We start from the raw sequence: 72,089 nt of genomic DNA, 5'->3' as shown, positions 1-72,089 counted from the left end.
GTAATTCATCCCTGGGTGATCAATTTATCATTTGGTTGTGCTGCTCAACTTTTTTCATCATTTGTATTACAGAATGACGGGGATGTAAAAACTGTCGTTGGGAATAACTTTGATGAAATTGTTTTGGATGAGTCTAAAGATGTTCTTCTTGAGGTATAATTGGGATTGGTATAAAACACAAGTTACAATTTTATTTTATTTTGGATCTTCTTCCGAGGTCCATTTATGATGTATGGTTATAAATTCTTGTTCAGATTTATGCTCCATGGTGTGGCCATTGCCAAGCTCTTGAGCCAACGTACAACAAGCTCGCCAAGCACTTGCGAGGCGTTGAATCTCTTGTTATTGCCAAAATGGATGGAACCACAAATGAACATCCCAGAGCCAAGGTAATGTTATGCAAATTTTCCTCTGACCTCAAAATATCCACTGATTCTTCAAATGGTATTTTAACCATGAAGCAACTATATGTTTCCAAACATGTAGAGACTCGAGATGTTACTCTTTTTAGTTTCGTGTAAAAAAAGTTAAATGCGTTGAAAGTAACTCTCACTTTACTCTCATAATAGGTATAACTTATTTTGCAACTTTAGCCAATAAAAAGACTCTATGTCCTTTACAACTTACTAATTTACTTATAAATAAGAAAATATTTTAAGCTTAGCTAAATGTGATCTGCTAACATGTGACTTTATGGTCTGAACTGTCACTTGATTGTCGATACTCATTGCCGTCTAGCATTCAGTCTTTCTCATGGCACAATTATATTAATGATACTTGTATAAAATTGAAAATTATTTATGCTCTTTCTGTAGGCCGATGGATTCCCCACGATTCTCTTCTTCCCGGCAGGAAACAAGAGTTCTGATCCTGTGAGTAGTATTTGAAAACTTCATTCTGGATTTTTTTATGTTTTTGGTTCATTTGGATCGTTGTACTCCCCACTTCCAAAAATTACAATTCAATGCATTTCTTTGTTACATGACAGGTTACTGTTGACGCGGATCGAACTGTAGTTTCATTCTACAAATTTCTCAAAAAACACGCGTCGATCCCTTTTAAGCTCGAGAAGCCAACTTCAACTATGGCATCCGAGGATTCTAATGCCAAAGAAGGAATTAAGAGCTCCGGTAGTGATGCGAAGGATGAATTATGAAGATTGTATTAGTACCCACTACTGTTTTGCCCCGGCTAGTCTATGGGTAGATACAAACAGGAGAAGATAGGAAGATAAGATGGAGAATATCTGAAGCAGAATCTATTTTACTAGCTTTTATTTTGGAATTTTTACTCATCAATTTTTATTATGCGATGTAATTATCGGAAATTTAAAGTAATAAAACATTTCAAGTGTGTTTTTTTAATTACATTGAATTATCATATTTCATATTAGAATAATGCTACTTGTACATTAAGTGGTGTATATCCAAGGATCAACCCTCCTCATATGGAGGGGGATTAGAAGCGGGCCCCCCTCATATGACAGGGGTGGATACCATGACCCTTCATATTTTATGGCCAACAGGAATAGGGGCAATTTTTAAAATGGCTGGATAATTGATCCAATTTTCTACAATGACTTTTTTTATAAAAAATACTATTTTACTCTTACTATAATTATTTGCAAGATATGTCTTATATCTTTAAGGATTTATTAATCAAGACCTATATCTATATTTTTTAATCTTTCAAACACCTTTAAATATTCTTTGTATTTTAGTAGTTCTTCAAAGATCCTAGGCTGACCTTTCTTGGTTATATATCCTCGAACTAATCCTTCTGAAATTTCTTCTTGTATATCTTTATGTTTAGTTATAATATCTTCTACTTTTCTTATCTTTCTACAAGTTTCTACAGAATTAAATCCTATATTATTTTTACAATTATAATCTATATCTCTATATATTTCTTCAATTTTTTCTTTGCCAACAGGAAATATATTTTCAGACTTTTCAGCTAATTTAAATAAAAACGAAACATCTTTTTCATCTAAAAATAATATGAGATTATTATCATCATTAGTAGTGGAAGTGGATGCTTGTGAATTGTTCATCAGAATAATTAAAGTATAAGCATGTAAGAATAAGTAAATAACTTATAGTAATCAAATGGAAGTAAACAGACTTTCCCTCCAGTATGCTATTATAGATGCTTTGCATGAACTTAATCAATTTTTTGAATCAAGTAAAATTTTAAAATGTTTTTTGAAATCATTTGGGTCCACAACTGCTTCCGCAAAAGGCTTTTCAATTAAGGTGTATTTCTCACTCTAGAGAACTAGGCGTATTTTCACAGACGCTATCTCACAGTATCCAGAGTCTTTGTTTTCACCTCTATCCAAACTCTTTTCAGAATCAAGTTCCTACTTGGAACGAAATTTTAAAAGATAACTCACATACAAGGTGCTACAATTTTGTTAGAAAATTGCCTTTTTCCCCTAAATCATTTATCAAAGACGGGTACTTTGGCATGGCTAACATCATTTCAAAACCAATGTTTTGAAAATCTTTTAAAATCTCTATCCATACTGCCGAGGAATCATGAGAAAATTAACAAAATCCTTTTATGAAAGCTTTGTTGAACATAACAAACTTTACTTTAATATTCATAAACTGAAATTGTACGTGCTTACAAACTATATTTACATACATTTGGTACTCACCTTATGAAGTTTAGAACTCCATAAGTGATTACCTAATTACACGCTTTACTATCTTCAAGCTATCTAATATTTTTCTGAATACAAGTGGTGTATACAGATTACAAAAGATATATCCCTAAGATGTGTTTCCTTCGAGTGTTTAAGAGAGAAGTTATTTCGAGATGTCTTCCTTCTTTCTTCTTGCCTCCTTTTATAGAAGCCTTTGGGAATCTTATCTTGACAAGTGTTTTCCATCTTTCTTTGTTGGGTACCTAGGCCATATTATCTCCACCGAATTTTCCATTATCTTCTTGCGAAGTGGACCTCTCCTTTTGAAATTATATGCCTTATCTTTTAAGTTTGTCTGCCACTTTTGACAAATGGTGGGGAGTAGTCACAATTATGGAGACTTTTCTTGCACTATCTTCTGTCTTTTAGTAGTCACAGTTTTTCTTTAATAAATTTCTTTATTAAAGTAGTGATAAAGGGCTACTTTTGTCACCATTACTTTTTCATTTTCGAATCAAAGAATTCTGCAGGGAATTCTTCACTATTAAGAGATACTTGACTCATATCTTCAACAACATAGTATTCACAATGGTGATCACTGTAGTTCCAGAGTAATTTGTATAATTCTTTAGTCATATCTTATGATCCAAGCACTTGGTTAGAAATAATTGTAGATAATAAATGATCGAGATAATAAATATCTTCTTCCTTGGTGGCCATCCTTGCATTGGAATAGATAATATGATCTTCAGATGGATAAACTCATATTTTTTCTTTCTCAGTAATTATCTGAGTTACATGTTCAAATATCTCTTTGTACCCTTTTACTCTTCTGTAGGGCATCATATTTAGAATATCTTGATATTCATTTTTAACAACTTTTTGATTGGTTGGTAAAAAATGTTGATTTGTAAGTCCCATTTTTATCACATGGAACGATGGATGCATATATTCAAGAACGGGATCCCATTCCATGGTTGCTGAATGGAATCTGATATATATATTTGTTGTTTTGACGACTTCGGTATATCTTTTAACAGCTTTTCTGATGTTGGCTGGAAGCTGTGTTATCTCTTTGAAATCTTTGCTAGGATATATACAAAGTATATTTCCTATCTCAAAATAATTTCGTACCCAGTTGGCTGTTGCTCCTGGATAAAAATTTATCTTGTTGTATTTTGAATAGTGGAGAGTCTTCATCCACTTTCCAATCTCTAGATACCAATCTGATAAAATATTGAAAATAACAATAAAGAGTGTTACTTCTTTATGGTTATCTTTTCTGGGAATTTTTACTTCATGGCATATCTTGACAATATCTTTTGGATCTATCCTTTCAATAGAAAGTTTAGATTGAGTTTGGCTCTGTGAAGAGCTACATTCTCTTTTGATAGCTGGAATATCTTTTTTACCAGTAATAGGTTCAAGTTTTCCCTGTGAAGGGGTTCCTATTACATTCTTTTCTTTTCCTTTATCCTCGGGGAGAGCACTAGTATTTACAAGTCCCTGCGAAGGGATACTAGACTTGGTACAAGTAACTTCTACCTCAAGGGCTATATTTTTGCCTCGAAGGTTATCTTGGATATTTTGAATTTGTGTTTCCAAATAGGAAACTTTTATCTCAAGTATTTGGACTTTCGTCCTTAATTGTTCTAGCTCCATCCCTACTAAGATAATCAGGAAGAAAGTTAGTTTTACCTTTTATATATTCAATATCAAATTTGAAATATGAAAACCAAATTTGTATCTTAATAATATATCTATTGGCAATAGATGGATCAACATTATTTTTCAAAAATACTTTAACTTGAGTATTATCAGTTCTAATCAAGAACTTCTTTGGTAATAGATAATCTTCATATTTCTGAACTCCTCTTTTTACAGCAATGAGTTCTTTCCTGTTCGTCTCATATCTTGTTTCAACTTCTTTGAATGTTCCTGATGTATAACCTACAAGTATCTCAGGACAAGAACAATTCTTTTCACATTTATATTTTTTATAATTCTTTTTAACCTTTAATACTGCTCCCTAGTAATTGTCTGAAGCATCAGTTTCAAGGATAAAGAAATTTTCTTCTTGTGGTATTATAAGTTTGGGCAATACCTTTAACTTTTATTTTATTTTCCTTATATTTTCACAATCTTGTTCTTCCTAAGACCACATTATATTTTTTCTTAATTTTGGAAGAAAATAATTTTTCAATTTGGCACAATTTTCAATGAATCCTTCAGCATAATTTAATATACCAAGGAAGCTTTGTAATTATTTTTTATCTTTGATTTTTTTAGGAAATTCTTGAAATTTTTCTCCAATATGAGATTGCAATTGCAACTCTCATTCTTTTATAAATAATCCCAAAAATTCTATTTCTGTTCTAGTTATCTCAACTTTCTTTTGAGAAAGTGTAATACCATGTTTTTTCATAAAATAACAAAATTTCTCAAGATATTCAATATGTTCATCAATATTATTTGAATGAATAAGTAAATTATCTACATATGCAATACAGAAATGAGTAATTGGTTTGATTACCTCATCCATTTTTCTTTGGAATATTTGTGGTGCATTTTTCAACCCAAATGGCATTACATTCCATTCATATTGTCCTAAAGGATTAGGGGGGGTACTAAATGCAGTTAGTAGTTTACTTTCTTCTGTAAGCATGATTTGCCAAAACCCTGACTTACAATCAAATTTTGAAAATATCTTTTTGCTCTGTATTTGTTTAATAAGGGTGTCCTTATTTGGCAAGTAGTATCCATCAAATTTAGTAATTTCATTTAATTTTTTGTAATTTATCACCATTCTGGCTTTTCATCTTTTTATCTCACTATATTTTCTAATCATAAAGGCTGGGCTGTTATGTGGACTTTTACTAGGCCTAATTAACTTGGCTTCTAGCAATTCTCTTATCTGGTCTTTAAATTTCTTTTGATCATCAACACTATATTTCATGGGTTTGATTCTAACAATAGTGTCTGGATTGGTTAATTCTATTTTTGCCTTTACTTTGTCTGTATTCCATTTTTCTAATAGATTTTTAGAATATGTTTCAGAAATTTCTTTTTTCAGTTTTTCAATCCTTTTTTTGTTGTCATTTTTAAGACTGTAATTGGTTTAAATTTTTCTGTACTCCAACATCCACCACGCTAAGTTGAGGAACTCTGATGGTTTATATCTATATATGATATTGTAATAGCTTTATTTATTTTTGGTGTAAATATTTTACGTGCACAAGGTGTTGTGAACATATACTTATCAATATATTGTGTAAATGGTGCATATTTTAATAGAAAATTTTGTCCTAATAAAATATCACATCCAATTGTGGTTGACATGTATATTGTATCAACAAATACTTCTCTAAAAGAAATTAGAAAAGGTACTTGCGTAGCATATTTGCTATATATTACCTTATTTCCACTTGCTGTTGTAGCGGTGACTATCTTCTTTGAATTGTATATCCAGTATTCAGATGGTAGTACATTTGGTAAGCATAAGCTTATTGTACTTCCTGTATCTAAGTAAGCATGAAATTTAATTCTACAATAGCTTTTTATATTAAGTGTAATTTCAATATATGGACTTATGGGATTAGTACTTATTACTCTTTCCATGATAACAATGATTTCATATTTTCATCTATTCTTGATATGATGATTGAGTTATCATCAACTGTTATCTTTAAATATCCTTGGCAGATTTTATAAGGACTATATTTCTCAAAAAAGTTCATTTATAATAGAATAGGTGAACGATCTACTCCATATAATTCATCTTTATATAGAATTATTTTTTTAGTATATTCTTTCCGATCCTCTCCTATAAGTATAAGAGGGAACTTAATATATTTTCTTATTTCAAGATTATTTCCTAAATATGGTTCTGGTATTTTAAAGTCTATTAAATGACTAATAAATTTAATATTTACATGACTTTTATCTGCTCTAGTATCTATGAGGACAAGAAGATTCTTCTTATATCCTTCTTGATTTACATATCTTATCTTAATGTAATATTGCAAACTTGATTGTTCAGCAATACTTAAATTTTTAAGTCTGCTTATCCTAGAGTCTTGTCTAGAGGGAAATTTTGCAATAAGATTATCTCCTTCTAAGCTGACACTATTTCTTCTTATTAATTTTCCTTCGGAATTAATTTCTTTAACTTGTTTATGGAAATCAAGCATTATTTGTTCTAGTATAGTGACTTCATGTTCTTGGTATTTTCTAGGAGGTATATATTGTGCTAATTCCTCAAAATTTTTATGCATGATAATGTTATTAATTATATTTCTTAATTTGTTATGATGGCTAGTACTAAAAGCAAAAATTGATTTTATATTTATACTAATAGCCTTACTTCTTCGTAACATTTTTAAGTTTCCAATTCTATAGTATAGATTGAAACTTTGGTCAATATTTTCATCATTTAATGATATTGCATAATTTGATTTTACTGTAAATATTATCTTCTGATAGACTAAGTTTCCTACGACTATTCCTAATAGAGCATCTAAAGGATCTTGTAAATTCTATTATCCATACAGTATATTTCTATTGGTATGTTCATACATTCTCTAAAGAATCCTTTTACCATTATCTGGACTCCTCCTATTTAAATACATTTTAATTTGTTTCTTACATTTTCTGGGATTTTAGATAACTTTTGTTTTACCCATTCTTTTGTAATTATAGGAATTCTTGCTTTTCCTATAATATCTTCTATATTAATAGACATTTCTTTATAATTCATACTTACAATTGTTTTATTTACTCTTGGTAAAATTTCTAAAAATTCTTGATGGAATACATCTTTTTCTTGTAGGTCTAATATCTTATTAGTGATTTCTGTGTATTTTTTAATATCAAAGGTAATTTCTAGATTTATACCTTGTATAGAGTCTTCAACTTCTTCAACTGTTTCTATTTCTATTTCTGATTGTTGTATCTCTTGATTCATATATACTGTCTCCTCGTAATCTTCTTCTGATGAGGATGTATTTAATTCATAAATGCTACTGCATTCATTACTTAGATCTTCAAAATATTCAATTGGTTCTATGTCACTATCTTCTTGAAATTTCTCATAAATTCTAAACGTTTTTATATTTTGTCTATCTTTCTTTTTAGGACATTGAGGAGCAATATGTCATTCTTCATTACAAATAAAACATCTACACTTTTTAATATTTCTTGGTTTAAATTTTTTATTCCAATTTCTTTTCTTGAAATATTTTTTGTGTAGTTTAAAATTTCTTTTCTTGAATTTTTTATAGTTTTTGAATTTTCTTTTATATTTCTTATACGGTTTATGTTTCTTCTTATGACATCCAAATTGTTCAACTTAGCCAATATCTTTGTAAAAACATAATGAATTTTTTCTTATTTTATATGCTTTTTTATTTTCTAAAGCTTCTATGCACCATATACCTATCATTCTTTTTGTAAATTCAATCCTACTTCCAAAATTATCTATTTTTACTCCTTCCTCTTCTCGTAGAGGTAATAATTTCTCATATTCTTTTAATAACTTAATTCCCTATGGGAATGGTAACTTAGTAAAATAAGACCTTAATATAAGTTTAGTTTCTTGATAATCTCCTTGGTTTAATATATAGTATATTTTTTCAAATTTACAAGTATATCTTTCTAATTCACACATATCACATATATTTAAATTTTCCATTGCTATCATCCCTTGATTATATTCATCTTGTTTTCTTTCTTCATCATTAGAATTATATCTATCTCTTAGAAATTCTGTTCTTAAGATCTTTTCAAATCTTTTTAACATCTCTTGTATATTTTGTTCATTTAAAGTATTTCTATTATCTAATACTTCAGTTCTACCTGCTCCATACTTTATTCTTCCTTTAATTATTTTTGGTAACTTTCTCCACCATTCAGAAACAATTCTTTTGAATGTATGTTCTATAAATCCAAAAGTTGTATATGTTTCTCATTTATTAAATTGTATTGCTAAATCTGTACTTTTCATCCATGTTTCAATAACTTTATTTTTATCTACACAATCTAGATCTAACCATATTCCTGTTGTGTGGATTTGTTCATTATAAGATTTCATTGGGTTTATTTCTTTTATGGACTGTTTTCTTACATTTTCAGTGTATCTTTTCTGTGTTTTTCTATATTGGTAAATACCATCCTTATTAGGTATTGGGGTACCGTAAGGATAATCTTATTCTTCATCACTACTGAATTCTACTTTTATATTCTGACTTAAAGATGGATTAGTATTCATCTTTGTATTTTTCATTTTTTCAGTTAATTCTTCTAACTGTTTTTTATATTCTTCATACTCTTCACCTGTAAATTCTAAGAATTTTTGTTCTATTTCTTCTACATCTGTAATCATATATTGTTTTTCTTCATATTTTTTCCCTTTATTATTTTCCTTTTGTGTTATCCTGAAATCTTGAGGTGGATTAATTATAATCCTATCTTTTCCTTAAAGATTTTTATCTAAAAGAGCATTTCCTACTTGTAGATTATATTCTAGATTTTATAATCTTTTGTGTATATTCTCAAAACTTTCATTTGTGGTGTTTTTAGGTAAATAGGGATAATTAGGTTTTTTATGTTTTTCAACCTTTTTTAAAAATTCTTCAATTATATTTTCTTCATATACTATATTCATCATAATTTTTGGTTCGTAACTTGGCTCTGATACCATTTCACAGAAGTGTGCAGCGGAAGGGTTAAGATTTTTAAGCCAATTAAAATCTTCATAAGTATTTAAAATATCACAATAGAATTTATAAAACTCACTATTTTTTATTAATACTTTTTCTTCAATAATTATATTTAGTTCTTTAATTCTTCTTCTCAAGTTAAGAATTTGTTTATGTATATCATTTTCTGTTTTGATTGTTCTATTATTTATAGAAACATTTTTATTTTTTAATTTTGGATCTAAATATTTTGTGAAGAATCCTTTTAATTCATTTTCTGTTGCGTTTTTTAGATTAATAAAATTTTGTATAATATTTGGGGTTAAATTTATTAAAATTTTTTTATCTATATTTCTTTGAGGACTTAATTGAAGGTTTTTATACATTGTAGTGGCTTTGGTTGCAATTTCTCAATGAGGGGTATTTTTGGAAAGATATTTGTTAAAAGGCTATTTCTCAAATGTTTATATTTTTTGATCTAATCTTACAAATCTCTCTTTTATTTAGACTATCTAGAGGTATTTCCTAACAGGAATATGGTCTTTGCGTTGTCATCCCATTTGACCATTTATAGACCTTTCATCCGATTGACTATAAATGGTCAGTTTAATCTTAATGGTCTATATTGACCTCGTGATGGTATCCTGCGTTTTACAAGTCCCCTTATGACAGGACTGAGCACCGAACGAGTTACGAGACTTTTCGACTGTTTTTTCTTAACTTTGTGCCCTACGCCAGATTCCCTTTTTTTTTTTTTTTCATCTTCTTAAGATTCTATTTGAGTTAAATTTAAACTTCCGTTTAAATGTAGTGTGTGTGTATATATATATATATATATTCGATTCACCAATTTATTATTTTTCTACTTTATTAGAATAAGACAATTTCTTGTAGTTACAAGGTCTTTGTATTCAAGGATTTGAAGGAATAATAATGAGACCAGAAGTTTTTTTTACCAGTGTCGTAAAAGAGTTATAAGGGCCGTCAAAGTTTGGCTTTACTATCTAATTACGTTTTACATTTTTTTAATGATTAAACTTCGTTTACGTTCATTTAAAATTCCTTTTTATTATTATTATTATTATTTTAATGTCTAGACTTCTTTTGAAAGTTGGCCTTGTCCAACCTTCACTTCTTAAAATTCATTTTTTCTCAAATTCGTTTTTGATCATATATTATCTCATAATTTTTATTATTTTTTAATTAAATATTTCATCAATTTTTATTAAAATCTATTAAAAAATATATTTTCGTTAAAACCAAGGATTTAACATTATCATCTAATTATACTATACACTTTTCAAAACGGATCTTAACCATTTGTAAGCGTCTCAAACTCAGCGGTTAAGATTTCAACATCCGCATAGACAGAGACAACAATGAACCAACAAAATCAATCATTATATAGCCACGCCAAGCCAATGGATTTCACCTTTCTATTCCCTGTCTGGTCAGAAAGAAGGGGAAATTTAACTTTCACTCCAATTTCTTGAAAAAGATAGTTTACCTTCCCATTTTCTGTCCTCTTTCCATACTTTTGTTCCCATCCCAAGCAAACCCTCAGCAGAAAATAAATACTCCTTTCATTCCATTTATATAGGTTAACTTCTCTTGTTCCAATTGTATAGTCTTGTTTTTTATTTAGAATATTATGTTTTGTTCATTTACTAATATATCATTATTTAATTTGTTTAGTTATAACCAATTTTCCCTACTTAATTTTGAAATTCTACAAATATAAATATAGGTAGATTAGAAAAGTTTTTCTGCAAAAATTGCCTTTTTAATAACATTAAAAGCTCATTTAGTGTAGCTTTTACTTTTGCTTATTGTAAAAATTTTTTTTTGGAGAAAGTTACATTCATTTTTAACCTTGTTTGGGAGAGATTATAGTCTTATTTTAATTTAAGTCAAAGTCAAACACTCAATATTAACCACATCTTCCATGGATCGTACAACTTTTTAATCACACATTTCAAAAATTTATCACAATCTACTAAAAAATCTAATTTTAATCCCTACAAACACCCTTTTTATTTGAAAACTAATATTTAAAAATATTTCTCATTCTAGAAGTGCTTTCAGAGGAAGTTATATTGAATTGACTTCCTTTAAAAGCTCTTATAATTGTCAAAAGGACATTAAAACGAATTTTGAGTCTTAAAAACTCATTTTGGCTTTTCAAAAGTCATGCCAAATAGACCTTAAATAAGATTTCTTAATCTATGTGAAAACAAAATTAGCCTGTATAAATAGAACTAATGAAATACATTTTTTTCTCCATTTCTAGTCCTTTTTCGCCAACCTAACATGAAAAAGTTAATTTTATTGTACTTAGTGTTGAATAATTCTACATGTACAATCTAGTTTGACAATATTGGATGACAACTTCACATTCATCTGCCTCAAAAACTATTTTTTAAATCAATGACTCGAATTTTGATAACACAGACATTGTCAACCATTAGTGTCAAGTTTAATAGCATAATTACTTAGTGTCACCTTGATCTCAAGGGTACAGGGCCTGTGCAAGGGCCCTTTCCTAATTAGTTTAGAGTTACTGTTAAAATTTAGCATAATATTTCATTCATGTCCCCACTAATTTAATTTTATGTTCATTTTTAGCTGAAAATCCTACGTATTGATATATCCAGTCATCAAATCGTTGGGATTTAAATTAATCATATTAACTTGACAAATGGACACATTAAATGTTCGATTAAAAAATTAACGCTAAATTGAGTCAATAATGTGAATGTTGTTTTTTATGTTTTTTTTTTTTTTTTTTGGCAATTGATACAAATTTTAGTCATTTAATTGATAATTTTTATGAAAAACAAAATCAAACGAAAATCAAAAGATCCAAAATTTCAATATTTTCTATATGAAAAATTATATCACTCAAACACATTTAATTGATAATTTCTAATAAATTAAGTTCTATACAATTCAATTCCCTGAAATTCGTTTTTTTTCTACCTCATTTTCATTCTCACAATCAAAGGGATACTAATTATTCCTTCTCATTTCCCTTCCCCTTTCTAATCCACTTCCCTTCTATCTCAAGCAAGTTAAAACAAAATTGAAAATAGTACCCACCCACGTTCTCTTCCTCTATATCCGCTCTCTTATCTTACACGCACACACACACCCCTAATCTCAGTTCTTCAATAATCTTGATTTTTAGAACTGAATTTATTCCCTAATTACTTCAATCTTGTTTTCAGATCAGTAATGGCTTCAAATAACATTCAAATTTTCTCTATTTTTATCTTCTTAACATTCTTTCTCTCTATAAACACAGTGTTATCTGCAGATCCATCGGAAAATTCCCCCAGTCCATCTCCACATCCACCAGCTGACGACGTCCTCTCGCCGCCGCCGGTTCTATCTCCAGAAACACCATCGCAATCACCATCTCCTTCTCCTTCCCTCTCAATTGCCTCCCCTCCTGCGCCTCCGCCGTCAGATCTCTCTCCAAGTTCCTTTCCAGCACCATCTCCGGCATTAACCAATTCTTCTTCTCCTGAAAAGTCTCCGACACCGGCACCTGCCATAGCAGGCGACGAGGAGGTAAATACGAGTAATGTGGAGTTGGAGAGGGATACCTCCTCCGGCGGGATGAACGGTGGGCAAAAAGCCGGCGTAACAGTAGCAGTGGTCGCCGGAGCGTGTATCGTTGTGGTCGGTGCGTTGGTGTACAAGAAGCGCCAGCAGAATGTGCGCCGCTCGCAGTACGGGTCCGCCGCCAGGAGAGAAATCCTATAGAGCTGTGCAAAGATTTCTATATCTGCGTACTGTATGAGACATCTTTTGATTCGTTATGTTCGCAAATCTATTTCTAGATTTGTGGCATTATTGATATTGAGAGAATTTTGGAATTTGTTCGATTCTTTTCTGCTTAATAATAATAATAATAATTCTTTAATCATAATCTAATTCTTAGTTAATCACTGTAATTTTGTTTGCTTATTTGCTCATGTGGAGGAAAATGTTGTGCTTATTTCAAAGTTTCAATAAAAATATGATTTTACATTGAGAAAATATATTTGATAGACCGTATTTTGTTTTCAATTTGATTTATGAGCTCCTTCCTTTTCAGTTAAGAGTAAATAATGTGAAAAAAATTCTCTTCAATTGGAGATGAGTAAAATATCACAATCTTTGATAGGGCAAATTTAAACTTTTTTTTTTCCTTTATTTAGGGTTTGTTCGATAATGATTTTTAGATTTGATTTTTTGTGATTTTGAAAATTAATTTTTTGATTTTTAGAGAAAAAATGAGTCCTGATATGAGTGAAGAAGTAAAAATGATGAAATAAAAGTAAAAAAATCGATTTTTTTGATGAAAAATTGCTACCAAACGGAGGTTGCTTAACCTTTGCTTCGAGAAGTGATTTTATAAAAATTAATTTAAAGAATGTACTGTTGAAGTTTTATGTATTCACGTGCAAATTATTTTGCTGAAATAATGTATGGTTGAAATGAATTTAAAGAAAATGATTTTGAGAAAATCAAAATCAAACAAGAACTCAATATTGTACATATGTACCTACATTAAGTTGAACAATATTGAAATTGAGCCCTATTCCTCTATCACTATGTTAATATTTTTTCCCAAACTTATTTTCAATTACACATTTTCAAAATAAAATATTTTACGCGTAAACTCAAAATTTTATTCTACTTTTTACTTTTTAAATACACACTTTCGAATATTTAAAAGTTTTAAAACAAAAGGTACTTTGATTTGAAATGCTTCTAATAGCCTTGAAGTGGAGGGCCAAAACGAGCTCATATATTTTTACCATATCAATGATGAGATTCAACCTCCATCTAGAGAAGGGGTAAAATTATTTGATGCCCCTTATAAAAAGAAAAAAGAAAGAAAAGGAAAATTGACGGAACTCGGAAGAACCTCTAACTACAAACAAATAGAGTATATAATGTTATTACAAACTTGTTTATACATAGTCTTTTAATGTGTTGTGTCCCTTTGTGTATATTATTGTTTTCACAAATTGGTTTATGGACAAAATTCGAACATTATACATCTGGTTGATTTGTTATGATATTAAAGAATTTCATTTAATTCTTTACATTTTACGAGAAATTTTTTTATTAGAAGTTCATTGGTTTAAGACGACAATAATCGTTGGTGACAAGTTGATCACTGGAAATGTGAACTGGCGTGGCATGGCATACCATGTGGTCCTTAGAGCATGTGCGGTCCACGTTCGATTTGCAAATAAATTGAATTCATCTCAATATAGGGTAAATATTCCTTTTTGTATATTATCTGATTTTTTTATTTTTTATTTTTGTGTTGGAATTTTTTTTTATTTATTGAATTTCGTTGAAGAAATTGTTAATCCAATTAAGTTGGGTAGTTGCATACCAAGGTCTTCAACCTGCACTAAGGGAAGAATACATAAAATGTTACATTATAAGAATCATACTTCAAAACTAACAAACTCCCTAAAAACTTTCTTAAATCAGATGATAAATCAAGTTATTAATTATATAATTATTGTTATGTGTTGTCATACTTGGCCAACCTACTTGGATCTATGGCCCACTCAATCCGAACCACGTGTCACTCTAGCCGAGGTGGCATGAAAATAGGCCGAAGTCCATATGCCGAGGCCCATATAACGAGGCCTGTGAACATAGCCGAAGCCCTAAAGCGGAAGTATTACGTGTGACAGAATCCTTGAATCCGAAGCCGAAGCAGAAGCCTCCGAACTATGAAGGAACGTCTTCCATAATCACTTCTCCCAAGAGATTTTCTACATAAAGATCTTGTTTGAATTGTTGATGGAATGTTTGTCATAAGTGTACATGTCAAGTTTTGTCATTAGTATGGGGGTTCTGCATAAGCAATAAATGCGCAGCAAGCTAGCAAGTCAAGGATGATACCTATGATTGGATGTTTGGATTAAAGAGATGAAGTCACGTGCCACCTCATCCAAAGGCTGCCATTTTACATGTACCATTATAAATACTTCCATTGTATAACATTAAAGGGCTAATGCAAGAATCAATACAAGAAACCACACTTTACTGTCTCTTTCATATTATCTTGCAACACAATACGAGTTCATACATATTTACATGCACATTCATGAGCACCGATTGGTAATTATTGTACAATCGGATTACGAACATCCCGTCGGAATCCGAACGTTCTTTTCCCGCGTCGTTGAGCTACTCTCCCACCCCTGATCCGTTCGTTCTAGACTGTCCACGTGTCTTAGCGTGTAGGACCTTCGCTCACGTGTGCGCAGGTGGGTCCGGCATATGTTGGCAACATTTTTTGGGGTCAACAGATTAGGGCCGTCTATGAAAAATCATACCATAACCACGAACAACCTTGTGGTGAAAGCTTATTGAAGAGCGTTTGGGCATCCCTCTTAAAAATGATTTGTTCTTGAAAAAGAACAAGAGGAAGCCACACAACTTAGCAAAATTTGAAGAGTCAGACGAAAAGAAAATGAGTTCAAACGAAGACACACCCCCTAAGAGGGTAAGAGAAAACGCAAATGTGCCTCCTCCACCCGCTGCCCCAGCAGCTCGGCAAAAACTCCACCACCACCAGAGAAGAGGTGGAATGCGGGCGACAGCACGGCTGTCAAGAGAAATGGCTGTCATGGCGGCCAACATGAGGGATAATGCTAGCCAAAACTTGGCTATGAGGGAGCTCATGGCCCAAATGTAGGGCCAGGGAGGCTTCCCCATTCCTCCATACGCCCTTCAAGGGCACTACCAGCAAGAAGATGAAATTCAAAGTCATAGAGCTACCTCGCCGGACTATAGCCGAGGTGGAAGTCCATTTGAAAGGGAAGTGGAAGTTGATGTTTCCTCCAACTACGCTTTTGGCCGACCCACCGAGGTCTCATTGAACATGATAATTTCTCACCTCCGTATGAGTAAGAGTCAAGACTCACCAGCCTTGACAGAATTAGCCCCGCTGAACCGAGGCTTAGGCAATGGCAGACTCACCAGCCTTGGACAAGGCCACCGCCTCCACCTCCAATGCCCCAGCATTTGGAAGAAAGGCATGAAAACGTCCCCCGTGTTGCTCCGCCTAGAAATAGGCTCTAGAGGAGGGAGGAAGAGGTTAGGAACCATCCCGAAACCTCTCACCAACAACCACAGCATAAGGCCGAGGAATACGATTCAGATGAGCAGCAGAGGTCCTGTGACTTGGACGATGACAATGAGAATTTGCTGTTTTCAAGGGAACTAAGAAGTACCCAGGTTCCAAGCCACTATGTAATGGCAAAGATACCAAAGTATGACGGAAGAGGCGACCCAGAGAAGCATCTGAATGCTTATAAAACTCACATGAGCCTAAGGGGCGCCACCCCAGCTGTGAAGTGCAGAGCTTTCCATTTAACATTTAGTGGAGCGGCTGAAATTTGATATAGTAGGTTACCGCCTGGGAGCATAAGAAGCTGGCCCGAGTTCAAGACAACATTCTTGAAGAGGTTCGCGGTAAGCAAAGAAGGAGAGGCCCCCATCTAAGGTCTCCAAAACATGAGACAAGCACATGGGGAGTCCCTAAAGAGCTTCCTATCACGCTTCACCGATGAGATGGCGTCTTGCGTGCAAGTCATCGACCGTAAGGCGCTATCCGCATTAAGGGAAAGCCTGAATATGAATACTCTATTCTGGAGGGACGTGCAAAATCAAGATTTCACCACCTGTGATGCCTTACTCGAGATGATGAGGCGGGAAATCATCAATGAAGAATTGATTGAGCATAGGAACATGGCAAGTAGGGGCCTTCCACCTCCTCAAAGGCAGCATGCTAGAGGGTCGACCTCCCACCTGATGAACTACCAAATGAACCAGGCTGGAAATGAGAGTTCTAGCCAAGCACTTGCCACCACCACTTTGAACGCGGTTCCTACCTTGGCATATGAGGATATCAACCAATTACTGACACCCAGCAGACGGAAACCCCACAAGGATCCAGTAGGGGAAGAGGCCGAGGTCGGGGTTCGGGACCTAGAAATAGGTCAAATCAGAACCCACCGGGATACTATGTACACCACCAGTCCTATGGACACGACATAGTGGATTGTCGAGACTATGCGCACCGCTCCCGGCTGGAACCCCCTAAGGATAGAAATAAATCGCTCTAGGCAAACAGGCCCCCGCCCAGGCACAATAACCGACGTGGGCGTGAGGAAGCTGCTTCTCGTCAAAGGGATGTTTCTCCACGACGAAGGAAATACGAAGAGGCCCAGGGAAGGGCACAGGTACCGAAGAAACCGACAAGCCCAGGATGAGGCCCCTATCCATGAGGTGGATACCATATTTGGAGGACCATATGTTGGCAGTGAGACACGAAACGCCAAAAGAAATTAAGCCCGGAAGGCTAAACACCTCCCTTTGGCAAGCTACATTGTGAACAGTAGCTCTCCGAAGAACCAAGTTCTACCCATTGTTTTCACCCAGGAGGACGCCGAAGGAGTTCACTACCCCCACTGCGATGCACTGTCATTGCCCAAAATGGGCTAAAGCGAATGTTACTTGACAACGGTAGCTTTGTCAACATTCTATTCAGATCCGCCTTTGATAAGATGATATTGGATCATCAATTGACACCCACCACAACTCCTTTGTACGGATTCACCGGAGATAGCATCGCTCCAAGGGGAAAGATAACACTTGCAGTGGAGATGAGAGAGTCTCCCCAAACTATGATGACCTTCATAGAGTTCCTCATCGTCGACAGTCGATCGGCCTACCATGGAGTATTAGGTAGGCCAGCCCTAAAAGAATTGGGAGCAGTTACCTCCATCCACCACCTATGCATGAAATTCCCGACGGAAAATGGGGTGGCAACGGTGAGAGGCGACAAAAGAGTATCGAGAGAGTGTTATCTAAGCTCCATCAAAAAGGTAGAGCCCCAGGACATCCATGTAATCATAGCCGATATAGTCATGGCTGATGTCCCAGGTAATGCTCCCACTGAACCAGAAGATATCGATATGATTGATACACCACCCAATCCGGAGGTATTAGTCATTGATGAGATCGATCCCCGTATAATTGAACATGAACCTCAAGCATCCCCAGTTGAGGAACTTGAGAGCTTCTCGATAGACCCCCGAGACCCATCCAAGGCACTGAAAGTAGGTAAGGGCTTATCCAACATTTTGAAGGAAAAGATTAAGGATTTTCTAAATAGGAACCTTGATGTCTTTGCTTGTAGGCATGAGGACATGGTAGGCATAGACCCCAAGGTCAGTTGCCACCACCTGAAAGTCGATCCTAAGGTTGCCCCGTACAGACAAAAAAGGAGAGCCCTCAATCCTGAAAGGTACGAGGCTCTGAAGGAAGAGGTTCAGAAGCTCATCCAAAAGGGCTTTATCAGGGAGGCTACCTATCCGAGATGGGTCTCCAACTCAATTTTAGTGAAAAAACACAACGGCAAGTGAATGGTGTGCATCGACTTCACCAACCTCAACAGAGCTTGCCCGAAAGACAGCTTTCCTCTCCCAAGGATTAACCAACTAGTAGACTCCACAACTAGGCACGAGTTGTTGAGCTTTATGGACGCATACTCCGGCTACAACCAAATACCCATGCACCCGGCCGATGAGGAGCACACCTCTTTCATCACAGACCGAGGCCTTTATTGTTATAGGATGATGCCCTTTGGGTTGAAAAACGTTGGAGCGACTTACCAAAGGCTCGTCAACAAAATGTTTATGGACCTCATCGACAAGACAATGGAGGTATACGTGGATGACATGTTGGTAAAGAGTTTGGAGGCTGAGGACCACATAACACACCTCAACAGCACCTTCCAAATCTTGAGAAGATATAGGATGAGGCTCAACCCCCTCAAGTGCGTCTTTGGAGTGGCCTCCGATAAATTCTTAGGATACATGGTCAATCAACGTGGAATTGAAGCCAACCCTGAGAAGATTGATGCCCTATACAAGATGAGGTCCCCCAAAAGCCAAAGGAGGTGCAAAGTTTGACTGGGTGAATAGCCGCACTTAGCCGTTTCGTCTCCAAAGCTACAGACAAATGCCTCCTTGAAAGCTGGGAAGAAGTTCCAATGGAATGAGGAGTGTAAAGAGGCCTTCCAAGGTATGAAAAGGCACCTGGGGTAGGCCCCCCTCCTCTCCAAACTGAAGCCTGGTGAGATCTTATAGTTATATCTGGCTGTCTCCAATAAGGCCACACCAGTTCGATTCTAACCCGAGAAGAGGGGACCACCCAACTCCCCGTTTACTATACAAGTAAAGCAGTCCTATCACCGAAAACCCGTTACTCGGATATGGAGAAGCTCGCTTTGGCCTTGATCACGGCCTCCAGGAAATTGAGACCCTACTTCCAAGCTCACACCATCCATGTGCTGACAAACTTTCCCCTAAGGCAAGTACTCCAAAAGCCCGATGCCTCAGGAAGATTATTGAAGTGGGCAGTGGAGCTAAGTGAATTTGACATCATGTTCAAAGCCAGGGCAGCCATCAAGGGTCAAGCCTTGGCCGACTTTGTGGTAGAATTCGTCGATTTACCCGAGGTAGATGAAATCATGGAACCCGCCGAGCCCCCCACGTGGAATTTATTCGTTGAGGGATCGGCTAGGGACGCTAGCTCAGGTGCTGGAGTTGTCCTCATCAGCCTTAAAGATCACAAGCTAAACTCAGCGGTGAGGTTCGGGTTCAAAGCCACCAACAATGTAGCAGAATATGAGGCATTTCTTGCAGGCCTCAGGCTGGCTAAGGAAATGCAAGTAAAGAGGCTGCTCATCAGCAATGACTCCCAGCTGGTTGTTAACCAAGTAAATGGTAACTTCTTAGCCAAGGACAAAATGATGGCCTCTTACTTGAAAATGGTGATGAACCTCATCCCATCCTTTGAAAAGTTTGAACTAACCCATATCCCTCGCATCGAAAATTCTCATGCTGATGCACTTTCCAAGCTCGCTAGTAGCAAAGATTCAGAACTACTCACAGTAGTACCTATAGAGCATCTCCTCCTACCGTCAACCGAGGCCCCCAATGTAATGTGGGTCACTGGGACTCCTACCTGGATGCAGCCAATTGTAGCATACATCAAAGACCAGGTACTTCCTACTAACAAGCATGAGGCCTACAAGCTAAGGAGGAGGTCAGCCCACTTCCTCTTCGTTGATAATGTTCTCTATAAGAAGAGCTTCTCCTCCCCACTCTTACGATGCGTTGGAGGAGAAGAGGCTGCTTACATATTAAGAGAAGTCCATGAGGGCGTGTGCGGAAATCACTCCGAAGGTCTATCTTTGGTGCAAAAAATATTGAGGTAGGGGTACTACTAGACTACCCTGAAAAGGGACACCCTCGAGTTTGTACGAAAGTGTGACAAATGCCAACGATTCTCTTCGGTACAAAGACAACCGTCGCAGGATTTGACCGCGATCTCCAGCCCTTGGCCTTTCTCAAAATGGGGTGTGGACCTCATAAGTCTTCTACCTAAAGGTAGATGAGGTGCAAGTTTTGCAATTGTGACCATTGATTACTTTACAAAATGGGTTGAGGTTGAACCACTGGCAAAAATCACAGAAGCCAACACTTTCAAGTTCTTGTGGAAGAATATTATATGCCGATTCGGGATTTCCTACTCAATCGTTTTAGACAATGATAGAAAATCGACAACAAGAAGGTCAGAGCACTACGCGAAGAACTCGACATCAAGAAGCATTTCTCCATGCCTCACCACCCATAAGCAAATGGCCAAGTTGAGGCTGTGAATAAAAGAATCAAACACGTCTTGAAAAGAAAGCTTGATGTGTCAAAAGGGGCCTGTGTGGATGAGCTGCCACAAATACTTTGGGCAATCCAAACCACCACGAGGACCCCAATCGGGGAAACACCTTTTCTCATGGCATATGGTACTAAGGCGATGAGCCCCGTTGAGGTCGAATTTTCGTCTCCAAGACGTATGCATTTTAGTGAGATGACAAACGATGAGCATTGGAGGTACAACCTCGACTTCATTGAAGAAAGATGAGATGACTTCTAGTTGAAGCTTGGCACATATCAAAGGAAGATGACGAAATACTTCAACTCAAAGGTAAAGAAGAGATCATTTCGAATCAACGACTTGGTCCTTAGGAGAGTCTTCCTCTCCTCAAAGGAACCTGGTTCCGGTTTCCTTGGTCCGAACTGGGAAGGCCCATATAAAATCAGAGAATAGATTCGGCCTGGGACTTACTGGATTGAAGACATGAATGGTAAGGCACAACCCCGTCCATGGAACATCGAGCACCTCAGAATCTATTATCAATGAATGTACTACCTCGCTGGACGATCTTTCCAGCTCTTGTAACATTTCTATGGCTCAATAAAATTCTATGATTAAATTAACGTGTTGCATTACTTCCTCACCTTGAAGGAGAAGCTAGCGTCCCATCTCTGGGCCACCTCGTTGGAACTCCGAGGCGCATGCACATGCCTCCTTTTGGCGATGCTGAGCGCCAAGGGGAGAAACCTCAACATGGCTGCACCATCTACTATGTTGGGAAGCGTCGTCACCTCGCTTGAACTCCAAGGCGCATGCACATGCCTCCCTTTGACGAGGCTGAACGCCAAGGGGAGAAGCCTCAACATGACTGCACCATCCACCATGTTGGAAAACGTCGTCACCTCGGAGGAGAGGCCAGGGTCCCATTTTTGGGCCACCTCGTTGGAACTCTGAGGCGCATGCACATGCCTCCCTTTGGCGAGGCTAAACGCTAAGGGGAGAAGCCTCAACATGACTGCACCATCCACCATGTTGAGAAGCGTCGTCACTTCGGAGGAGAGGCCAGGGTCCCATTTCTGGGCCACCTCACTTGAACTCCGAGGTGCATGCACATGCCTTCCTTTGGCGAGGTTGAACGCCAAGGGGAGAAGCCTCAATATGACTGCACCATCCACCATGTTGGGAAGCGTCGTCACCTCGGAGGAGAGGCCAGGGTCCCATTTCTGGGCCACCTCACTTGAACTCCGAGGCGCATGCACATGCCTCTCTTTGACGAGGCTGAATGCCAAGGGGAGAAGCCTCAACATGGCTCCACCATCCACCATATTGGGAAGTGTCGTCACCTCAGAGGAGAGGCCAGCGTCCCATCTCTGAGCGACCTCGCTTGAACTCCGAGGCTCATACACTTATATCAGAGTAATATTCCCAATTCGGCTGCAACATGGTCCATTCTTAGGATCCCTTCAGGTTACCGTTATTAAGCTTAAATACAATTCATTTGCTTAAGTCCAATATTGTCATAACTCGTGAGGCTTGCATACAATTTATTTGTTCCAAGTAGGATACCCAGTTAAAGTTATTTAGTTCTTCAATCAACATTACGTTCAATTACTTAACGAGGCCAACACACTTAAGAGAAAGAAACAGCATTGAATAAAAAAGAGATTATATTGATTTTCAACTGAGATTACAAAAGGGGGCCTGAGGCCAGTACGTCATGGATAACTAAAAAGAAAACTATCCTAAGCCTGGGAAGATGATGGAGCTGCCTCAGTAGCTGGGACTTTCGCAACTTGAGCATCAGAATTTGCTTCTTTTGCCTCTTCTACTTCATTTCCCACCACTTCATCAGTTGGGGTTTGAGGCACTTCATCCACAAACTCCGACCTGAATTGCGACAGATCCTGATTGGGATACAACTCCTCAGCCCGCTCCATCACTTCGACATAAGCAAAGTTCCTCCAGTACGTTCTAAAGCTCTTGTACTCCTCGGTATTGTGGAAGTTGGCAATGTAGTCTTTCACTGCCTCTTCCCTTGCATTTTAGGCTTCCTCCCTAGCATGGGCTGCATCATCGACGTACCACTTAATTTGGCCCTCGATGAACTTGTATGCATCTTGGGCCCCGACCAGCTCCTTGTTAGCCTTCTCCAAGGCTTCGGCTGTCACCTTCTGGTGGTCATTGAAAACCTCCACCTTTTTAGTCAAGGAGGCTACCTCGCACTAGGACTCATAAACTTCCTTCTTCAATGCCTCTATCTGAGCCAAGGCAGACTCCAGCTTGGCCGATTCTTCAAGTTTTTGGGCCCTAGCTTCTTCAGCCTCGGCCCTAGCTGCCTTCAGCTCTTCTGCAAGGGAGGCCATCTTCCTCTCTAAGGACTAGGTCCTCGTCTAAAAGTCAGTAAGGACCTCCCGCACTCCAGTGCGAGGCCAAAAGTCCTAACAATTTAGCTCACAAGAGACCTCGTCAAGTCCGTGGCATCAAGGCGGAGGCGTGCAGCTGCCACCGATCCGTCCAGAATTTATAAAAACTTTCAGTAGCACCTCGGATCTCAGGTGGCAGAGCCTCCACCAAAGCTGGGGCCAAAGGCTCCTCCCTTTCGGCAAGGAAGCTCGGAGACTTCCCTTGCACTCGAGCAGGCCTCTGTTTGGCAGCCTCCTCCTCGACCACCTTAGCTTGCCTCCTTGCAGCCTCTTCCTTCGCCTCTTCAGCCTCGGCACGCCTAACCATTTCAATCTTAATCGCTTTCGAGGCGGCTTCCAGTAGCTTCAGCTGCCCGACTTCTTTACCTTTATGGGACACAAAAATCCCAAACTTGCCAGACGGCTGGAAACGTGCACCAGCTTCCTCTTCTTCGACTCCTCGGGGACTTTCTCCTTCTCCCGAGGCTCCTTGGACTTTTCTGGCCTCTGGGGGGTCCCCTCTTCGAAAGCCCGCGATGTGCTATCCTTGGAGAGACGCTCTACTCTACCTCGGAGTTCCTTGGCGCCACTTCACCCCGGCTTCAAGGGCTTTGCCTTCACAGTGGATGTTGCCTTAAGTATGGACGCCATGTCAGGAGCTGGGTACTTCTTCCTCTTAAACTTGTCTGCAGAACACAGTGCGTTAGTATCAAAACGAAAACAAAAAAATATACAAGTGTGGGAGCTTTGTACACTTGGAGGCCATTAGTTCAAAATCGAGGAAATAGCGACTTCTGTCGATGAGGTGGTCGAAGTGGCGAAGATTCAGAGGTCTCTTGTAAATGTCCTCTATCACTTCAAACTCCTCCCTGCTCAGCTCGAACCTCGTACTACTATCTGCAAAGGACGCTTCAACGGTTAGAAAAATAAAATTTCTAATACAGATATCAAACTACTTGGGCTGGGAGACTCACGAGCTTCGTAGTACTGGGTCGGTACTGTGCAAGCCAGGGCTTTGTCCCCCTCCACTGCCTGCCACCTACCTCGCACCTAGAACCACGACTCCTTCCACCCCTTAATGGAAGAAGGCAGTCCCACGACAAATGATGCATGAGCCCCCCAAAGAGTTAGGTAATACCATTCCCTTGACTCCTTCCCTATTACCCTAGGTTGGAACATGGTAATGAAGACATGAAGAGGCATGTCCTCCCCAAGTCATACTTCCTTCTACAGGAAGTATGAGCCGACCAACTAGCTCCACCCGTTTGGCAGAACTTGGGTCGGCAACAACATGAAGTTCCTCAGCATCGCCCTAAAGAAAGGGTGCAGAGGAAGACGCATACCTGCCTTAAACAGGTATTCACTCACCGCCACACAACCGGGTCTCGGATAACAGACCCGCTCATGGGCTTCGGGAACTAACATTTCCACATAGTGAGGCACACATTACCTTTCCCTAATTTCTCCCAGCCTCTTCCCTGTCATATTTGAAGGCACCCTAGACGCCCCTCCACTCTTCGCTATAGTCTACTGGCTCCTCGATCATAGCATACCTATCCACCTCGGAATCCCCCTGTGACTGACCCCATGGCCCAATGATGCTACAGTGACCAACTCCCTACCCGAAGTGGACTCCATCTCAGAAATGACTAAGAACGCAATAAAAAGAGGATTTTTTTGTGAAAAATGCCTACTGAAAAACTACGCGAACAGAAAGTGCCGGAAAAGCAGTAAACGGACAGCTTCAACGCCGAAAAGTTTAAGCTCTAAGAGAAGAAATCAGATTGCAAGTGCTGAAAAATCCAGAAAGAGGGAGTTCTCTCGCCTTTTATAAAGGGCCAGGATGAACCCCCACCGTCAGATCGAAGCTCATTCAATCTGGACCCTTCATTTTAAATCAAATCCGAGGCGTAGAATTCAAACGGTTTTTCAAACCTACGCCTCAAATTTAAGCGTGTCTCCCACGTACCTCATCCAACGCGTCTGCTTCTAGAAGCTCCAGCTGTTCTAATAATTACGATTTTAATTCGATGGTAGCAAGCGCCTTGGAAGTTGCAACAGTTCAGCCACCTTTCCTCGAAAACATGCGCAAAACATCAAATCATTGGCACAACTGCCAAGGAACAATTATTGTCAATGAACCTCGGCTTCATCTTCAACATTCAGCCATCAAGCCTCGCAGGTTCAGTTTCCCAACCACCTCGGCTTCATCTTCAACATTCCGCCGTCAAGCCTCGTAGGTTCGATTTTCCAACCACCTCGACTTCATCTTCAACATTCAGCCATCAAGTCTCGCAAGTTCCACCTCGGCTCATCTTCATCTTTCAGTTTTCACAGGCCTCGCACTTTCAGTTCATTACACCACCTCGGCTTCTTCATCAATCACCCACAACAGCACATTTCTAACTCCAACCATGATATAAATATCTATACTTGGATTTGGGGGACTATTATTTGGGGTTCAAAAAATTCTTTCAATTTTTACCCAACCTACTTGCTTTACTTCATTAAAGTCCATGCATTACATAAATGACTATACTTGGACTTGGGGGATTATTGTGACGTGTTGTCATTCTTGGCCAACTTACTTAGGCCTATGGCCCACTCAATTCGAACCACGTGACACTCTAGTCGAGGTGGCATGAAAATAGCCAAAGTCCATATGCCGAGGCCTGTGAAGATAGCCGAAGCCTTAAAGCGGAAGTATTACGTGTGTTAAAAGCCGTGAATCCGAAGCTGAAGCAGAAGCTTCTGAACCATTAAGGAATATCTTTCATGATCACTTCTCCCAAGAGATCTTCTACATAAAGATCTTGTTTGAATGATTGATGGAACGTTTGTCATAAGTGAACATGTCAAGTCTTATCGTTAGCATGGGGGTTCTGCATAAACAATAAATGCGCAGCAAGCTAGCAAGTCAAAGATGATGCCTAGGATTGGATGTTTGGATTAAAGAGATGAGGCCACGTGCCTCCTCATCCAAGGATTGTCATTTCACGTGTACCACTATAAATACTTCCCTTATGTAACATTAAAGGGTTAATGCAAGAATCAATACAAGAAACCACACTTTACTCTCTCTTTCATAATATCTTGCAACACAATACGAGTTCATACATATTTACATGCACATTCATGAGCACCGATTAGTAATTATTGTACAATCAAATTACGAACACCCCGCCGCATTTCGAACGTTCTTGTCTCGCGTCGTTGAGCTACTCCCACGCCCCTGATTCGTTCGTTCTAAACCGTCCACGTGTCTTAGCATGTAGGACCTTCGCTCATGTGTGCGCGGATGGATCCAGCATATGTTGGCAACATTTTTTGGGGTCAACAATTATAATATAGTATACATTAATTCTTTCCCTATATCAACTGAGATATTATATCAATTGACATACTGATATTATATCCCCACCCCACAGACTCTACTCTCATCCCATCGCAAAAATTTCCAGAAATTCAAATCTTTCTACACCTTTAACCTAACGAATCCAACCCTCAACCTACCTCACTCTAGAAAACTCCAAAAGTTAAAAATGTTTTCTCTACAAAAACTCTCTCTCTCTTTGACAGAAAATAATATTGTAGGTAGGGATGGCAAAAAAACTCGTCCCGTCCTGAATGAGGCAAAAAAACTAACTCGAACGGGTTGGCAGGCCAGGGCGCCCATGCCCCACGCCATGAAGAAAAAAAAAGAAATTAAAAATAATTTTATTTCTAGACAATTTTTCAGTTAAAAACTCATTTTGAATTTGTATTTTATTCTCTAATAATAACATAACTCGAAACTTTGAAAATGTAAAAAAAAAAATAATAGTAAATAAATTTACCGGGGCAACAAACGAGGCAAAAAGTTATCTCGTCCCCGCCCCGTTGCCATCACTTGTTGCAGGTGGTGGTTGTGATGAAGTGGCATTGTGTTTAGAAAATAGATCTGCGTGGTAGCAGTGATGGTGCATTGCAGGTGATAAAAGTGTATTGGAATTTATCTATTTGATGGTGGTGGTGGTGGTGGTGGTGGGAGTGGCAGCAACATTTTGGGTACCGTATGGTGGCAATAGTGTTGCATTGTAGTTGACGGAATTTGTCACTAGCTATGTTATATGTGGCTAGATTTATTGTTTGTAACCAAACACGTGTTATTTGTGATTAACTGTGACCAGATCATCTAAGATCAAGTCAATCTAATATGTGATTACATATAACCAATTTATTGACGTGTTATCTGAGAATAATTGTGACCAAATGTGTATTCAGTGTGACCTTTGTGATTAGATCAGTCTAATTTGTGATTCACTATCAATCTGCTCACAGAAAATCACAATGAAGACAATTGGTCGAACTCGATACAATAAACACATGCTTGGTGACAAATAAATCTGCACACACCAAATACTAGCTCCACAATCCGCCACCACCACTCAATGCACCAACATTACACCTTCAACTGAAATCTACCTTCACCTTAACTCAATGACAACAATCAGAATCACTATCACTTCTACTAACAACTTTAACAAACACGGATCACCACCACCACCAACAGAATCACACATAGATCAGAATATTCAAGCACGAATTCCCCCAAATTCCAAGCATGAATTTTCGAGAGAGAGAGAGACTCTCACCAAACACACAAAAAATTAAAGCTACGGAAACATCTTCGATGTTTTAGCATAACAAATTCAAGGCTGAAATTTTCTCTACATTTTGTCATCTCTCAACCGTAACGCCTCCTCCTAGACCCTACTCTAGCATCAGCACCCTCGCTTTGCACTGTGGAAAGTATAGAGGAAACTTAGCCCCTGTTTGACCCCCATTCTTGCCAAATTTTAATTGTTGGAATAGTATTTTTTTTGAAAAATGTGTGGTTAAAAAAGAATGAAAAGTTTTTTATTTGTTTATAATATTATTTTATAAAAGATTGTGTGATTGAAAATAAAAAAGAGAAAAAGAATAAGAATGAGAATAAGAATGGGGGCCAAAAAAACGGAGCTTTGTTTTTGAAATTACGATTAAATGATGAAATGAAACTTTTTTAAAGTTTTGTTAGAGAAAGAGTGGTGGTGGGTATGGTGTGGAGTTTAGGGATTGAGGATTGGGGGAGGTAATTAACACTTGGAATCTAAATTTTGAACTTAATCTCCTTGTCTATTAAAACTAATTTTTAATGGTAAAGTTGAAGGTGATTTTTTCCTAAAAAAATTCTTTCCTTCAATTTCAAGATAGTCTTAACTGAAACCAATTAAACTGTACTTTTCAATTCAGTTTGGTTTTATACGATTCCATTTAACTTCTAACTACATATACTAGTTTGTATCTGCTCAGTAACTTTCTATAAAACAAGTCAAATTAAAATCAAGTCGACAACAGAACATAAAAACGTCTACAGCTTAGTCTTTATCAAATTTAAATGAAAAATAAAAAAAGGAAATGGTTTTTTGTTTCTTTATTTACTTGATTTATTGTATCGAGATATAATTTTACTGAAATCCATTTTGAAAACAGATTTATTATTGTGGGTTGAGATAGGCTTACGTATCTTTTAAAATTTTTGTGCTATATGCCTATGTCACATACAGATTTATGTTCGAACCTGCCTGAGTTGAGGGACTTTGATGATAATTTTAGTATTTTAATTTTTTTTTAAAATTCTCTTCCATTTCTAAAACTTTAATAATTCTATAATTTTAAACATTTATACATGTATATCGTTTCATAATTATATTCTTTCCTTCAATTCTATTATTTTTTACAGGTGTGCTTGATTGCGAGCATGGAATTTATATGGAAATAAAATAAATTTTAGGTAATTGAATTGTCTAGAAATTATTTACATGAAAATTATCAATTAAATATGTTTGATTGATTTTATTTTCAATTTAGAAAATTTTATATTTGTCCGTTTTTTATTGGTAGATAAATTGGAGAGGGGGGGAGTAGATGAGAGAAAGAGAGGATGAGTTAGTGAGTTACCTGGAAAATAAAAACTCACTCTTCTTAAAAAATATATATTTTCCTTATTTTCAAGAAAAATATAGTCACATAACTAAAAGTAAGAAAATATTTTTAATAGAAAAATATCAATCAAACAATACAAAAGCAAAAAAAAAAAATAAAAATGACATTATTCATGAAAAATATTAACAATCAAACTTACTCTAAGTTGGAATTTTGAACAAGGAAAACATTGTGTTTGGAGTGTAGTTCAAATTTTGATCCAATTTTCAATAGGGTTGGACATGGTCCAATTCAGTTGGATCCCAAATTTTCAGATAGAGAAAATTACATAAGTAAGAGATTAATTATAACACATTTCAAAAACAAGAGAACAAATTTCAAATTTCAAAAATCAGATTTTTATTAAAATATATTTATGATTTAATTAATTAATTAATTTACTAATTACATATATTTAGGTCACATATTTATATAATTTGGTCACAAATTAACAATTTAAGTAGTCACTTATTATTTTTTTGGTCACAAATCAAAAATTTTATATCACAATTCAAAAATTTTGTAGATCACAGTTTGTTTATTGGTCACAAATCAAAAAATTAATTGGTTACGGATTAATATATAGTCACTACTCATCAAATTATTGGTCACAGATCGAAAATTATATAGGTCACGAATAAAAAAAATTATAGATTACATATCACAAACATTAGAGATCACAACTGATTAAACAGTCACAAATTATTAATTTTTTAGGTTACACATTATTTCTTAGTCATAATTTATCTTTTTCATTGATCACATATTGTTTATTGGTCACAGATTAACCAATTTAATGGTCACAATCAACCAAATAATCTGTAACACCACCATTTGTCGACAACCACTTTTATTGGTCACAACTCATTTACTTGTTGCAAATTATTGGATTAATCGATCACGTTTAATTTTTTGGTCACAACTTAATCGACTGAGTCACAATCACGATTTTTAAGTCACGTATCCAATTATGAGTCACAAATGCGAGTCACAGTTACAATTTTCATTGACACTACCGTCGTCGCCACACACCAACACAATTGCGAGTCACAGTCTACAACCACCGCAACCGCCCCAAATCATCGCCGCCACCACCATCGTTGCCACACACTAACACCACAATTGGGAGTCACAGTCCACAAGCACCGCAACAGCCCCAAATCATCGCTGCCACCGTCGTCGCCACACACCAACACCATAGATCCACAATAGATCCACGATCTGCAGATCGCCACACACCATTACTGCCATCGTACACACCAACAGATCCATGCACACACACCACACCCACATCAACTTCTCGATGATGTTGCCGAACGCACACCACGCCATTGCCTCGCACGATCTGCCATATCCACAACTCGTGATCTGCATATCCACCTCCGCCACAAATTTTGCAAATCAGCATATCGCCATCCACCGTCGCAGTCATATAATGGATATGTCGAATTTTGTCTCAGATCTACTGCATCTGTCGTCACTATATCTACGACGACGAGAGAGGTGAGAGAGAGAGAGAATCGGGGTAGAGAGAGAGGTAGAAAATGAATAAATTAGTTTTGAAATTATTATTTATTAGATTAATTTTTAAATATATTAATTAATTAAAAAAATTCTGATTTGTGAAATATTTAACATGAAATCTTTTTTTTGAAATGGAGATTTTTAATCTATTAGAATATGTAATTTCCACTTTCAGAAATCTAGTAAGTGAAACCGTCGAGTCCAAATTTAATTATGGAACAATTCGATTTTTATTCCATTTGGTTCTATTCGGCTTCTAAGTTTCATATAGTAATTAAATTTTTAAATATTCACAACGCTGCATTAATTCAATTAATAATATGTTCAATCTTCACTCTTAACATAGTCCAATCTTATGTATATTTTGGGCCTCTCTTCATAGATTTGATTGTTAAAATAACCAAAAAAAAAAAAATGAAGAAGAAGAAGCTATTGAGCTCATAGTCATGAAGAGAGTCATAGTCGAGCTTCCAATTTGATTTTTTCATAACTGTAGAAATGACACTATAATAAAACTTAGGTCAATTTATTTAAGTTGGACTTGGGTTAAAAATTAGAAATTGGAAAACCCTATTTTGGGTTTTGACTAAATTAATTAATTAGCAAATTTATTTAGAAAAAATAAAATAATTTGACTAATTTAAGATAAATGAAATTTTTTGTAAAAGTTGGTTCTTCGATTCTTGGTGTAGAATCAAAAACTTCTCGTAGATTCTTGATCCAAATAACTAATCGGATATTTAATTTAAGAAGAACCATTCAATTCGATTCAGTTCAGGTTAGATCCGATTCGAGAGTTTTGTCCAACCATAATTCTCGGTTTTCATCTTGAATGAACTGAGGCTAATTAATCGGTCGGTAGCTGTGTAATAAAAACAATATTCAACAGTAGTCTTATTTTGCAGATTTTGATACACTTGACTAGTATTCAAAGGCCCTTCTGCGCATAAACTTATTGCAGAATTAATTCATTTAAGCTTTGGACAAATCTTCTAATACAATGTCAATCCTACCTTATTTCTTAAGAAACTGCAAGTTTCTACTCTTCTGATGGAGGATCCACCCAACGGTCATGATCTTTAATTAGCTGGATCAAGGCATCCGTTGCATGCTCCATAGCTATGCCCCTTTTCACCACAGTCTGAATTCCATAAAATTAGTCAATACCGGGTCATTCGCAACCAATACAAGTAGCCATGAATAGCAATATATTGGTTGAAAAAAAAAGGATTAATTCGAAACTTGTGCATCAAGCAAACAAAAGAGATACAAGTTACCTAATTGACTATTCTATTAGAATAGTTGGTATGTGTAAGGTTGCTCAAATCACAGATGGTCAAATTTGATGTCGAAAAACTATTGCTAGAAATTTCGAACACGACGTGTTTACCTTGCCGACGTAAAGGTCGATCTTTCCAGGAGCACCACCAACATACCCAAAATCTGCATCAGCCATTTCTCCTGGGCCATTCACAATGCAACCCATGATTGCGATCTGCATAGGCAAAGAAGATTCGAATAGGTCACACATTTGGTCAAGTAAAAGTACCATCACTAACGAATTATGTTGTTGAGGAAGAAAAAGAAGCTACCATTTGGATTATTATACTGTTTTGTTCTATCTAATACTTTTACACTGAAATGAACATATAGATTTTGTAATTACCGAAACACCAGGCAAATGGGATGTCTTCTCTCTTATTTGTGCACTGATCTCTTGAAGGTCAAATAAAGTCCTTCCACAGGATGGGCATGAGACATACTCCTGAAATTAGCATTGTTCGCAGATTAAATAAGTCAAGAGCCTCTTATCAGATTATTTTTCATTCCTTATCAACACCAATTTCCTTACCGTCTTTGTATTTCGCATTCTACAACCCTGTAGCAAATTGAAAGATGTATTTCTAAGGAACTCAAAGTCCTGATCTGGGGCTTCCAATAAGATACCATCTCCAAGCCCATCGACTAGAAGGCTTCCTGCATTGGTCCCAGCACCAATGACTAAATCGTCCCTGCCAGTAAGCAGAAAACATATGAGCTTAAAGTTCATCTCATCCGAGCAAAAATTGAATTTGGTTCTGATGTACCTGTGAATTTTGCTAGGAAACTCTATGTGATGAATGACAGGAAAGTCCAGGGAATTCTCAGAAAGATATTCAAAAAGCCTGCAACCATCGAGTGGGTAATTATCATGGCCAGACAAAAATATACGAATACATAAGTCATCAAGCGAGAAAAAAGAAACGTGATTTTCACAAATATCAGTAAGCTGCAATAGGCAGAAATTTGGATTTTGCAAGTTGCTAGTGCATTACAGTGGTCATGATTATGATAAGTAACTATGTATCCATTATATGTCTGGAGCATAGTAATACATTTCTAAAATCAGGCTAATGTCACCTGAAAAGGTCAACCACTAGAAAAACTCTACCGGATTTTATTTTTCAGGCTTGTAGCTACAACAACCTGCTTAAGCATCAAAGTTGAAGTGGTGCTCTTACTTCTGGTGGCAAGCTACCTCACCTTATATTACAAATTTCCGGTGGGTTTTAATTTCAGATTCAAACCAGAACTTGCCAAGGGGATTTCAATGTCAACAAGCATCTTTGATTTTCCAGTCAACAGGATTGCACGAGAAAATAAAACTTGGATTTCAGTTTTGTATAAAATTTCAGTCTCATGGATATATGTAATATCTGTATACTGGGATAGGAACGAGGACTTCAGTCTTCAGTCCGAATATAAAGGCACCAACCAGTGCAAATAAGGCAGATTTCTCCAGCAACTTCACAAAATGGAAGCCGGACTGCCCACCAGCCTGATGGCATTTATATGTAAGCTAGAGAGTTAAGCGTGTGTGCATGGTTTATATATGTGAACAGACTAGTAATAAAGGACAATAAGTTAAATGTTATTAACTGAGGAGATGTGCCATACCTTCTTGCTGCATGAACTCTGCTAATTTTCTTTTCTGCATATGGTAAATTGTGAAGAATCATCGTTGCATCAACACCCTTCAGGATTTCTAACTCTTCTTGGGATTCATCGCCACGCACAGAAACCACCAAACGTGTACCTGAAAGAAGATACTAGCATTATTATAAAAATCTTCAGAATGTGATGGATTTAGTATACTTCCAATATTATAACAAATGTACCACCTTCTGGAAGAAGCTTGTGAGCACCACTTGACAATTCCTTGAGAGTTACTAAGACCATGGCATAGGGTAATGGCTTCGTCAACTGCTCTGACAAGGGAGTTATAACTCCCATGCTAACATCTATTAACCGTTTAAGAGCTAGTCGCTGATCATGGTATAGTCAACACAATTAAGTCATTTTCACACCATAGTAAACATTGAAACAAATGTGTAATGGTAGGCAGAAGTCTTTAAGTGTCTTATTTTTTGGTGGGGTAAATCAGAAGTTAGTACAGAAGCACATAATGTGGACACTTTCATTAAAAAATTATGATAAACTTGAAAAGCCTTACACCATCTTTATCATCTGCGGGTGGAAGCTCCCTCAATAAGATTGAGTCCACAGTAGCCAGATCCTGCAACAGTAGCAAAATTTGTTAATAAGCTTCTTCAATAGATGAAATCAGCTGTTGAATTTCATGCCATAAATGGTGCAAAATTGTACCTTAAATGGCATTCCAATGACCAGTTTTGCTGCCAGAGACTTGTATAGGAGTTCAGGTGCCTAAGGGGAGAAAATGAAAACAAGGTTTCAAAGTTACAATCAGAATGGGCAAAACAGGAAAAAGAAGAAAAAAAGGTAAAAAAAGGAAACATGGAAGAAGAGCAAGCACTGTTTTTATATGCTTTTAACTTTATAGACAGTATAAACACAGCCTTAGTACGCTAAGTCTTGTGAGTGACCTTCAACTGATCAAGGGAAACAGACATGAGAACAGAGCCATCACGATGAAGGACGCCTCTGTAGTCAACCTCATCACCCTGTTTTTCAGGAAATGTCACAATAGTATGAGTTTTCTGAAGGTCCTGTAATTTCATTAAAATAGTCAAAATCACCAACTTCATAATGATCTGTTGTCTGACCTCCTTTTGCACTGGCAATTGACCAGTTCTACGTTGGAAATCAAAGTAGCGCCTGTTCTTCTCTTCAAATGGTTCCTGATAAATATCGATGAGAATAAACTGATAAGTTTTACCACGTCAAGACTAGAAATTCTTAAAAAAACCAATAGCCAGTTTATGGTGCAGCCATACCACTCCTTGCTGAAGCTCAGCTGCTTTCATTCCAAGATTAGCCAATCTTCTACAGGGATCTATCTCCTCTTCAGGTGCTTCAGTTAAAGAAACCCTGATAGTATCCCCCAAACCATCCTGCATAATCAACATTTATCTTGAGTCTCACAGTAGGCATACCACAGCACCATGTGTATCATGACAATCTGCAGTAATTTTTATTTGGACAATGGGAAAATGGATTGATGTACTTAAGAGAGAATTTAAAATAAAAGATTACAGCCATGAAACACAAATTTTCATGCTAAATGGGATTTTCCACAAATAAGGAGAAAGGACATACCATAAGAAGTGTCCCAATACCTATTGCAGATTTCATCCGTCCATCTTCACCCTCACCAGCTTCAGTTACTCCCAAGTGTAATGGATAATCCCATCCTAGAACGTTCATTTCAGCTACAAGAAGACGGTATGCCTGGACCATGATAACAGGGTTGCTTGCTTTCATTGAAAATACGAAATTGTGGAAGTCCAGTTTCTGACAAATCCTAGCGTACTCAAATGCAGATTCGACCTGTTCAATGATCGAATGGACATGAAATCAATTAAACCAGGATTCATAAGAAAATATAAATATGGAACTCTGCATCAAGCTGTCTGAACCACGGCTCACCATTCCCCTGGGGGAGTCCCCATAATAGCTCATTATACGATCTGAAAGGCTACCATGGTTTGTCCCAATGCGCATTGCCCGTCCGTATTTTTTACATTTCTCAACCAACGGAGTAAAAACCTAAATATTTAGTAACAAAAATACATAAGATGCCATAAAGATTCGAATCACTTAACTTAAATATTTATATACCCAATCATCCAAGTATTACAGTGGAGTTAATACATGTTTTCTTTCTCATGAGGCACTTCATCAACAAAAAGCAACCATATATTGTCTCAATTCTCATCATTCCTCAAATATTAAATTAAGGTTGTCATAGATGATGCATAGATGATTTGAGAGGCTCACTGAAAGTTATATTTCTTTTCTTCATTACACCACTCTTTGGCTTTATTTAAGAAGCAATATCAGCGATAAAACCACTTCAGGAAAACATGGCATGTGGGCATGGATATCAAAGGATGTAGAGAGGGTTCACAAAATGATAGGATACGAGGAATACGTTATCGAAGAATTTGATTGTGTTTCACCTTTACTTTTGTCATTGAATAACATAAAACTCTAATGTTATTCTCTGTTTTTCCCTACTGAACAAGTAAATTGTGGAATGAGATAAGATTAAAGGAAGAAGAATTGTCCATAAAGCAAAGCAACTCAAGTACATGCATGTCTGGAGAGAATTTAAAACACTTTGGGAGCAAGCCTAAAAAACCAATCTCGAAAGTAACACTGGGAATCAGTTATTCTATTATCCTAACCTGCTCAATATGCTCAAGTTCCTTCTGATAATCGTCTTCCGTATACTCTAGCGTCTCAAACTGAGCTCTCCTGTCAGCTGAAAGGAATGACCAGCAAATTAATACTAATAAACTGTCTTATTTTCCAAAGAAAAAGAGAAAGAGAGAAGCATGGTGGTGAATTAAGTACCAAAGTTTCCCGGGTTCACACGAATTTTGTCAAAGCACTCAGAAACTCGCAATGCAATAGGAGGGGCAAAATGAATATCCGCTACCAGAGGGATGTTGTAACTGCATGATCAAAGAATTAGTAAGTACCTAGAGCTTTTACTGATATAGATCTAAATGTCGAAACTTGATCTAAACACACACTTCTTCTGAACAAGGGAATTTTTAATTTCAAAACATGCATCTGCTTCTTTCTTTCCTTGCACTGTTATTCTAACAATATCTGCTCCTTGGTCAGCTATTCTCATTACCTGCAATATAAGAATGTACATGAGTACAGGATCAGTAGCAATATTCCAAAGAATAATATACTCGTACTGTAATCACACAAGATATATTATACTTCTTATTCTCTCATTTCTGATAAATATTGTGGGCCTAGTAGATGTTGCTTTGACAAAAGGAAAATTTGAATGCAATAGTTGAATAAAACTTCATTATACTTTGTGTCAGAAGTCATATCATCTGAAGTTAGGTTAGTTCAAGTTTCTTGAGGACAACAAGAAGTGCCAGGAACTATTACTGTAGAGATTAAGCTTCGTAAATTGACAAGGAGACGAATGGAAGAGCGAGCTACAATTAGTATTGTAAGAAATATGTTCTTAATAACCATGTATAGCAGCATGAAGATGTCAATGGAGAAAGTTAGGGCATAAGGAACGCAGGCCTCGTGCTAGAAATCTTTTCGAATATTAGAGATCCAATCAGAATATTTGTCAAGTAGCATGCCTAATTACTCCAATTCCACAACAATGATAATTGATATTGATTGTGGAATCCACAATCATCCCATCAAAGACAAAACAAAGAGATTATTCATCACGCGACATGATACACCCACAAGAAACTATCATCTGACTTGCATACCATCCAATTAAACTAGTAACGTTTGCCCCCCATTATTTCAAATTATAATGAGTGGAATAATAATTTTTTTTTTTTTTTTAGAATGAGTGGTTAAAAAAAAGGAAAAGTTTTCATTGACATGGAATACTATTTTACGGAAGATTGTGTGGTTAAAAAAATGAGAGAGAAAAATGAAATTTAATTCAATGGGTGCCAAACGGAGGCTAGCTAGGTAAGGATCATTATTTAGCTGCATTGAAATAATATTGCAAAAAGAAATAAACAGAATCAAATGAACTAGTAGAACCTGTTCAACCGTTGCAGCAACATCCTTTGTATCTGTTGTGGTCATTGTTTGAATTCTAATGGGATGCTCGCTACCAAGAGCCACATTTCCAACCATCACTGTGCGAGTTTTCCTTCTGACAGTTTTGTGTATGGATTCACAGTACTTCTGTCTAGGAACTACATTCAAAACACTTTGAATCAGACTTATACGATAAGGAAAGAGATGAATTTCGTATCTCGTAGCTTCCATTCAGCTTTTTAATCATGGGAGATAAGTAAAAGCCAACCGGTTAAGGCGTTCTACTAATTTTCGCTGAGTCTAATCTACTCAGTGACTTCTGAACTTCAACACCCTACATGTGTACCTATAACTATTAATCAAAATTCCTAGCATAAGCAGCACGGCCTATTTATTAATATCATCAAGAATACCTAATAGTGGTCTTCTCTCTGAAGCAGGCTCCAGCTGAGCTGTTTCTGAACCAGGGTCTTGTGAATTTCTGATCACGTTAACCTTGGTTCGGTGAAATTTAACTCTCTGCACACTAGACACTTTAACAAACTCGGGGCTTTTAGCGAACCCCAGGCCATGATGATCCCTGTTCTTTAGGCCTGCAAATGAAGCTGGAACAGTTCCAGTTGCCATTTTCAACTCCAAATCCCGACCTTCAAATTCATAAACCACAAAAATGAAACGATATCTAAGTTAATTAATTCAGGAAATAAAAATGAAATCACATACTAAGAATTCTTTCAACAAAATACCCTCTTTCAGCTGCAGAAAAAACAACAAATCAAGTCGAAATAAACACATAAACAAAATCAATTTCTAGGTTTCCACTCGAATTGATCGTATCAGAAAATAGGGAATAGAAGGGGGGGGGGGGAGGTCAACCCTGCAGTTCCACGAGAACATATAAATCCAGTATACAGTACACTACTTCGAAAATCATTAAAAAAAAAAGAAAATGAAAACGAAACTTAAGAAAACAAAAATCCGACTTCTAATTTTTGGGATTTTTGAAATCAGTTCAAAGAATTCACAACAAAAATTGAGCTAAAAGCAATCCAGTTTGATTCAGCTACTTCAATTACCGTTTCTGGGCCTGAATTGTAATTAAAAGAAGCGATAGCAAGAAGTTTTAGTGGAAGAACTGAGAGAGGAGAAAACTTGTAGTGTACGGAGTTTGAGAAGCTTGAAATTCAAAAAAATTGAAAAGACTGGAATAAATTTGGTGAATTCTTCTCCGGAAGTGATAAGCTGACAAATTTGCCTTGTCCAGCATCTTTCGTTTTATTGTATTATCGGCCATACAAATTCCTTAATTTTTCCGCCACCGAATGCTTAGTTGTACGCTGTTCAAAATTTTGTTGTCAGCTTAATTAATTATTTATTGATCCATTATTTTAAATTAACTTATCATTAATTTAATTTTCCACTTTTAACAACTATACATCATTGTTAAATTCTCTCTCTCACAAAATAACATCTTAATAATTAATTTGGTGAATAACAAATTGAACAACAGAAATTGGACAACAAATTTCAACTTTGTATGCCCTTACATTTTGGCATAATTTGATTTAGCCCATCTTTTGTATTTTTATTAAGTCCTTCTCTAGCGGGGATTAAAATCAAAATTTTAATAGATTTTGATAAAATTTAATGAAATGTGTGATCGAAAAATTGTGAATTCTATAAAATATGCAATTAAAATTAGCTGTTGGACTTTAACTTAAATTAAAATTTTAATTTTAATTTCTATCAAAGGGGCTTCTAAAAAAATTAAACTAATAAATAGAAGACAATTTTATTTTATTTTTCAGCACAAAAACTACACGTTCAATATGCTGAATAACAAACAATAAATAAAATTTAACTACTTTTTTATTTTTCAATATTGTTAACTTCTATAAACTTTCATTTTAAAGTTGAGATTGACTTGAGTTGGAAATTAATTTATTAAGACAACTTATCGTCCTACTTAGTAATAAGTCGAGTACTAGCCCTGTCTGTCTAGGGCACTGGAATGGCTCCCCTCTATCGGAGGGGGGGCGCTAGGAGGCGCCAATTAGGCTCCCTGTTTGGACAAAAAAATCCTTAATTATTTGTTAGTCGGAATATTATATATATTATTGGATCAATTTAATATGGTCATTAAATTGACTAACTATTTAATATTATATTTATTCTGACTAAGTATTTGTTAGTCAGAATATATTATATATATTAAATTTAATATTATATATCTTTAAAGTTGAATGACTGCAATTTTCAAAACAAAAGAAAAAGTCAAGTCAATAAGTGGTAGTTAATGACTGAAGAAATAGGATGAAATATTAAATGCTTGTTTGGTAAGGATTTTGATAATTGATTTTCTGATCGTTAGAAATAAAAGTGTGTCATATCTGTGAAAGAAGAATTAAAAAATGACGGCTGGAATGGAGAAACAACGATCAAAAATTTATTTTAATTGATTTTTAAACTCTACCAAACAAGCTCTAAATTTATCACTCGATCATGCAAATGGTTAAAACTTGAGGGACTCAATTGCAAATAATAATTTCAGTTCAGTTAGGCATTTGTTTTGCGCCACGAGGGGCACATGCGCGGCACACTACAATTAGTTTCCCTATGCTTAACCTCTTAAATAATTTATTTTAAAGCTTTCTTCAAAAAAGTATTGAATTTTATAAATAGAACAAAATGACAAAAATTTAACCAACCTCAAATATAGCATGATAAGTTTTTTTAATTTTATTTTTATCACGACTCTAATTAAATGTTATATCATGTTCGAGCAGATTTGTCGATGAAGCATATGATCATAATTTTAAGTACAATAGCGATAAGATAGAAAGACTATTAACTAAATCGTGTAGGTTTAGTATTAGATTAATGGTCAAAGGATTTTTCGAAGATTAGTTGCAACATTCAATTGACCCAACGAACACGGCGTGTATTTGAGTCAAAGACTAAAGATGGATATGACGACTTAACATTCCGAATTCCAAAATTTAAAGTCAATTGACCAACGTCCGTTCGTTCATTTATTGAGTGTGGAACTCATATTGATTTAGTTACAAAAGTTAAAAGTTCAAATAGAGTTCATGTTTAACGTTGTATGTTTATTTTAGTGAATATCGACTAGAATAAAATCATCACTTTAAAGATTGAGATGGATGCGATACAATTTCTGATATTGTATTTCAAGTTTTTTCAACTTTTATAAGATAAAAGTTAGTGATCATACACGTAACACAGTATCGAATATTGTGGAGTAATAAACAATTTATATCTAACGAGGCAAGAAATGATTATTGTAAGCAACACGTTAGTCTTCCTCTCATTTGAGTACTTTTCTATTCCACGTGCCTTTGGACACTATGGGGTCTACATTCATGCATTTTTCCAATTTCCCTTTTCTTTTTCCTTTTTTCCATTTAAAAGCAGTTTGAAGGTAGGCACAAAGAATAGTGACAAAAAATGTATGATTATGAAGATAATATTATTTTATTAACTAATTTTCGTAGATGCAATTCCTTTAATATTTTAAGACGTGACTTTCAACGAGAGCTAGTTTGGACTCGATTTTTTTATCAAAAAAATAGATTTTTTGATCGTTATTTCACTATTTCAGTCGTCATATTTGACTTCTTCTCTTACAAATGGACCTCACTTTTCTCCTAACGGTCAAAAAATCAACTCTCAAAATCACTCCTAAACAGATTCTAAAAAAGTGAATTACCACAAACTGCCATAAACGGTCGAAAAATGAATGTAACACGTGTTTTTTACGTGTGAGAGTACCTGAAAATCTTGTGTGTTAAAATGTAAAATCGTGTTAACTTCGACTTGGATGACGATAAAATTTATCTGAGAAAATTTCCCTTGGGATTTGTACTTTGTTTTAACGAGCTGTTTGGATGCAGTAAAAGATTAATATAAATCATGTCAATACAGGAAAAATGAGGAGGAAGCAGCCAAATTAAGTTGAAATACTTGTTTATTCTCCTCGCGGAACATGTGCAGATGGGCCCCCATCATTCTTGAACCCGGTCCAACAATAACTTATAGAATGGAATTTCAACCAAATATTCTTTGATACTTTTCCAAGCGTTTATAAGCATCCATTTGTTTCTCATTTTTGGAAGAATGAGAATGAAAAATATAGTCATTACAACTCCCACACAAGAGAGAGAAATTCAAATTTGGTTGCTTGATGTGATTAGGGTTGGCAAGGGTTCGGTTATGGGTCGGTTCGGTCAAAACCATAACCGCACCACCAATTTTTTGACCATACCATAACCGCACCATATCCACATAAATCGGTACGGTTCGGTTCGGTTATTATCTCGGTTTGGCACGGTTCGGTTCGGTTAATAACCACGAAAATAAATTGTTTTGTATAGGTTCATCCATCAAATTGATATAAAATAATTTATGAAAAAAGTCAATGAAAATAAAAACACAATATTTTAAACGAAAATGCAAACATTATCAAACAATATTTCAAATGAAAAAGCAAACATTATCCCAATTTTCAATTGTAAAATACAAATTTAACAAACAATATTATAAATATAACAATACTAAACTTTTCTTTCATTCTTAATTATTGTGCATCGAAATTACTTGATTCATTCTTCCCCACAAATCTTACTAGTATAGATCAACACTCAAAGTTGATTCCTATATAGTAAATAAGAAATGTAAGTAGAGAATACAACGATATTACCTATTCTAGAATGGTTTTAACTAAGATTTAAATAAAAAAATATCTCTTCGTCAGCTTTCTTCTCGCTAAATGTTGCACAAACTCTAGAATATGATGAAGAAGTAGAATTTTCTACACACAATAGAAAAAAATTAACTATAAAAGGAGCCGTGCGTGAGTTTGTGGTCTGTGGAGAGTAGGGTTTACATTTATATAATGTCATACTAATGCTATTATTATGGGCTAATGATAAGTGGGTTGGCCGGTTGAGTCATGTAAATGTAATTGGGGGGGGGGGGGATTTTGTTTTGGGCTAGACAGAAGAGTAGTGTAAGGCTTAATAATCAATTCAATTGTTTTTTTTTTTAGTGGGTAATCGATTCGATTTCGGTTCGACGGCATAAATACCATACCCGCATCGCCAAGAACCGGTTCATTAAAATAAAAATCATATCCGCCCCACTGCACCATCGGTTCGATTTTTTTCACCATATTCGGTTCGATTAACCGCGATTTTCAATTTTGACGGTTCAAATTGCCATCCCTAGATGTGATGGATAACGACCATATTTTTTATTTTAATGAGGAAATAATGAAAACCAAACAGGGGCTAAAAAACTTATACACTTAAGTCACTTTTAATAACATATTTCAAGGAATTCATCTACACATTTTTTATTAATTATGTGCCTTTCCATGGGTATCAAGCACCGGACCTTTGAGTATTTACCAAGATGTCAAAAACTCACCATATTCAGTCCAAAACTAATGAATTTTTGCCGTAAAAATTCTATCAAATATTTTTAGTACCTATAGTATAACTGATTACTTAACTAGCATGGAGCAAGTTTTGGAGTGCTTAAAAGCTCATCGTAGACATACACTCAAATGTTATGTCCTTAAACTGTACTCGCCAAAGCTCCTTAATCCAAACTTTCGACAGAATAAAGCTGTCTTAAACATTTTCTTTTCTTTGTTTTTTTCGTAACAACTAGAAAGGTATAGTTCTGTTTTTTTCTCGCATATAAATCAAATTTTGCCTATACTTTTACCTCTACTCATTTCAAAATCCTTCATTCATGTTCAGTGTACCACCGAAGAGAGTGCAGTATTCCAACGAAGATGTCCTATATAAAAAGGAACATTGAGAAGAATCGACGTGAAAGAATACTTTCCTAAACCAAAAGCACAATGTAGTGGAAGATCGATAAAATAAGTGTCGACAAATTCTACAGCCATATGAATAAGTATTCATGCTAGAGTTTTTAAGCACCTAATATCAATTGCTGTTACAAAATCCAAATATGGTTTAATTCCGAGGAATAACTTCGTAAAAACCAATACCAATACAAAGTCAAAACAGAAAAAAAGTTCGAATTAAGCTTAAGAAAACAAGAAATCATTGAATCTACAATTAGCATCATAAGCTATTTAAATGAGCAAATTTCATTTTCAAGCCTTCATACTCTTCATCACTATTGCAGAAATGAAGCCATTCTTTACCTTGTTGCTCCGTTGGGGAGGTAGCAGTGATATAAAAAAACAGTAGAATGGACCATTTTAGCCAAGTAATCAATTAACCATGTAACTACGTTACAGGGCGCGGAATGCAGGGCATAAAATATAAAACAATGATATCGATAAATATAGCAGCAGATAAACATTCTCCGGTACAAATATGAATTTAGGTGCCTTGTGAGGATGTGCTAGAGTCTTCAACTAGAGCATGGTGCTCAAGGATTTCGACCGTATCCTCCTTCGCACTGCCAAGACAAAAGAAGCACATCGAAGGCATATGACACAGGCCAATCATATTAAGCATACTTATAATGGTTTTTATGAAACAATTTACGTGATAGCTCAGGAAGCACAACACGAGAGAACAAAATAAGATATGCAACTAACTGTAAGAAACAATTTTTCCACAAAACTTATTGGCTAGAATATAATTCAGTGCTTTGTCTTAAGATATGCCTTTAAATACTGCATATGAGTTCAAGATGAGTTTGCAATAGATAGCAAGTACTGATTGATATTAGGTCTAATGATCAACCGTCTTTGATAGGGCACTCAACCAATTGCAATAAATTTATCAATCCTTAGATTGTGCCTAAACTCAAGTGTCAAGGCTACGAAAACGTGAAAATTTTTATTGGTTCCGAAGAGGTGTCTTGTATGTCAAGTAATAGAACAAAATAATGTCCAGAACAGTAACATAGCATACACTCATTTCTCATTAAACAATTTAGGTCAAGAGTGGGTGGAAGCTTCCCCATGCTAAATAAATTAAATATATTTCATCTCTCACATTTAGGTACATCTAATTTACATGTTTGGTACACAGAACTGAATAAGCCTAGCCGATATGATGAACAAGATTTTAACTTCTTTTTCAACCGATGTTTGCCAGTACTCCCTCCCAAAAATGCCATTAATTTTTGGAGCTAGAATCTCTTAAAATATTCTTAGAACAAAATCATTGTTCAAGATGCTTGATGTTTCTAAGGCAATTTCTTAATCAAGGCAAGATTTCCAAGAGAAACATATGCAATTTAATGTCAAAGAAATTAGATGTTTACCTCCCGGGTCTTAGGATCTTGTACTTCCCTGGCTTCGTAAGATCCACAACTGTTGATCCTGCACGGCCTGATGGAAGCACACCTCCATTGTACACGTATGCACAGTGCTCCCAGAGGTTCTCAAAATCTTTAATATCTACACTGCTAGGCTGCCCACTAAGGTTTGCACTTGTAAGGGCCAGTGCACTTCCAGAACCGCGGGCAATTGCCCTAATGAAGCTACAGTTGGGCACTCGAACCCCTATGCTGTCTAGTCCAGGGTTTAAGGATTTCTCAAGAATACTCGACTCCCCTGCATAATATCAAAAATAAATAAATTAAAGACCTCAAAATTAGCAAAAAATCTGTGTAACTCCATGTCCAAGGCAATCTCGCAAATTACAAACTTAGAAGTAAAAGTAATTTTTGTTTCCAACCATGTTTGTATAGGTTACTTTAAATAAAAGAAATCGGTTATTTTGCAAGTAACTTTTACGCTACTATCAAAATTAAAAGTAATTTTTGTTTCCAACCATGTTTGTATAGGTTACTTTAAGTAAAAGGAAACGGTTATTTTGCAAGTAACTTTTATCAAAATTAGTAATTTACTTATTTCCAATTTATCAAATAAAAAAAACTATCCATTCAAAACTTACTTATAAGTAAACTTTTTAAGCTTAGCCAAATACGCTCTAACTCAGACATGAAGAAAAATAAAATAAGATAATGAACAAATTTTTTTTTTAACTGAAATTAAAATATTCGTAAAAAACATGCACTAAAATTATTTAAGAAAACACAGTAATGTTTCCTACAAACCTCGTCTTAGCACCACTGTCACAGGTCCTGGAAGAAGAGAGTTAAGCAACCCGCGAGGCAAATGGTTCGTGACAGCAAACCGCTGTATGTCCTGAACATCACCTACGCAAATCGCAAGAGGGCTTGTATATTTACGGCCTTTGATCTCATATATCTGTTTAACTGCTTCCATGGAGCTAGCATTATGCCACCACATAAAAGCAAACGTTTAGCACGCAACATCTAATGCTATGTTCTAAAAGTACATAACATTTACCCTTTTACTTTACACCAAATATCAGGAGAAATGGCATGAGTTTAGCTATTTTTATATGGTTTAACCACTTGCAGCTGCTTTTGCCTAAAAAGGAAAACTTATTTTTGTCCACTTCATTACTAGTTCAATGCGAACAATCATCAGGGGAAGACTATGGAGGAGAAAAGTGATATGTAATTATTGATGTCACCAATCAAATTACTTCGCCAAAAAATTGCTTTCTCAATTCGGTTTTCATAGTATCACAAAATATATTAGATCAGTCCCTGCCTGTATGAATTATGAAATTTTCATAAATAAATGTCCTTAATATATATACACACTTGACACACCTGAACCTCTATTAAAAAAATGGCTTTATAAAGAGCGCAATTCGAAGAAAAGAGCATATTTGGTTAAGCTTAAAGAGTTCACTTACAGGCCAGTTTTAATATAAGTAAATTTTTCGTAGATAAAAATCGAAAATGAAGACTTATTTGAGTGTAAAGTAAGAGTTTCAAAATAAGTAATTGTTTTTAATAATAAAAAAATAATTTATCCAAATTTGTTTAAAAAACGAAGTAACTTCTACTTACCATAAGGCTTAACCAAACATGCTTGTACTACCATTTAGTTCAATTGAAAATAATCACTTAAAAAAACATGTAGCAAGCAGTGACATCAGGCCTATGTCCGTTGTCCACAATTTTCAATTTCAACCAACAATAACAACAGACAATGCCTTGTTCCATTCAATTCATTGCTAAAGCCAAAGTATTAGCAATAATATGTACAAATACTGAAGCTAGATGAAAATGAAACATACCAAGCATCACAAGCAAAGCCATAGAGGGTATCAGTTGGCACAGCTATAACTTTCCCAGCGTTAACAGCTTCAATTGCCTCTTCGGCATAATCCTCCATTGCTGGATGAACCAATCCCATTCTAGTAGTCTCGACTCCATTCCCATTACATTTCTCCACACTCCAAGCCATTCTCTTTACACACAACTCCTTAAATCCTCTTCTACTCTGCAATATATTCACAATCCGCAACTTCTGCACCACTGTCAATATGAAATACACTCTAACAAGCAATTCATCAAATACATATGCACATCTAAATTCAATTTGGAACAACGAAATTATGTGCAGAAAAAAGACTAATAATTCAGCAAAATATAGGGAAAAAACCTCGGGAATGTTGGAAAATATAGTTGAAAAAGAGGGCTGGCAGCTGTGTCCGGGCTAAGTTTGTTGTCTTTGTTGGGACGGTTATGTTCATTACTCTTTGCCTCCACTTCTTGTCTGCTTTTTTCAACTGGTTGGTGCACGCACACAGACCCTATTATTTGGAACTTCAGGTTATCTAGAATTGCAGCACTAGTTCTCGATCTATTGATCTCATGCCAACTTAGTCCTCCACTTTTAAAATATACAACTCTGTTCCTATTATAGTTAGAATAGTTCAGCTTCAATGACTCGAATTGCCCAAATTTATAAAAATTTCATGTGATGCTAGTATGTCTAAAATTAAGTTTTACTTTACAACTTGAGACTATGCATAGAAATTTGAAATAGTATCTCAAATGGTAAAAAGTCAATAGAAGGGTTACCTTCAATATTTAGATTTAGAGAGACTTGAAGATGGATAGATGGACTCAAATAATCTCAATAAAGGAGCCTATATGCTATTTAATCAGTTTTTTATATGTTTTCATATCAGACTGGATGAGACGGTTCGATATCAAAAATACTGACCCGATGGGGAAAAATGTCTAGTTGATATTTAAAATTGCAGAAGTAAAGACGAGTAAATTAAATGAATGCTGATTAAATTTATCACTAGGCCTAGGTTGCTCACTTTTATTAACTCATCGATGCAAATGTTATCTATTCATCACTAGAGTGAAATCAGTTACTCCACTTGACGGAAATTGTCACGTGATTGTAAAAAATTAGACGTGCCACACCTTTACGATGTCAAATTGTTAAGTTAATTAAATGAATACTCATTATTACACATTGCTCACACTCATTATTTGTTTAGATCTAACTGTTTTTTTTTTTTTTTTTAGAGGCTTATGTTTTCCTTCAATTTTTTCAATTTGTAAAGCAAATGGAATTAAAATGAAGTTTTTTTTTTTTTTTTTTTTGGTACTTATACAATTTTAAGAATATATCTGTGTTGTTTTCCTCTTATTTCTGAATGGGTGATTTCCTATTTAGTTGTCCATGTTCAGTCCAGTTCAATCCTCTTTTTCTGCTGGTAGTCGCATTTCTTCTTAGTCAAGGGAAAAATGAGAAAGATTTACTGGGTGAAATGATTAACCAAACAATTGAAGTAATTAATTCTGGAGCTTACTTTCAAGAATCATTTCCTTTATAATCAAAGCTACATGCCCCTTCATGAATGCCTAATTTCAAAAAGATAATCATTATCTTTACAGTTAAAAGTAACTTAAGAATTGGTAATTTTATATACAATTGCAGCCCAAAATTCGGTCATGCCCAAATAGCTCAAATTAACACCCAACCACCCCACGGCAAACCCACCCCACCTCAAATGGCCAAACCAGATACTCCAAGCCAAAAAACAATTTGAGAAACATCAAACAATGTCAAAACAAAATCAACAAAAGTGAGAAAGAAATAACTGAATGTGTGTGAACAATGATAGATATAATCTAATCCACAGAAAATTTTTGGTGGTGACTGATGCGATTACTGCACAGTAGCCATTTGATCTTTGAGATCGCAGGCAAGGGGAGAGGCAATCAGGATGAGGTGTGGCCGTGTGGCTTCAATCAACAATTTGGAGAAAGAGGTGATTTGGATTGGGTTTAAAAGTTAAAACGTTAAAAATCTTTTATTAATTGGGCTTCAAACTTTTGTTGGTTTTGGGCTGGGATTGAGCTTATCTTTGTGGAAACTACACAGGCACAATTTTTTAAAGATAACTATTCAAAAATCAGATTGTTTGTTTAATCAAAAATCAGGTGGCAATTCTATAATTTAATATTAATAATAATATATTATAAAATTAAATTATACACCACCCTCTAATCCACCCAAAATCAGATTTAATCCCAATTTCGTCTCTCTCTCTAACCTATCATCTCTCTTCCTTCTTTCTATTAATCTCTCTCTCTCTATCAACTTGGCTCTACAATCACTCCTACCATTTCTCATCTACTCTCTCTATAAGCAGGAAGTGAAAATCAATTTCTAAGATCCCACTTTCCCAATTTTTCGATTAGGGCTCAGATTGCCGCTGCAGCATTTTTGTGGTGGTTTTGCACCAATTTATGTGGTAGTTTTTGGTAATATTCGTGGTGGTCTTGTAGGGATTTTGTGGTGATTTTTTTAGATGATTTTGTGGTAGTTGTCAAGGCCTTTTGTGGTGGTTTTTGAGGTAGTTTGTCGTGATTTTGAAGTGGTGGTGCTTGTAATGGTAGTGGTTGCATGTTCAGAGAGTGTATGTCAAGTGATGTGCTAATATTTGTTGGCGCGCCTATAATGATGATAGGTTACAGGTCAGATGTACCAGGTCATACGTTATCGTGCATTGGTCACATAAATATTCACAGGTCACAGATCATGTTTGTATGTTACAAGTCACACTCCACAGGTTTTCGGGTCATATTGTATAGGTCATAGATCAATGGTCACCATGTGTGGGCCACAGATAAATTTCCACAAGTCATGGGTCACTATGAGTAGGTTATAGATCAATTAAAATTAGTCACAGATCAATGTCCGCATGTCACGGATCAATTAAAATTGATTATAATCAATGATCATAGGGTCACAGATCATATGTCAAAGTATATAGGACATAATAGGTATTGCGATGCGAAGAGCTTTACTTGGAGAAATAGAATGAACATGTATCACATGATGACTGGATGAAACCAAGAAATCACCCCTCACGTGCATAGCCAATTTGATATCTTCGTATGCGAGAATCGACAAATTCGACTCCGCATTGTTCACAAAACTTCGGTTGGATGAATTGCATTGCTGATATTGACCCAAAAAAAAAAGACGGTAGGTACAGCTAGGCCGATGGCCCTTCCACTCGGCACCGTCGAATCTCCACTTGGCTCGGGGGATATAACTCAATTGGTTGATTCTCGAAGAATGAGGGGCAAAGGGATTGATCGAGTCTGTATAGCCCTAGAGCCCTATAAAATAAAATATAAATTCATCTTGATGTAATCAAAAAAAGATAATGGAAATGACTCTTATCTTGTGACTTGGAAAAAAGGTTTCTCACTTACTACTTGTTATTCTATACAATACAAAGGAATAATGTCTAATTCACTAATTCGTAAGAAGAGAGGTTCATTACCTGAGTTTTAAACTGAAATTTGGATTCAATTTGGACCAATAATCTGTCACAAATAAAAAATTCAAGAGATCTAGCCCCCGTTTGGCCCCGATTTTTGCCAAATTTTAATGGTTGAAATAGTGTTTTTTGAATAATGTGTGGTTGAAAAAGAATGAAAAGTTTTTTATTTGCGTGTACTATTATTTTATGGAAGATTGTGTGGTTGAAAATAAGAGAGAGAAACGGAATGAAAATGAGAATGGGTCCAAATGGGGGCCAAATCACACGACATTAATATCTCCGATCACAATTCTCCGAATTGGTCACAAATTCAATTTACCGGATTTCGATGGTGAGAATTGAAATTATTTGTCCGGTGAGTACTTTGTAAATTTCACCAGGTATTTTTTTTTTTGTAATTTCTAATTTAAATTATACTAACACTACTCAGTCAAACGGTTGTTATGTTTCTCCCTCTATCTCTACTTCTAAGTCGATGATACTCAGTTGCCGATGTCCGTAAAATATACTATCAGTTCGCCGCTGAAACAATCATCAATAATTTGTAGATTTTACGGATGTTGATAATTGTGAGAATGGATGTCAATGGGTAGATGCCGACGGACCGGTGCGCGAGAGTGGTGTGAGGTGGGAATGGAGGTTTGGTGGGACAGATAGATTAATTTAATTTAATAATAATGTTTTTTAAAATTAAAATATTGAATTAACACTTGACTTATGATATTTTAAACTTAATATCTAGAAATTAAATTGGTTCATACTTAATACCTTATATATGAATTTTTCGCCTAATCTTTTTGGACCGCCCATGGGCCATTGTATAATAAGTTTTTTTCTAGTTGAAAAACTTCTCTCAAGTGTGAAACTAAATTATTTCTTATTCTCACATTTTCCAAAATTTAAATCAGGATTTTATGATCCACAATTCACAATCTAAAAATGATGAAACTATCTCATTCCTGAATTCTAATGATCATAGCAATTTTAACCATCCTATATTTATTTATCGTTATTGAATTTTCTGCTTTATTTCAATGAATCAAGTGTTAAGGATAATTGTTAAACTCTAGCTTCTAGGATAATGACTCTCTGCTTTTGTTGTAATCTTCAAACTCTATATATATACCAGTCTCTAATGAAAAGAATGCATGCCATTTTTCGGCAGATTCTTTTGTTTATTAACTCCTTTAAGGTATCAAAGCAACACGATCCATACATGACAACAACTACCTCCTCTGCTGATATTAGCTCTACATCTAGCACTAGTCCCACCACCACCATTTCTCAACCCTCACTACTCAACCCACTTGAGAACGACAATTCTCTCATCACTATAAACATCTTTGCCCAGTGTCCCATCAAACTCAATCAAAAAAATTATTCTTCTTGGCGCCAACAGTTTCAAACACTTCTCATTGGCTACAATCTATCCGGCTGTATCGATGGTTCATTTCCCACTCCATCTCCCATCGTTATAACCGATAATGTCTCTATTCCAAATCCAGCATACTCTTTTTGCATTCGACGAGATCTTCTTTTAAATGCAATACTGGCTCTCTCTCCCCAACACTTGTGTCGTTCATTGCCTTGGCAAAAACCTATCGTCAAGCATGGCTTTTCCTTCATAACACCTGTGCTACGCCTTCTCGTAGGCATCTCATGCAAGTCTCGATCTCTTCGATCACCTACATAAAAGATCTCAATCGATCACGAAGTATATGCAGTATGTCAAATTTCTTTCAAATGCGTTCTCCCTCATGAACGCATTCCTCGCACCTAATCTTCATTATGGGCTGCAGTTCTAACTCAATAAAATCCTATCCGACCTTGGTGATGAGTTTGGTTCTCTAAGTTCTACTATATGTGCCCGTTAAATCACAATCTCCTTCGACGAGCTTCATGAAAAGTTGTTCACTTTTGAAGCCCTTATGAAGCATGAAGTCGCTAAAACGTCACTTACTCCTAGTACGGCCAATATCGCCATCAAGACACACCTCATCAACCTTCCTTTTGTCTAAGGCCTACATACCCTGTCCACTCATAGTCTCAGCCCCAACAAATTAGACACCAACCCTTCCAACTTGGTCCACACCCTAATCAACCAAGACCCTATCGTGAAACCTGTTAGTTCTGGGTGTCCTCATCTCAAACATGTTCTCTAGCCTCAACAATATACTACTACTAACCCCCAAACACCATTTCGACTATATATCCCTCAAGCCAATATTGTTGTCCCAATAACCTCCTCCAATTAGATTCTTGACTTCGGGGCATCTCATCCCATTATAAGTGACCCACTGAACCTTTCCCTCAACTTGGGATATAATGGTCTAAATGATGTCATGATTGGTGGTGGTACCATCTCTCAATTTCTCACTTGGGTTCCATCTCTTTACCCTTAAATACATTTCCTTTATTTTATCCATTGTTTTTTGTGTTCCATCTATGAAAAAAATTAATTTCTATTTCACAATTTTGTCTCACAAATAATGTTTCTGTTTAATTCTTATCTAATTCCTTTTTTGTGAAGGATTTGAAAACGAGAACCGTATTCCTGCGCGATCAACCTAAGGGGACATATATGAGCGGCCGAATGCAACTCTTCATCCATCTATCGTAATTACCTTCTCATTTGTCAAATGCTTCATGACTGATTGGCATTCACGTAAGCGTATTGTGACTGATATAATCAATCGATTCTCTATCAATTACTTGGGCTCTCTTTCATACTTCTTGGGAGTGGAGGTCATTCCTTGCTCTAAAGGCCTGTTCATCACTTAGCACACTAATATTGCCGATCTCCTTGCCCGCACAAAAATGATTGATTCAAAACTTGTCTACTCTTCAATGTCTACAGGCCATTTTCCAACCCTAATTAATGGCACCTCTTTATTGGATCCCAGAGAGTTCGGTCTATTGTTGGTGCTCTACAATATCTCTCATTTACTATGCCTAATATTGCTTACACTATTGGTAAGCTATCTCAATTCATGCACCACCCTACAAGTGGCCATTGGATTGCTGTCAAACATTTGCTTCGTTACCTTCGTGCGACTATCACTTATGGCCTCCTCCTACATCGCAAGTCTCTACTTACTCTACATGCCTTCTCTAATGCTAATTGGGCAGGTAACCAATGATGACCATTCTTCTACCAATGCCTATATTGTTTTCCTAGGGGCCAATGCAATTTCCTGGAGTTCCCGAAAGCAGAAGTTTGTTGCCAGACCCTCTACTGAAGCAGAGTACCGATCCATTGCCTTTGCAGCCGTTGAGATCACTTCAATACACTTATTACTGTGTGAACAAGGCATTACTTTTCGTGAGCCACCCCGAGTTTATTGTGATAATATTGGTGCCACTTATCTTTGTGCCAATCAGTTTTTCATTCTCGTATGAAGCCTATTTCTATTTACTATTACTTTGGTCTTGAAAAAGTTCAATCTGGTGAACTTCGTGCCTCTCATGTTGCATCTACCAATCAACTTGTTGATGCTCGCACCAAACCGTTTGGAGTTCGACCACCCTCCATCTCGTGGGGGATATTAAGGATAATTGTTAATTTGAATATTGTATACTATCTTTTAATCAAATTAGTTATTATCCATTAGTTGTTTGTAATTTCGTGATATTTTTGAACTCTTCTCTTTCCACCTTTTGATTTTATCACGTTTAAATATCTTCTATTCATTTTGCTTTAGAATGTATGTGCATTCATTTTTATTTTTATTTTTATTTTTATTTTTTTGAATTTCTAATTGGCTTGTGAATAACCGGAGGGTCAATTCATGTCAAATATATTATTCAACAAACTCTAGATCATATATAATGAAATATAGCTTTGAAATAATAAACAATCACTGCTCAAAAATTACTTTACACGGCAAAGTTCAACAAGACAACTTCATATACTATACGAACAAGCTTGCAAAAATAAAATCAACATATAAAAGTTATTCATGCATGGTCAAAAGATACTTTAACCTTGTTACTAGTGAAACAAATAGCACAACACAGAGATATGAACAAAAGCCTATCTTTTCACCCCAACATAACTCCTGTTCAATTTATGACATAAAGTGGATGCACGCAGACCATTTCTGCTACTTGTTATGTATATTGAATTCTCTAAAAAGGTTGAATCCCAACCTTAAGGGTCTCCCACCGCTCCTACCTTGAAGCATCGTGAGGGAGATAAATCGCAGGTTATGCCTCCAAGAATACAGGGTGGAAAGCTGCTTGTATACTTGCACTTACCCAAAAGTCAAATCCATATTTCAGGATTCGAACCCTTGACGCAGCAGCCTCAAACAAAACTGGATTTCTCCACCCTCCCCTTTTACCACTTGGAGATGTGCTCTGGGGCTATATTGAATTCTCTAATTTCATATCAAATAACATAAAACTTGTATGAAAATTCAAACTTTTATTTAGAGGCCATCTAGGCTAGAATAATTCACAAACCTTTGTTTTTCAGAATGTTCCAATCACGCTTCATCGCCCCATCATATGCCTAACTAAAATATAACACCAGCAAAAATGAAAATTGTCAATAAGCTAATCCTAATTCCCTAACAAAAATGCCACAACAAAATACATGATAAAATCAAATCCACCACACAGGTTGGTATCATTCAGAAAAAATAAAAACTATTATTTTATCTTCCTTTTTCTTTTATGTATAGAATGTAGTGGCAACAATCAAATTGAGTGTACAGAATACAAAACGCAATGGCGACTTCAAACAATTAAAAAGGAGATTCTTCAAGATAACAACTAGTAGACATACTATATAGTTTAATAACCTATGTATTAAGGGGGAAAATCTGTTACGAAATCGCAGAAATACGAAGTTAACAAAAAATTCGGCCGGTCAAATTCACCCATGTAATTAAATTGAAAATACAATCATTGCGTATAATGTGAAATGAAGTTAAAATTTAGAACAAGGGGACCAAAGCAAAAATATCTTTTTTTAACGTATTTCAATGGTGTAAAATCGAAATTCATCAAAATAAAACTTAAATTCCAGACTGACTTACATGTTTTGAAATTGAAAATTTTGGATTTGGATTCTTGGGGGGATTGCACAGAGATGGATGTCACGGATCCGACTGAAGAAGGAGGAGGATTTAGTGGAAGATACCCATCATTTCAAGCCCCGTACCCAAATTAATTTTCATTCCTTTATATTTAATTTTTCCTTCACATATTTTCAACCACGCAATTATCCATAAAATAATATTACACATAAACCAAAAATTTTTCCATCCCTTTTAACCACTCATTTTTCAAAAAAATATTATTCCATCCATTTTCATTTTTACAAAATGTGAGCAAAAATAGCCTTTGGCCAAATTTTGGAAAAAAATAAAGAAAAAATGTTTAAAACTTTAAAAATAATAAACTTGCCATTTATACCCTCACACCATAAAGAAGTGAGAAAAGAGCGAAAAATTACTGTGAAAAAATTGACGCCCAAACTCGATCAACATTAACACTAAGAAACCAACAATCCAAACAAGAGGAAATTCAGGCCATTAGAGAGAGTTATAGCCGCCTGCAAAAATACGAAGGAAGGCGGCCGTTCGGATCTAGACGGCAAATCCAGACTACCAAGCCGTTTGGGTTGGCGTCTGGGCCTTTTATTTTTTTAAATAATTATTTAATTTATTTTAAATAATTTTCTTGTTTATATTAAATAATTATTTTAATTATTTGAATTCTTTTAATTATTTGAAATAATTATTTTATTTTTTATTTAAATGATAAAAGTAAAATATTTTAATTAATAATTAATTATTTTTAAATAATAAAAAACAAGTATTTAATTGTTTATATTTAAATAACTATTTGTTTAATTGCTTATATTTAAATAATTGTTTTAATTATTTGAAATAATTATTTTATTTTTTATTTAAATGATTGTTTTAAAGTTTTTAATTTGAAATAATTATTCTTTAATTGGTTTTAATTTTTTAATTAATTTTATTTAATATTCAATTATTCATTTGAATAATTAAGTTTTTAAAATTATAATTTAATTGGTTATATTTAAATAACTATTTTTTATTTTTTTATATTTAAATAATTATTTTATGAATTATTTTATTATTTAATTTTTAATTATTTATCTAAAGAATTATTGTAATTGTTTATGTATATTATTTGTCTGATTAAAATAAAGTCAAGAAACAGTTAAATTAAATATTAAATAAATAATTAAGTATTACGTATCAGATAAACAATGAAGATAATCAATGAAATATTTAAATAAAAATGAAATGAAATATTAAACTACAAAAGTAATGAATAAAATATTTAAGTAAAAAGTTAAATTAATTATTAAGTAAATAATTAAAATAAGTAAATCAAATAACTATTTAAATATTAAATATATAATATACATAAACAATTAAAATAATTATGTAAATGTTAAAATAAACAATTAAATTAAGTGTTACAAAAATAATTAAATTAATCAATTAAAATTAGTAATTAAAATAAATAATGAAATATTATATATATGTTGAAATAAAAAATTAAATTTAAGTATTAATAAAATAATTCAATTAAGCAATTAAAAATAGTAAGTAAAATATTAATATAAACAATTAAATTAAATATTAAAAATAATTAAATTAAGCAATTAAAATAAATAATTAAATATTAAACAAATAATATACATAAACAATTAAAATAATTAATACAGTTTTTAAATAAGAAATTCAATTAAGTTTTAATAAAATAATTAAACTAAGCAATTAAAATATTAATATAAACAATTAAATTATAAATTAATTAATTAATTAAAGAATTAAATACTAAACAAATAATATACATAAACAATTAACATAATTATTTAAATATAAAAAGAAATAAATTAATTAAATATTAACAAAATAATTAATATTTCTTTACGTTCATTTCTTTTATTTCATTATCTATTGACTATTGCGTATACTGACAGTTTATTAGTTTCATTTTTTAATATTATTTTTATCTATTTTCTTTTTATTGGTATTTTTATTTTAACGTATCGATTTGGTCATGGAATTGTTACGCAATAGGGCTCAGAGTCACCCAAGATCTTTTGACATTCCTGGTCGAGTTATTCTTTGCTTCGGGTTTGCATGTGCCATTGATATTGAGCATAGCACGCTCCTACTCCAATGGAATGGATATATGGTGCTTAATTACATGTTGGAGTGGGTGATTGGACTGGAGCCGACATGCGAAAAATTGTGGACGGATTGTACACATATGTACACTCCAGTGATCGTGAACATACACTACTTTTCATTAGAGATCGTATTTGCTGATTCCACTATATATGTGTACGACTCCGATTATAATTGTTTGACACAAAATCAATTAGAGCAAATATTGGAGCCAATGGCTGTGATCATTTCAGTGATGGCTAGACATGCCATGATTCGAGAAAATGATAGATTAGCCATTGTGCAGAAGATGACGACGGCAAGATAAGGAAGATCGTAAAGATTTACAACTTTTTAATTTGAAGATTTAGTTTTCAACTATATGTTATTGAACTAATATATTATTCTTANATATATAAACAATTAAAATAATTAATGAAATGTTGAAATAAAAAATTAAATTTAAGTATTAATAAAATAATTAAACTAAGCAATTAAAATATTAATATAAACAATTAAATTATAAAGAAATTAGATTAATTAATTAATTAAAGAATTAAATACTAAACAAATAATATACATAAACAATTAACATAATTATTTAAATATAAAAAGAAATAAATTAATTAAATATTAACAAAATAATTAATATTTCTTTACGTTCGTTTCTTTTATTTCATTATCTATTGACTATTGCGTATACTGACAGTTTATTAGTTTCATTTTTTAATATTATTTTTATCTATTTTCTTTTTATTGGTATTTTTATTTCAACATATCGATTTGGTCATGGAATTGTTACGCGATCGGGCTGAGAGTCACCCGAGATCTTTTGACATTCTCAGTCAAGTTATCCTTTGCTTCGGGTTTGCACGTGCCATTGATATTGAGCATAGCACGTTCCTACTCCAATGGAATGGATATATGGTGCTTGATTACATGTTGGAGTGGGTGATTGGACTGGAGTCGACATGCGAAAAATCGTGGACGAATTGTAAACATATGTACACTCCAGTGATCGTGAACGTACCCTACTTTTCATTGGAGATCGTATTTGTTGATTCCACTATATATGTGTACGACTCTGATTATAATTGTTTGACACAAAATCAATTGGAGCAAATATTGGAGCCAATGACTGTGATCACTTCAATGATGGCTAGACATGCCATGATTCGAGAAAATGACAGATTAGCCATTGTGCGAAACATGATGACGGCGAGACAATGATTGTCATAAGGATTTACTAGTTTTTAATTCCAAAACTTATTTTTTTAGCTATACCGCTCAAACTAATATATTATTCTTTGCTTGTAGTGTCGATTGCGCTATATTGGCAATAACGTATGTAGAATTTTTGAATATATGTCGCAAGGTTGATACAACAAATCAATTTTGGATAGATATGTGGAGGTTGATGTTAGCCTACCATTTGTATGAATACAACTGTGATCCATAACTATTATATAGGTTGATTTTTTTAACTGTAATGTAATTTCAGGTATTGTCAAATTTAAGCAAATATAATAAGTTAATTTTTTAATTACGAGATAATTGAAAATATGTAATTTTTAATTATGAGATAATTGAAAATATTGTCAAATTTATGTAAATATTAAGCGTTGAATTTTTTAAAAATAATTAGATAAGTAATCAAACATTATGTTAATAATATAAGTAAACAATTAAAATAGTTAATGAAATATTTAAATAAAAATTAAATTATATATTAAATAAACAATTAAGATACATATAGTAGTTACTATAAAAGTAATTATAAGATAATTGTAAATATTTAAATAAAAATTAAATTGACGAGTATGTCCTGTCGCGTCGTACATGCCGCATTTACAAGGTTGAAATTTTTTTTGACATGCGTCTACATCCAGGAGTACGTAGTCTGACTCCGGGTGGCAACAAATTATTAAATGAGAGAATGTGATCGGGAACTTCTTACTCGACTTCATTTAGTACATGAAATATCATTTCGGCATATGATGCTCGCCAATACTCAGCCATATAATAATAACTGCATAAGCTACTGCCACTACATGCATACGTGAAAAATTTTCCAACTGAAATTATCTATACGTGCACGTGTTATTATTTAAGTCTACAATATATCCAATATTACGTCCACATCTTACAAAGAAGCGAAATCGGTCCAGTGGTTCCACACATACCTTTCTTACCTGCTTCAGAATCTTGAAGAGTTTATTTTCCTGAGTCGGGGTTAGCACATTTGTACAACTATGTGATTTTTCCCGTTGATCATGAAATCAATGCTATAGCTTATTACGAATGTGTTCAATCATAACAAGAATCGGTAACTCTCGATCCTTCTTGACTAATCCATTGAGCGACTCTGTATTGTTCTATGTTATTGTGTTGTATCAACGTCTTGAAAAATGTGATCGTGCCCAATGTTCGATCCGCATTTCTATTAGATACTTACATGCAACATGTGATTTACTTTCTATTTTGACCATGAACTTATCAAACTCTTCAAAACTGTAAGTCTCTGCAGCTCTCCTAAATAATGCAACGACGCTACTACCCCGATATTTAGTCTTCAGGTTTCCTTGTATATGGTACATACAATAACCGTGATGTGTTTCAGGAAAGACTTCGACTATACCATTTATTATTGACTGCCCTCGATCAATTATGAATGCAAGGTTCTCGGTGTCCCCAATCATTTCCCTAAACTTCGCGAAGAACTAATGCATCGCTAGATCATTCTCTCCGTCAACTATGTCGAATGCAATATGGTAAATTTTGATATTGGCGTCTTGACACATTGCAATAATTAACTCACCTTTATATCTAGTCTTAATGGTTGTATCGTTGATTAGAATTAGGAGTCGCATCTCGTTTTGAAATCCTAGAATGCATTGTCTAAGGGTCATGAAGAAATACTTGAAGCGATTCTCGCCATTCGTTTCAATAAAAAATACCGATCAGGATTAGTTCTCTCCATGTTATAGCAATACCTGGCCAATTTAGCATAACTGTCTTCGACCGAACCCATTAAATCCTCCAATACGCATTCCATGGCATTTCAATAGCTTATGACCACATCATACTCTCGACGAACGTCATTAATGATGTCCGTAGGTCTATAAATCATTCATAAGTTTTGAAACTTGTGCATTATATGTCGACCAATGAACCATGCTCTGACCTGCCTGTGATCATTTCAAAGAATGCCAACTCCGCACGTATGATCCCGTGCATACTTACGAATTACAAATAATTCATTTGTGTTCATCTTCGTCCCTCGCAAATGCCAACAGCAGATGTCATCAATGCAGATAACCGTGTACGTCGACTTGTTTGATTTCTTTACTTTAAACACAAAGTTGTGTTTCAAAGCAATCCCGTGCACAGCTTTGTGCAAATCTTTCTTTTGTTTCAAATAGTTGCTTGACATACAAAACTTCATCATCGAAAACCATATGTGAACAATTAAAGGATCGTGTACTCGTTCTAGCCTGTGAGCTCCTACCCAACTCAAGTCTCCGACAGAATAACGCCGTCATATCCTAATTAGTAAATTCATTTTCATTCTCCTTGTCTTGAACTATTGAGGAAATTCTGTGCGTAACAATGAGATCATGGTGAGGCACAATAGTCTGGGGATTAGTCACATCATCCTTACGAACTATCTCCACCGTGTTCAAAAAATCATTCACATTACGATCCCCTCCATCAGAATTTTCGTTTTCATTCTCTGGAACATTCTTTTTAATTAAAGTTATGTAATTATGAGTTTTACGATTTTGGTTCAATTCAATTAAAACCTTCATCTCAATTTCGGAAGTAACTAATAATAGGTAGAATTGAAATGGATGTATACTCGCTGGATAGAAATCTTAATTTCATTTCGTATTGAGAGAGATCGACGTTGAGCATGTTCTGTAATTCGCGGTACATTTTTGCATACGATGTACTCGATTTTATCACAATTGCAGTAGCACCACGTTTTTCACTCGTCCATTTCCACACGCGTCGATCATTTTCGTTCATTTCAAATTCATTAAAGTAACAAACCGGGACTGCAACTGATTCCACATCTACATTAGAAAACATAATTTGTTAAAAGAATATAATTAGGAGATAAAAAAATGACTTCAAAATCATCCAGACCGACAGTTTGACTTAGCCGACTGGATCCAACAGGCAGAAAATAGCTAGACGGATCTAGACATCTGGGCCGGCTGTTTCTAGCCGTCTGGATCCAGTCTGCCATTTGGCAATGCCGACTGTTGGGACTTGTTCAGATGATTTTTTTTTTCGATTTTGCTTAAAAAAATTATAGATCTATCTAAAATTGTAAAAATTTATCCGTTTAAGTAAAAAATAAGTTTTTAACGATTAAAACAAGTTATTAATTCAACGAAAATGAAATTAATGACATAAATATACTTTCTGATTCGAAGTGCTAGCTAGAAATAATTTTTTTGCTGAGCATTTAATAAATTTAAGAGATTTCAAGGTCAAGGCAGATGAAAAATTAAACGGTTTCTGTCTGTGTTGGAGTAAATAGATAAAAATATAATTTGATTTTGAACTTTTAAGTGAGAAGTGTTTGGAATTCTTTGTAACTTAAAAGGATATAATAGTCTTCTAAACAATATCCTTTTTTTTTTTTGTAATTATATAACAACTTAAGGGTAATTTTGTTTTTTATACACTAAAAGGTCATTGTGAAATATTAATATAAACAATTAAATTATAAATTAATTAATTAATTAAAGAATTAAATACTAAACAAATAATATACATAAACAATTAACATAATTATTTAAATATAAAAAGAAATAAATTAATTAAATATTAACAAAATAATTAATATTTCTTTACGTTCATTTCTTTTATTTCATTATCTATTGACTATTGCGTATACTGACAGTTTATTAGTTTCATTTTTTAATATTATTTTTATCTATTTTCTTTTTATTGGTATTTTTATTTTAACGTATCGATTTGGTCATGGAATTGTTACGCAATAGGGCTCAGAGTCACCCAAGATCTTTTGACATTCCTGGTCGAGTTATTCTTTGCTTCGGGTTTGCATGTGCCATTGATATTGAGCATAGCACGCTCCTACTCCAATGGAATGGATATATGGTGCTTAATTACATGTTGGAGTGGGTGATTGGACTGGAGCCGACATGCGAAAAATTGTGGACGGATTGTACACATATGTACACTCCAGTGATCGTGAACATACACTACTTTTCATTAGAGATCGTATTTGCTGATTCCACTATATATGTGTACGACTCCGATTATAATTGTTTGACACAAAATCAATTAGAGCAAATATTGGAGCCAATGGCTGTGATCATTTCAGTGATGGCTAGACATGCCATGATTCGAGACCGATTAGCCATTGTGCGAAATATGATGACGGCAAGACAAGGATTGTCATAACGATTTACTAGTTTTTAATTCCAAAACTTATTTTTTTAGTTATACCGCTCAAACTAATATATTATTCTTTGCTTGCAGTGTCGATTGCGATATATTGGCAATAACGTATATAGAATTCTTGAGTATAGGTCGCAAGGTTGATACAATAAATCAATTTTGGATAGATATGTGGAGGTTGATGTTAGCCTACCATTTGTATGAATACAACTGTGATCCATAACTATTATATAGGTTGATTTTTTTAACTGTAATGTAATTTCAGATATTGTCAAGTTTAAACAAATATAATATGTTAATTTTTAATTACGAGATAATTGAAAATATTGTCAAATTTATGTAAATATTATGCGTTCAATTTTTTTAAAATAATTAGATAACTAATCAAACATTACGTTAATAATATAAGTAAACAATTAAAATAGTTAATGAAATATTTAAATAAAAATTAAATTATATATTAAATAAACAATTAAGATAAATATAGTAGTTACTATAAAAGTAATTATAAGATAATTGTAAATATTTAAATAAAAATTAAATTGACAAGTATGTCCTGTCGCGTCTCACATGCCGCATTTACAAGGTTGAAATTTTTTTTGACGTGCGTCTACATCCAGGAGTACGTAGTCTGACTCCGGGTGGCAACAAATTATTAAGTGAGAGAATATGGTCGAGAACTTCTTACTTGACTTCATTTAGTACATGAAATATCATTTCAGCATATGATGCTCTCCAATAATCAGCCATGTAAGAATAACTGCATAAGCTACTGCCACTACATGCATACATGGAAAACTTTCCAACTGAAACTATCTATACGTGCACGTGTTATCATTCAAGTCTACAACATATCCGATATTGCGTCCACATCTTACGAAGAAGCGAAACTGATCCAGTGGATCCACACATACCTTTCTTACCTGCTCCAGAATCTTGAAGAGTTTATCTTCCTGAGTCGGGGTTAGCACATTTGTACAACTATGTGACTTTTCACTCATGAAATCACTGCTGTAACTTATTACGAATGTGTTCAATCATAACGAGAATCGGTAACTCTCGATCTTTCTTGACTAATCCATTGAGCGACTCTGTATTGCTCTATGTCATTGTATTGTATCAATGTCCTGAAAAATGTGATCGTACCCAATGTTCGATCCGCATTTCTATTAGATACTCACATGCAGCATGTGATTTATTTTCTATTTTGACCATGAACTTATCAAGCTCTTCAAAACTGTAAATCTCTGCACCTCTCCTAAATAATGTAACGATGCTACTACCCCGATATTTAGTCTTCAGGTTTCCTTATATATGGTACATACAATAACCGTGATGTGTTTCGGGAAAGACTTCGACAATACCATTTATTATTGACTGCCCTCGGTCAATTACGAATGCAAGGTTCTTGATGTCCCCAATCATTTTCCTAAACTTCGCGAAGAACTAATGCATCGCTAGATCATTCTCTCCGTCATCTATGTCGAATGCAATATGGTAAATTTTGATATTGGCATCTTGACACGTTGCAATAATTAACTCACCTTTATATCTAGTCTTAATGGTTGTATCGTCATTAGAATTAGGAGTTGCGTCTCGTTTTGAAATCCTCGAATGCATTGTCTAAGGGCCACGATGAAATATTTGAAGCGATTTTCACCATCCGTCTCAATAAAAAATACCGATCGGGATTAGTTCTCTCCATGTTATAGCAATACCTGGCCAATTTAGCATAACTGTCTTCAACCGAACCCATTAAGTCCTCCAATACGCATTCCTTGGCCTTTCAATAGCTTATGACCACATCATACTCTCGACGAACGTCATTAATGATGTTCGTAGGTCTATAAATCGTTCGTGAGTTTTGAAACTTGTGCATTATTTGTCGACCAATGAACCATGCTCTGGCCTGCTTGTGATCATTTCAAAGAATGCCAACTCCGCACGTATGATCCCGTGCATACTTACGAATTACAAATAATTCATTTTTGTTCATCTTCGTCCCTTGCAAATGCCAACAGCAGATGTCATCAATGCATATAACTGTGTACGTCGACTTGTTTGATTTCTTTACTTTAAACACAAAGTTGTGTTTCAAAGCAATCTCGTGCACAGCTTCGTGCAAAACTTTCTTTGTTTCAAATAGTTGCTTAACGTACAAAACTTCATCATCGTAAACTATATGCGAACAATTAAAGGATCGTGTACTCGTTCTAGCCTATGAGCTCTCACCCGACTCATGTCTTCGACGGAATAATGCCATCATATCCTAAGTAGTAAATTCAATTTCATTCTCCTTGTCTTGAACTATTGAGGAAATTCTGTGCATAACGATGAAATCATGGTGAGGCACAATAGTCTGGGGATTAGTCACATCATCCTTACAAACCATCTCCACCGTGTTTAAAAAATCATTCACATTACGATCCCCTCCATCAGAATTTTCGTTTTCATTCTCTGGAACATTCTTTTTGATTAAAGTTACGCAAATATGAGTTTTACGATTTTGGTTCAATTCAATTAAAACCTTCATCTCAGTTTCGGAAGTAACTAATATAGGTGGAATTGAAATGGATGTATACTCGCTAGATAGAAATCTTAATTTCATTTCGTATTGAGAGAGATCGACGTTGAGCATGTTCTGTAATTCGCGGTACATTTTTGCATACGATGTACTCGATTTTATCACAATTGCAGTAGCACTACGTTTTTCACTCGTCCATTTCCACACGCGCCGATCATTTTCGTTCATTTCAAATTCATTAAAGTAAGCTGATTCCATATCTACATTAGGAAACATATATTTGTTAAAAGAATATAATTAGGAGATAAAAAAATAACTTCAAAATCATCCAGACCGACAGTTTGACTTAGCTGACTGGATCCAACAGGCAGAAAATAGCTGGGCGGATCTAGACATTTGGGCCGGCTGTTTCTAGCCGTCTAGATCCAGCCTGCCGTTTGGCAATGCCGACTATTGGGACTTGTTCAGATGATTTTTTTTTCGATTTTGCTTAAAAAAATTATAGATCTATCTAAAATTGTAAAAATTTATCTGCTTATGTAAAAAATAAGTTTTTAACGATTAAAACAAGTTACTAATTCAACGAAAATGAAATTAATAACATAAATATACTTACTGATTCGAAGTGCTGGCTAGAAATAATTTTTTTGCTGAGCATTTAATAAATTTAAGAGATTTCAATGTCAAAGCAGATGAAAAATTAAACGGTTTATGTCTGTGTTGGAGTAAATAGATAAAAATGTAATTTGGTTTTGAACTTTTAAGTGGGAAGTGTTTGGAATTCTTTGTAACTTAAAAGGAGATAATAGTCTTTTAAACAATATCCTTTTTTTTGTAATTATATAACAACTTAAGGGTAATTTTGTTTTTTATACACTAAGAGGTCATTGTGGTGAATGACAAAAATAAAAATAAAAATAAAATGGTCAAAGTAAAAAATGGCATGTGTGACCTGACCTCTTTAACACAGAACGTGAAAAAAAAAAAAAAAAAGAGTGGGGAAAACTGGCTTCCTCCGTCTTTATGTAAGTCAGTGGCCGTTCGGTTAATTTAAGATTGGGCTGACGAATTTTTAAGGACCGGAATGTTAGGACGGGTTGTTAATGGGTTGTTTGCAAATGTTATTATTAGGTCACCTGGATTGGACCACTAAGCAGTTCAGCGATTTCCGGTTCGGTTTAAAACAATTGTTTTAATATTATAATAATTAAATTTAATAGAATATGAAGATCCTCGATTTGATCCAACAATGTGATCGTTCACTGATTCCATCCAAAATTACAATTTCTGATAACCCTGTTTGTTCATTTGATGAATGAAATCATGTGCTTTTAAATATGATTTTTGAAGTTGGAGCATCTCTCTTTAAATTGATCAAACGATTCACGGTAACATTTCACCTATAATGGTTTTAAGTTGTCAGTTTATCTTCCTTTACATTATTCGTTTTGTAATTAAGTAAAATTGATCAAATAACATCCTATTATGGATCATTTCTTGTTTCCAGTTATGCGAAAAGCTTTCATTTTTTCATAATACACTATGTTGTCACTACATAACCACTCTGCATTCCAAACCATATCATTGATGTTGAGTTCTAAGAAGATGGAGTGATTTTTTTAACAATACATGGACGGAATCAAGAAACTACAAACAATGTAAGGTTTGACGAAAATTTTCATTAGAAATTAAATCAACTATTATTCAACATAATATTTCAATAGAAGTAGATAAATTGTAGGATGCTTTGCCCCCAAAAAAAATAAAATAATAATAATAATAATAATAAAAAGTGAATATTTATTACAATCCAGTAACTCAATGTAACACTATAATCTCATCTCTATAGTTTACGACTGTTGACTTAACAGAAAACTGTACTAATTGCAACTCAACGTAATATTCTAGTAAATGTTTTGCAAAAGTAAGTTCACTGAAAAATTACAATCATTGTAGCTCGATGTATAACCTAAACACTTCAAATTTCATAAACTCGTGTAACCAAGAAATTACAAACAATTTAACTTAAAGAGGAGAAATATGGAATTGAAATCTTCTAAAATTAGGCTCATAAATGAGGAATATAAATTATAATTCTATATTATGTTGCCATAATCTAACTCATCTTGATATGATGAGATTTCTATTATATTCGGAAACCAAGATATTAACTACCAAAATTCTTTTTCTTCAATAATTATATAGAATATTACATTTTTTTTTTACCGTTTTTTCTTATTTGATTATTCAATTCAACGACATTCCTTGGTAACATATTTGGTCAGAGGATTGAATAGTATTAAAAATATATTATGAAAAAAAATAAAAAAAATCTTATTGGGTATACGCTCATACAGGTATTGACAATAAATATTCATATTTGAATCCAAATGTTTGGCCGGTTAAACCCTTTTAAAATCACTAAGCGTTAAGACTATTGTTCAATGACGGGGAAACAATCTCCTTCGTAATTAGGAGGAAAAACCAAAAAACCTATCAAATCAAACCGACTTGAGTCGATTCGGATCAGTTTGACATAAGTAATTGGTTTGATTTGAATTTTTTTTTAGATAAAATTATGGTAAATCAATTCAACCATGGTTTGGAACCTCAAAAATCGCAAATTAACTGAACAAACCCCACCCACCTACATATTTCCCTTCTTTTTTTTTTAAGAAAAATAAAAATAAAAAGTTAAACCCTAATCTCATAACTATATATTGATTCCTCAAATTTATGATGTTAGTAAATTTCTTTTCATAAATTCATTATGTTATACTAACATTTTTTCCCTGCTCAGGCAATCCAGCCATATAATGAAAAATAATAATAAATTTTATGTTGATCCATCCCTATTAATCTAATTTTATTTGTTAATCAATAATTCTTGCAATATGAAATTATTTTAGTTCTTATAATGTAAGCCCAAAACTCGAACAATTTTTAAAAAAATTCAATTTGGACTAAAAATCCAAACTGACTAACAAAACCAAACCAAACCATATTGGTTTGATTTAGTTCAATTCGATTTAAAAGCTAGAGTGGATTGGCTTAAGTTAAAATTCACCCAAATCGACTAATTTAATTTTAGTTTTGAGTTGTAGTCAAAACCAAGCCAGACCAAACCACGCTCAAACCTAGATAAAATATGATTCCATGAAATAAATATGTCCAATAATCATGACAAATAACTGATTTGAGTCTACTTTAATCTTTACGACAGATGTATTTATTTATTTACTTTTGTTTTCAACAAACATTCGAGCTATACAAGTTATATTTTTCATTGCGTGCACATTTAGAACAAGATTTTTACTTCATCGATTTCTTAATTCTAACCATTCCTATCGAACACTTGCTACCAAACATGTACATGCTTCAGTGTGGCCAATTGATTCGCAACAAAATGACAACACGAGAAACAGAAACAAAATAACAATCCCTTGCAAATGCCAACAGCAGATGTCATCAATGCATATAACTGTGTACGTCGACTTGTTTGATTTCTTTACTTTAAACACAAAGTTGTGTTTCAAAGCAATCTCGTGCACAGCTTCGTGCAAAACTTTCTTTGTTTCAAATAGTTGCTTAACGTACAAAACTTCATCATCGTAAACTATATGCGAACAATTAAAGGATCGTGTACTCGTTCTAGCCTATGAGCTCTCACCCGACTCATGTCTTCGACGGAATAATGCCATCATATCCTAAGTAGTAAATTCAATTTCATTCTCCTTGTCTTGAACTATTGAGGAAATTCTGTGCATAACGATGAAATCATGGTGAGGCACAATAGTCTGGGGATTAGTCACATCATCCTTACAAACCATCTCCACCGTGTTTAAAAAATCATTCACATTACGATCCCCTCCATCAGAATTTTCGTTTTCATTCTCTGGAACATTCTTTTTGATTAAAGTTACGCAAATATGAGTTTTACGATTTTGGTTCAATTCAATTAAAACCTTCATCTCAGTTTCGGAAGTAACTAATATAGGTGGAATTGAAATGGATGTATACTCGCTAGATAGAAATCTTAATTTCATTTCGTATTGAGAGAGATCGACGTTGAGCATGTTCTGTAATTCGCGGTACATTTTTGCATACGATGTACTCGATTTTATCACAATTGCAGTAGCACTACGTTTTTCACTCGTCCATTTCCACACGCGCCGATCATTTTCGTTCATTTCAAATTCATTAAAGTAAGCTGATTCCATATCTACATTAGGAAACATATATTTGTTAAAAGAATATAATTAGGAGATAAAAAAATAACTTCAAAATCATCCAGACCGACAGTTTGACTTAGCTGACTGGATCCAACAGGCAGAAAATAGCTGGGCGGATCTAGACATTTGGGCCGGCTGTTTCTAGCCGTCTAGATCCAGCCTGCCGTTTGGCAATGCCGACTATTGGGACTTGTTCAGATGATTTTTTTTTCGATTTTGCTTAAAAAAATTATAGATCTATCTAAAATTGTAAAAATTTATCTGCTTATGTAAAAAATAAGTTTTTAACGATTAAAACAAGTTACTAATTCAACGAAAATGAAATTAATAACATAAATATACTTACTGATTCGAAGTGCTGGCTAGAAATAATTTTTTTGCTGAGCATTTAATAAATTTAAGAGATTTCAATGTCAAAGCAGATGAAAAATTAAACGGTTTATGTCTGTGTTGGAGTAAATAGATAAAAATGTAATTTGGTTTTGAACTTTTAAGTGGGAAGTGTTTGGAATTCTTTGTAACTTAAAAGGAGATAATAGTCTTTTAAACAATATCCTTTTTTTTGTAATTATATAACAACTTAAGGGTAATTTTGTTTTTTATACACTAAGAGGTCATTGTGGTGAATGACAAAAATAAAAATAAAAATAAAATGGTCAAAGTAAAAAATGGCATGTGTGACCTGACCTCTTTAACACAGAACGTGAAAAAAAAAAAAAAAAAAAAAAAAGGGAAAAAAAAAAAAAAAAAAAAAAGAGGGGGAAAAACTGGCTTCCTCCGTCTTTATGTAAGTTAGTGGCCGTTCGGTTAATTTAAGTCGGGCTGACGAATTTGAAGGACCGGAATGTTAGGACGGGTTGTTAATGGGTTGTTTGCAAATGTTATTAGGGCAACTTACAAAAATACCCTTAAAATTTAAAGTGTTTTGAAAAATCATATGAAAAGTTTTTTTGAAGTAAAAAATATTGTCTAAAATAAAAAAAGTGACACAATATCACTTTTTTATGAAACATTGTCACTTTTTTTTTTTAAATGACGCAAACTCCAACAAAGTGACACAAACACTCAAAAAGAGATACAAACTAAAAAAAAAAGTGACAATGATAAAAAAATAAAAAAATCCATTTGTACAGCATTACCAAACATGTTCTTAACATAATCCACACGTCTAGGACAATCCAACATATTGATTATATTAGGAAAATATAACATATTATGTCACTTTTTTATCTTCTTAAAAAAGTGACAAATATTAAAAAAAGTGACAAAAACTTAAAAGGTGACAAAAAAAAATTCAAAATAGGGACAAAATCTATAAAAGTGACACAGATTCTTGCAAAACTACCACTGAGTAGTCCACAACTATTTAGGTATATCATATTAAAAAAGATTTCTCAACATTCATATACTGGAACCACCAAAATATATGAGCCTTAATCACAAAAAATGGAGTTCCCACACAAGGACGAAAACAACCAGTAAACCTGTCCCAAAACCAAGAATAATCTCCAGATATCACTTCAAAATATGTTCCCTAAATCACCAAGAAATAAGGGATTCTCACAGGAATGAAGAGAGAGAGAAGTCGGTCTGCTTTCCAAAAAAATCTCAAAAATAACGTCCAGCCAAAGACTCAAACGAGATTTATAGATGGAAGAATCTAGCATTAGATTGGACGAATCCATCTTTTGTTAGTGTTTTGCATTTCCGAGCAAGTTAAGCTAGAAGGTTCGATAAGTTGAGCGCAAAGCCCAGCTTTAGCTAGTCGGAGGTTTGAGGCGTTGGCAAAGTCTTTGGTTGAGGAGAGGAAGACGCTACTGCACAACGCCACCATTATCGCCACCTGAACAGCGGAGAGTTCCACAATCTGCAACAGGGGTTTGTTTCTCTAGGTTCTTTGATTCAGGGGTTTCAGATTTTGGGGTTTTACTTGTAGATTTTGAACGTATTAATTACGGTAATAATAGTTTCAAATTAGTTTTAAGGCATTAATCAAATGTTTAATCTTTTTACCGTATTGCACCTAATTTTCCCATGTT

At 34.7% G+C, this 72,089-nt stretch overlaps 4 protein-coding genes and 1 long non-coding RNA gene across 8 annotated transcripts in view; 2 read left to right on the top strand and 3 right to left on the bottom strand.

Moving 5' to 3' along the window:
* The window catches only part of LOC111403550 (protein disulfide isomerase-like 1-4), a 6,305-nt gene extending 4,946 nt beyond the window's left edge, over positions 1-1,359 (top strand). The window contains exons 9-12 of the mRNA XM_023032101.1: positions 73-153; positions 255-389; positions 816-872; positions 989-1,359. Coding sequence (XP_022887869.1) covers positions 73-153; positions 255-389; positions 816-872; positions 989-1,156 — 441 coding nt within the window. The 3' untranslated portion in view covers positions 1,157-1,359. The remainder of the gene's footprint in view (positions 1-72; positions 154-254; positions 390-815; positions 873-988) is intronic.
* Positions 1,360-12,333: 10,974 nt separating this feature from the next.
* Positions 12,334-13,279, top strand: LOC111403549 (alpha carbonic anhydrase 8-like). Its single transcript, XM_023032100.1, has one exon. It carries the CDS (start codon positions 12,580-12,582, stop codon positions 13,111-13,113), a length of 534 nt encoding a protein of 177 aa, XP_022887868.1. The 5' UTR covers positions 12,334-12,579; the 3' UTR covers positions 13,114-13,279.
* An 18,611-nt stretch (positions 13,280-31,890) lies between these two features.
* LOC111403548 (4-hydroxy-3-methylbut-2-en-1-yl diphosphate synthase (ferredoxin), chloroplastic-like) lies at positions 31,891-39,298 on the bottom strand. Of its 2 annotated transcripts, XM_023032099.1 has the most exons (21): positions 39,110-39,298; positions 38,757-38,789; positions 38,447-38,680; positions 38,034-38,191; positions 37,025-37,131; positions 36,843-36,943; positions 36,674-36,750; positions 35,913-36,032; positions 35,583-35,813; positions 35,261-35,377; positions 35,090-35,164; positions 34,910-34,987; positions 34,671-34,730; positions 34,519-34,581; positions 34,187-34,331; positions 33,963-34,101; positions 33,113-33,190; positions 32,878-33,037; positions 32,692-32,790; positions 32,416-32,520; positions 32,065-32,166 (listed from the first exon to the last, which is right to left on the bottom strand). In XM_023032099.1, exons 3-21 carry the CDS (start codon positions 38,658-38,660, stop codon positions 32,065-32,067), a joined length of 2,229 nt encoding a protein of 742 aa, XP_022887867.1. In that variant the 5' UTR covers positions 38,661-38,680; positions 38,757-38,789; positions 39,110-39,298. The 2 variants fall into 2 exon arrangements, with proteins under 2 accessions (XP_022887865.1, XP_022887867.1); XM_023032097.1 differs by lacking the exon at positions 38,757-38,789 and having other exon boundaries at positions 31,891-32,166; positions 39,110-39,219.
* Positions 39,299-43,970: 4,672 nt separating this feature from the next.
* Positions 43,971-47,684, bottom strand: LOC111403547 (yrdC domain-containing protein, mitochondrial-like). Of its 3 annotated transcripts, none has more exons than XM_023032094.1 (5): positions 47,539-47,684; positions 47,171-47,411; positions 46,110-46,285; positions 45,312-45,603; positions 43,971-44,495 (listed from the first exon to the last, which is right to left on the bottom strand). In XM_023032094.1, the coding sequence occupies exons 1-5, from the start codon at positions 47,627-47,629 to the stop codon at positions 44,417-44,419; spliced, it is 879 nt and encodes a 292-aa protein (XP_022887862.1). In that variant the 5' UTR covers positions 47,630-47,684; the 3' UTR covers positions 43,971-44,416. The 3 variants fall into 3 exon arrangements, with proteins under 3 accessions (XP_022887862.1, XP_022887864.1, XP_022887863.1); XM_023032096.1 differs by having other exon boundaries at positions 47,171-47,403; positions 47,539-47,665; XM_023032095.1 differs by having other exon boundaries at positions 47,171-47,431; positions 47,539-47,649.
* A 6,948-nt stretch (positions 47,685-54,632) lies between these two features.
* LOC111404914 lies at positions 54,633-55,848 on the bottom strand. The gene is made up of 3 exons (XR_002704710.1): positions 55,741-55,848; positions 55,163-55,215; positions 54,633-55,077 (listed from the first exon to the last, which is right to left on the bottom strand). It is a non-coding gene; the product is annotated as an uncharacterized LOC111404914 (long non-coding RNA).
* Positions 55,849-72,089: the final 16,241 nt, after the last annotated feature.

Source organism: Olea europaea, chromosome 11 (genome assembly GCF_002742605.1).
Source record: "Olea europaea var. sylvestris chromosome 11, O_europaea_v1, whole genome shotgun sequence".
Lineage (NCBI taxonomy): Eukaryota > Viridiplantae > Streptophyta > Magnoliopsida > Lamiales > Oleaceae > Olea > Olea europaea.
This window is presented reverse-complemented; position numbering and strand designations above follow the sequence as displayed.

What these genes read in the sequence shown, in the direction of transcription:
- LOC111403548 (XM_023032099.1), bottom strand. Translation starts at nt 38,660, where the DNA reads ATGGCAACTGGAACTGTTCCAGCTTCATTTGCAGGCCTAAAGAACAGG. An exon ending in TCATTGGAATGCCATTTAAG is followed by an intron (nt 34,582 to 34,670) that starts GTACAATTTTGC and finishes CTACTGTTGCAG; the next exon opens with GATCTGGCTACTGTGGACTC. An exon ending in TTTCCTAGCAAAATTCACAG is followed by an intron (nt 33,038 to 33,112) that starts GTACATCAGAAC and finishes GCTTACTGGCAG; the next exon opens with GGACGATTTAGTCATTGGTG.
- LOC111403549 (XM_023032100.1), top strand. Translation starts at nt 12,580, where the DNA reads ATGGCTTCAAATAACATTCAAATTTTCTCTATTTTTATCTTCTTAACA.
- LOC111403547 (XM_023032094.1), bottom strand. Translation starts at nt 47,629, where the DNA reads ATGAACATAACCGTCCCAACAAAGACAACAAACTTAGCCCGGACACAG. An exon ending in TATTTTCCAACATTCCCGAG is followed by an intron (nt 47,412 to 47,538) that starts GTTTTTTCCCTA and finishes TCATATTGACAG; the next exon opens with TGGTGCAGAAGTTGCGGATT. An exon ending in AAGATCCTAAGACCCGGGAG is followed by an intron (nt 44,496 to 45,311) that starts GTAAACATCTAA and finishes TTGTCTTGGCAG; the next exon opens with TGCGAAGGAGGATACGGTCG.